This window comes from Durio zibethinus, chromosome 11, assembly GCF_047325235.1.
Source record: "Durio zibethinus cultivar Kanyao isolate XHJ-2024 chromosome 11, ASM4732523v1, whole genome shotgun sequence".
NCBI lineage: Eukaryota > Viridiplantae > Streptophyta > Magnoliopsida > Malvales > Malvaceae > Durio > Durio zibethinus.
In genome coordinates this window covers 21,640,239-21,712,327 of record NC_143172.1, presented here as the reverse complement: position 1 = coordinate 21,712,327, position 72,089 = coordinate 21,640,239, and the positions used below count along the sequence as shown (strand labels likewise).

The window sequence follows — 72,089 nt, the reverse complement described above, 5'->3', positions numbered from 1 at the left end:
TGAGGGAATTTACTTTTTTCTTTCAAGATTTACTACTATAATTAAATAAAAACTTAGATAAATATTTTTAAAATCATAAAAATGAATTTAAATTCAGAAATTGAATATTATAAATATTTAATTATCTAAATACATAATTTGTTCCAGTATACTTGTAACATAAAGTTTAATAAATTAACATTCAAATTGTTTCAATACATTAACTAAAAATTTAAAATGTATGAAATTGATGACCACTTAGATTTAGAGTATTGCCATTTGATGAAGCTTTTTTCCACCACAATCACTAGCTCGCTCAAGAACCTACTGAAAAAAGTAAAACAAGTTCTTACATTTAATAATAAGCTATTTCTAATATTAAAAAATATAAATAGTTATTAAATATAATACCTGAGTTGGTGGACCACCTAGATTGCTCCCTGAAAATTGTTGTTACACAAAATTCATAAGAGTGTTGAATTGATCATGCAATTGCTTACGCTCCTTATCCATTTTAACACGTTCCTTAGCTCTTTCTGCTTTCATTTGCTGCACACATTGTTGTATGTTTGCAACCCTTATCTCAATATTGAATTTCTAGCAAAGATTAACTTGTTGAGAATGTAAATTATCGGGAGCTATTTTCATGGTAGCTAGATGGTGTTGGACCCAATCCAACACCTTGGACTTGTCCATGTCTTTCTTTTCCAATAAGTTTTGTGAAAATTCGATCTTCCAAATTTTGCATGTTGACAAAATAATCGGATGTTACTTTAATATCAATGGTCATTTTCTCTTTTATTTTTCTCTGTAAATTAATCAAATAAAGCTATAAAGTTTAATAATTAATTCGTAATATATTTGAAATAATAAAAATTTACACCCGATATAAAATAAGTCCAAAAAATTATCACAATTTCTTGTGTTTCGACATTCAAGTAAGATCTGTCTTTTTTGTGTGGGTTAATTGAAAAAGTTTCACACGTCTAATTTTTTCATTCAACTCAATCTCCTATATAAAAAAAAAAAAAAACACTACTTTTGTTAAAAACACATCAACCATAACTTATTTATGTGTATCAGCTATGGCAATAATGATTGGACACATTTAATAAAATATAATATGAGCTATCTAAACTATTAAAACAAAATAATAATTGTAATTTTGCATTTTTACCTTTTAACATTACAAAAAGTCTTAAACAGACATAAATCGTAACTTATTCATACATATCAAATCATGAAAACCAAATTCAATTATTCGGACAAGTTTAATATTATGTATTGAAACTATCTAAACTATTAAAATGTAAATATAACTACAAAATTATAGTTTTACCCTCTAACAACATAACAAAGTCCTAAAAAGACATAAACGGTAACATTTTCACACATATCAGTCATGAAAACCAAGCTCAATCATTCGGACAGGTTTAATATTATGTATTGAAGCTATTTAAACTATCAAAATAGAATAATAAACACAAATTTGTATTTTGGCCTTTTAACAACACAAAAAAGTGCTAAACAGATATAAACGGTAACTTTTTCACCAATATCATTCATGGAAACCAAGTTTAATCATTCAAAAAAGTTTAATATAATATATTTAAGCTATCTAAACTGTTAAAACATAAAAATAAATGTGAAATAACATTTTTACCCTTTAATGACATAACAAAGTCCTAAAAAGACATAAACAGTGACTTTTTCACACATAACAATCGTGGAAATCATATTCAATTATCCGGATAAGTTTAATATTATGTATTAAAACTATATAAACTGTTAAAATAGATAATAAACACAAATTTGCATTTTGACCTTTTAACAACACAAAAAATCCTAAATAAACATAAACGATAACATTTTCACATATATCAACCGTACAAACTAAGTTTAATCATTTAAACAAGTTTAATATCATTTATTGAAGTTATATAAACTGTTAAAATGGAATAATAAAAGTAAATTTGCGTTTTGGCCTTTTAACAGCACAAAAAAGTGCCAAATAGACATAAATAATAATTTTTTCACACATCAATCATGGAAACCAAATTCAATCATTCAGACAAGTTTAATATCATGTATTTAAGCTATCTAAATTATTAAAACATAAATATAACTACATATTTACATTTTTTCCTTTTAACGGCATAACAAAGTTCTAAAAAGATATAAACGATTACTTTTCACACATATCAACCATGGAAACTAAATTCAATCATTCAGGCAAGTTTAATATAATGTATTGAAGCTATCCAAATTGTTAAAACAAAAAAATAACTATATATTTACATTTTTGCCCTTTAATGACACAAAAGTGCTAAACGAATATAAATGACAACTTTTTTATTTGATGCGTTACTGACCTTTTCTTTTTGCTTTCTTACAAAGCTTTTTGATCCACTCATGTAGTTATATTTCTGTTATTTTCTACTAGCAATTCTAATTTTTTCTCTTTCCTATCACAAAAAATAATCTCATATATAGCAGAAATACAAATATTACCAACTAAAAACATAAAACATTTTTTTTATTAAAAATAATATTAAAAGTTATAAATTAGTACCTCTCCTTTCCTAAAAAATAAAAATCTAACCAACTGCTCATATTGCCACCTAATCACACCGTAAGATAAAGTATCTATGATGGCCTCTATAGTACTATTTCGATCAAAATATTTTTTCTTCAAATTATGCTCATAGTCTTTCCATTTCTTTTCCAATGACTTAAGCACAAAAGAAATAAATAGTTTAAGTAAAAATCTTGACTGTAACAATACAAAAAAAAAGTTACAATTTATAGACTAACTTTAAAAGAATTAATATATCTAATATATAATTAATTATACTAAAACCTTAACAAAGTTTAAAGGTTCGGCCTTAACTTCTGCTAGAACTTTATGCCATGTTTCATAATGAATAGGCAATTTCATGCCATTACAGGCAATTATTCATAAAAGTCCAGCTAGCAATTGACACTCTTCACCAATTGGTTGCTTATCAAAGTTTGTAGATACTAAAACACACTTGTTCAGAGGTACTGTCCATTATTCTTTTAAAGTTGTCATGCCTCTGGTCCTCTATTAAACATTGTTATCAACTACAAAAAATAAAATGTCAATTGGTAAATTACCAATACTTTAATGATTACAATCAAATTCTAAATATGAGGTATACGATACTTGCATTCAAATTAAAAACAGAATCAATTAGTGAGATACTATCTAAACCTGAACCTCCCGTATTGTCAAATCCAATATCAGTTGAACGATTGAAGCAACTAAGTTAGAACCGACAGTAGACACATTTCCCTCTAAAGGATTTAGTTCATGGGCAAGATTAATAAGTGTCATAGATGGTTTTGAACTAATATCTCTGATATGTACTCCCCTCAATCTATTCCTCAGCATTGTAACTTAGTTTCATTATAAAAAAAGATCGGTTAAAAATTGAAAAGTTCAGACATTGTATATATAACCAACTATATATAAAAAAACATATCTAAAGAACATATATAGACATTGAGAAGTTAAGAATCATAACCAACGATATATAAAGAACATATCGATTTAATTAAATTAAAAGATAATGTATAATTTACAAAACAATAGATATACAAAAGCAAATGCCACATAAATTACATAAAAGCATTTATTACATTATGTTTTGAACATTTTAATTACAAAATATAGATGATCCATCATGGTTCATAAATGTCTTCATCAACATCTTTACGGACCCACTGAATAAAGGTATTAGAGATATTTCCATCCAAGTTTTGGTCAGTAAAAGAAAAACATTCAATTTCATATTTAACATCATCTTCAGTATCTAACCCCATATTAAATAAGTCCGTAGGTGTGTTATGAAGAACAACAAACCAACCTAATTCTTTGGGATCTTAAAAATAAAAAACTTGATTGACTTGAGAGGAAAAAATTTAAGGTTCATTAATAAGTTATTGTCCGATGTGAATTAATCAAGAAAAAGTCACGATTGTAAATCCAAACTAATCTTTCTTAATATCCCATGCATTATTTACATCAGTCCAATCACACCGAAATAAGATAATCTTCATCTTGCCATAATAATCCAACTCAATGATTCCATTAATTATGCTATAATAGTCAACATTTTCCTCTAAAGGGTTTGTGTCCCTAGCACTAGCATAGCTAGTAGTTGATAAAGTAACAACAACTTTTAAATTTTGTGTTCTTTTAAATCTCTCACGGTTTTGGTGTGAAATCTAGATCCATTGATGATGAACCTTTTGTATCATTTCACAATCCTATTCAAACCTTATGAAAGATACTTTACCTTTTTACTAACAAGCCTTCCACTCCAAACCTATAAAGGTGGAATAAAATATATGTTATTAATTTTATTTATACCCTAAGCATTCTATGTATAATTCGTAGAAGTATGGTATTAGCTATAGTTTTTCCTAACCATTCATAAAAATTTTCGATGAATAACTTATCAAGCTCTTGAATGTTTGATCGTCAATAATGTGCATGAGCTCTCAAAATGTTTCTATACTCACTACATGCATTAAAATAAAGTATTAATAGTAAGAAGCAAAGTTTATAAATTATGCTTAATAAAATGAATGATTTTTTCTCACGAATAACTCACGTGCGAAATAATTCAATTGAGTCATTAAGAAAAAGACATCTCTTGTGCATGTGCCCAAGATTTATCATCTAACTCTACCACTTTGGTTTTATCTATTGGTTGTCGAAAACTTTCCAAAAAAATAAGTGTGGGCAAAGTCAATATGCTACATACCAAAATTTCTTGATGGTCTATTAAATCTCATTTTAACATCTTCCAAATATTGAGAACAAAATGTTATACACTATTTACTAAATATCATTCAACAATAAAACCTTTTCAGATAGCATTTGTTGTGATAATAAGACTTTAACCTCTCTAAAAACCTAAGGCATAAAATATTTGTCATATACCTTTTTAATTAGAATGGTATCATAAACACCAACAACTTATTAATAAATAAAACCTTTTGATAGGATACATCCATTGATAACAAACTAGTTCATCGATTTTTGCTTCATATTGAAGGTGAATAACCAAATGCATCATAATAGCGAAGAAGTTTGACGGGAAAATTTTTTTTAAATGGAATAAAGTAATCGCAGCTCGATCTTGAAATTTGTCAAGCTCTTCTATATTTAGAACTTTCTCACAAAGAGCTTTAAATATGTTACTTAATTCAATTACAACTAAATTGACTTGCTTTGATATTGATAAACATAAAGTAAAAGGAAGTAAGTCTTGCATCAAAATGTGTTAGTCATGTGACTTCAATAAAAAAAGTTTTTGTTCCTTCAAATTCACACATCTCAATATATTTGATGGATAGCCATCCGGGACTTTCACATTTTTCAACACCTTGCAAAACACATCTTTCTCACCTTTAGACATCCTAAAACAAGCATGAGGTAAATAGGATTTGCCATTAGGAAGCAACTTCAGATGAAGGTCAGGGCGAATCCTCATGTCAACTAGGTCAAGCATACTCTTTAAATCATCCTTTGATCTTTTATTCACATTGAATATTGTCCCGATAAAATTTTCGTAAACATTCTTCTCTATGTGCATCACATCAAGGTTATGACATAATAAATTATATTTCCAATAAGGCAAGTCAAAAAAGATACTTCTTTTTTTCTATAACTCAAACTCGTTGGGGGTCATCTTCTTCATCTTTCTCCTCATCACTTTGAATATCAACAATACCGATTTGAGTATCAGTATCACCAACTTGAGAATATAAGGCTGGATACCTTCAAAAATCTCTCCCACTCTTTTTTTTATTGAGTCATTTTTTTATAAATGAAATTAATATCTTTAAACTTTGACAAGATATCAGACCCAATAATTGGTAATGGTGCTCTCCTTAACTCTTTAGTTCCATCAAAAAGATATTTTTAAAATCTAAATCAATTATTATTATCTAACCATCTATGATGTGCCATATAATTGAACTTTCAACCATTATGTAACTACTTCAAACATGTTTGTGCAGCACAACATGGACAAGCATAACGACCTTTGGTGCTCCAACCAAATAAATTTACATAAGTAGAAAAATCATTGATAGTTCATAATAAAACAGCACACATATTGAAGTTTTTTTTTTTGAAGTATCATAAGTCTTAACTTCTTCTCATAATTGCTTTAACTCTTCAATCAAAGGTTGTAAGTAGATGTTTATATTATTTCCTGGACCTTTCTCTTCAAGAATTATCATAGACAAAATAAATGATTATTGCTTCAGAGCAATCCATGATGGCAAATTGTAAGAAATCAATACAATTGGCTAAGTACTATAAAAAGTACTCATCATTTGAATGGATTGAATCTGTCAGATGCTAGTCTAAGTATAACATTTCAATAATCAAAAGCAAAGTCTAGAAACCTAGAGTAAAATGATTTTCATGTCAAAAAATCAGTAAGATGCCTCGATAATCCATCATCTGTTTGCTCATTATGATGCCACCTTATAAAATCTATAATTTTGAAAGATATGAAGAGTCATTAAAGTCTCAATATTGATGAAAAATATCATAAAATCTTTATAGGCTTCTTTTTGACATGGATTTTATCACTATCATCATTCAACATTTCTTCAGGATTTGTGTCTAACCAATGAGAATTACTACACACATGACAAGATTGTTGATTTTTTCTATTACCCCAATATAACATATAATTATTGGGATAACTATGAATTTTCTCATATCCAAGATCTAACTTCTTGATCATCTTCTTTGAATCCTTACAAGATTCAAGGATTTTTTGCAAAAAAAAAAAAATTTCTTTCATAAACTCTAATAATAAAGTCAAAAGGTTTTCTGTTTATCTACATAAGTATTTCAAGTGAAAAAGACACACACAAAAAGACAACCTTGAATGCTTAATCCCTCATAAAGTTTTTCATTCATATCCTCAAGCAACATATAAAACTTTGATACTTCTCCACTAGGTTGTTGGTCACCTACACCTATCCAATGTTCACCAAAATCATTCATTTCAACATTTGATTCATTAAATCCATCATTTTGAGGAGACAGATTGTTGAAAATGTTGGTTATGAATGTTGAAAGCATTCTGTAACATGCCTATGTTATATTGTCTAATAGGATCATGTTGGTATTAGAGAGCCTTTTGAAGTTGAAGGAACTCTAGCTGTTGACCTTGACGGTATAAACTCTCCATGAAAATACCCGAGATAAATCCAATACAAACTAAATGTGCCAAAACAACTTCACGGATTTGCCAATCAATATTAACACACCTCAAACATGGGCATAATGTCATATTATCTTCACTTGCATTATCAAATGCAAAATTAAGAAAATTTTTCACTCCATCTTGGTACTCTTGACTTAATTTTGACTTTTACATTCAATTCTTATCCATTTAGTACTTGCTACATTATCAAACCAAAATTATATAATCAATTATATGAAAACAAACTAAATATTACACTTAAATTAGTAACAAATTTAGATCTTCTAACAAGTTACTTGAATTAATCAAAGGTGATTATTTGTTGAAAAGAGAAATACCTTCACAAATTCAAAACACTAATGGGCAAAGACACGATTGATAGAAATGGAGCAATTGATTATAAGCAAACCTTAATCTCAAACTAAAAAAAAAAAAAAAAAAGAAAAACATATTAGTATTTTTACATATTAATATACAAGATGAGAAAAAAATTCAAAATAAACAGTCAAACAAAAGCAAGAAAACATTCAACCAAAAAGCATTCGACAAATAGCTTATGTACAACACCACTATCTTTACTGTCTTTAACAATAAAGTGAAATGAACCACCTTGAATTTTGTTTGACTTTTTGGATTGACTGAAAGAGCTAATATTTAAATTATTAAGGAAGTTATGACATTAATTTTTTAAATATTTGATTATGTATATTTTGTGTTTTCAAAGAACCAGAAGTTGGATTGGTGCAACATATTTGCTCTTCATGTTAAGCCTTTTTTTATAAAGAACCCAAAACTCCGACCATCAAAGCCAATTGACTTTAGGTAAAAACCATAGTACCATACCAAATTTGAACCATAAAGTATAGATACTTTCAATTTATTAAATGTAACTTATTGCTTTCAATTTGTTCCTTATAACAATTTTAGCCCAGAGAAATCTTAAAAGAGAAACAAACTGTAGCTAAGATTCGAGTGTACCTAAATAAATTTACTTGCTGCAAATAATAAACATGATTTCTTTTGAGAAAAACAATGATAACTTTACTCCATTGATCTCTGTTGACTGCAAACTGCAAACAATTTTAGCAACAAACCAAGCCTCGCCTCAAGCTCTGCTAGTTCCTCAAGCTCTATAAACTACAAACAATTTCAACATCTTAAAACTTTGCTTGCTAAGAGAAAATTTGCATGAAGGGGAAATCCATGAAAAATAAGAAGACCAAGGCCGTCAATACAGAGGAAATCCATAAACAATGGGAAATTAGGCTGAAAATGAAAAAAATCAACTGAAAAAATATAGAATGACTAGAAATGGTAGAAATGGTAGAAGGGGTTTGGGAATTTAAAAGAACTTTTAATGGCATTAAAAAAAAAAAAACCACTAAATACTTTATTTAGTGGCATTTCCTTTAAAAAAATGCCACTAAAATATCTTTTATTGAGAATTATTTAAGGCGTTTTTAGCTAGAAATAACTTGAATAATCCCTTACAAAAAATTAAATAAGGTTATTCAAGGCATTTTTAGCCAAAAACTTCTTGAATAATCCTCTTCAACTTTTTATTTACTACAAGAAAATGATATATTAGCGGCATTTTTGTAGCGGCCTTTCACTTACAAACATCGTTAGCTTTCATATTTTTATAAAACTTCAGGCATTTACTATCAAAACGTCACTAAATTTTCAAATAGCATCATTGGTACTTATAAATGCCACCTAAGACTTAATATCAATGACGTTTCTGGATAAAAATACCTTGAATAATTTTTATTAAAAATTTTAATAAATAGTAAATGTGTATTTTTGACAATCAACGTCTTCAATAATGATGTCATAAAAAATTGTATGAGGTTATTAAAGGCGTTTTCCACAAGAAACACCTTTAATAATTGGACCAAAAAATTTCACAGGCTTATAAAAATGTTTAGATCGTATTTTTATAAAACTTCAGGCATTTACTATCAAAACGTCACTAAATTTTCAAATAGCATCATTGGTACTTATAAACGCCACCTAAGACTTAATATCAACGACGTTTCTGGATAAAAATACCTTGAATAATTTTTATTAAAAATTTTAATAAATAGTAAATGTGTATTTTTGACAATCAACGCCTTCAATAATGATGTCATAAAAAATTGTATGAGGTTATTAAAGGCGTTTTCCACAAGAAACACCTTTAATAATTGGACCAAAAAATTTCACAGGCTTATAAAAATGTTTAGATCGTACGAATGTTTACCATAAGGTTATAAGTTTGATCCCTCTCTTTATCTTTTTTTTGGTTTTTTGCACAGATTATTTGTAATTGATTATTAGGCATTTTCTTGGCAAAAACGCCTTCACCAATTGCTTTAAAACATTTTTCAGAGAATATTGAAGGCGTTTTTTGCAAATGGGCGCCCTTAATAATCAATAGGCATTTTTGGCCTATGGATTCTTAAAGGCATTTTTGGCCGAACTCGCATTCTATAATCCAATAAGTAAGTGTTTGTTGTGATTATTAAAGGCGATTTTTGTCAAAAATACCTTTAATAAATCACAGACAAAAGTTGGAAGGGATGTTTGAAGGTGTTTTTTGCTTAAAATGCCTTTAATATTTCCAACGATAAATTTTAATGATTAGATTATTGAAGGCAGTTATATCCAAAAAATGCCTTCAAAAAAATTTTTGTTAGTATTATTGAAGGCGGTTTTTGCCCAAAATATCTTTAATATTCCACACAATAATTTTTTAGAGGATTATTGAAGGCGATTTTGGTAAAAAATACCTTTAATATTTTTTGTTAGGGATGATTAAAAGCATTTTCTTGCTAAAAATGCCTTCATTAATCCCATCAAAATAACATATTTGATATTATATATGTGTAGTCAGTTATAGGTTTATACCCATAAAAACGTTTACTGTCAGTTGTATATTTATGCTCAGAAAACATTTGGTTTATATATCTGATGCTATGAATTACATTTTAGAATTTACATAATGAACATTGTTGTATTTCAGTATATTGACCACACATCCGAAATTAAAACTGATAATGTTGCCATATTAATATACTTTTTGAAATAATCATAGTCAGTAATTTATTAAGTACACATAGTGTATTCATATTAAGTATAACAATAATATTAAACCAATACCCAAATGTACAAACTTAAAGTTTCCATTCAACATGGCATGTTAAAAACATTATAACAATTTGTTCCATATATATTTAAATTCAACCAACAATGTCTAACCTGAAGGTTTATCAACATTGATAAATGATAATACATAATCACACCATTCTTTATGGACTTCAACTAGTTCCTCTTCCGTGAAGCTTTCTTTACCCTCCCACTATAAAAAAATCAGAAGTAAATGTTAAGAAATGAGAACATAATGTACCTTTTTTATTTTTTTTCAAGATATAAAGAGTTTGTGAAATTTAAACTAACTTTGAATGATATGATCATAAAATTATGTAACACTATCTCCCGCATAAAATGAAGGACATAATATCCACATTCAATATTACTGGGTGGACAAGGAACTTGAAAATTAAATTGAGTGGGTTTAAAACATATTTATCTATATAAACTTAGTATAAAAATAATATATTTCACATTTACTAGTAATGACACCCATTTTGATTTTCTTATCTTCTTATTAAATGCAGATATTACCCTAAATTGAAAAGAAAAAAATTACTTAATATATAAATAAAATTACTTATAAAGAAACAAAAGATATATAATATAATAAAGTGTAATACAGCTTTATAAAAGTTTGAATATCGGGGTTAGGCATGCCATTAGATTAACTGCATTAAGTAAGTATGGCATTAAGGATTTGGTGTCAATCACAATAAGCACCCAATGATGACTGTAAAATAATAATAATGATATACTCAGATTACACATCTGATCAGATTTAGGTAAGGTTGGAATAATTAAAGTTGGAATATAGCTTACTGTGCATTATACGGGAGCAAATAATAATCAGTCGATCTTTTCATGCATAGGATCACATGATTAGCATGATAAGTGACGGTGTCATTCTGCTCACTAATGAAGTTGAGGTCAATAAATCTAAATTTGTTAGTCAACAATCTCTCCTTAAGCTCTCCATATAGGAAGCTGCATGATAACAATCAATACTGCTAGTTAGTATTACCCCATAATATAGATTACTGCATATTGAATGTGCATATTTGTATTTATAAGCTAACCTCATATAAGCAACGATATCAACGGCTGATAATTCATTCAGTTCACAAAATTCTTTAAGCTAACCTCCTCCACACCAATGAAAAAAAATGATGGTTTATCAAATAACCTTTCCTCAGACTCAATGATTATGAAGTTTCTTCCGGATAAATGCTCCAGCGAATATTTGAATAACTCATCCATGGAAGCCCAAGCAAGGGTCATACTGTGAGTCTGAACATCCTGCTACAATATTTAATGAAATATAAGTATTAAAACCAAATCAATCAATATAATAAACAAATTAATATTCAAATTATAAACAATATCATACTTCTTGGGTAGTAACGGAGGATGGGATCGTTTTCTTACTTCCAACAGAAGCTTCTAGTATGGGGACGATGCTATCAGGCCGGCCTATTGGCATAACTTGCTGTATTACTGCTAATATGGACTTCAAAGTAGTGAGTCTTTGCTGTTGGTCATAGAGGCGTTGCTCCTGGTCATTAATTTGTTGTTGTTGTTGCTCAATTATTACTTCATATTGTGCATTTCTCATTCATGAGATTTTTTATTGTTCACCGAAAAACTTTGATGGCAAGACAAATTTATCAACCCTACGAATCCGACCAGACCTTTCTTTAGCGCCTAATGCTAAAGACAAAAGATCTTCGCTATACTGGGTTACTAGTTCACCTGATTTGACTTTGACAGCATAATCATCTTGAAAATCAATAATCAGTTGGGCTGTAACAACAAATCTATGCAAAATAGTATACACTCATGGATACAACTACATTGCCAATCATACATTATATCAAAAAAACAATTATACATACAATCTTTTTTGTCATTTCTTCGGTTGCTTCATCTATTAAGGATCCATCTTTCTATAGATGTCCTTGTTTCCAAATGTCCTATCTGAAAACTTTTATGCCAGAGCTCGTCGATTCTTATTAAATTATCACAATAAAAGAATCAGAATGTATGAAATGAATGTTCATAAATATTCATTAATGAGTATAAAATAAGTGTGCGAATACAAGCTGATACTTCACATTTGCATATCTCTTTCTTGCTGTTCGATGGTGATATTGTTGTTTGACCTGAATGTCTAGTTGTTGTTCTTTGATTTTTTACAAAATCAAGACATTATGTCAATCACATATGAAGATCAAAGGCTATATTGCATAAAGACTGATAAACAATTTTTAATGAAAATGAGTTTACGTACTGAAAAATCTTCTGAAAGTCGATATTGAACAAAATTTATCCAATCTTCAACACTTATGACATTTACATATGCCACAGGTGGAATAGCCAATACATCACTTTCACCAGCCAGCGGTAAAATATATTGGGTTATCCATCTACTTTTAAAGTTTCTGAATGCTTTTTCAGCAGATTGTAACATAATCTTTTTACAGTCAATTAAGACGTCGAACCGCTCCTAAATAAGTTAACACTATGAACACATTGAATTTTAATTAATTGATCATTTAACAAATTGTACAAAATAGTTGAATAAACATACCACAACCGACAATCATATATCATCCTTGAGATCATCAGGAACTCATCTCTAATCAGTGTACATAATTGAAATCGTATGACGGATGATGGCTCCAATATGAGTAGCCATCTTGGCAGCTTCTTCAGACACAGGCTACCCACTTTGATTGAAGTCAACATGAATTTTTATGTTAGTCATTTTGATTTGTTTATTTTGGCCCATTTTCTTTCTTTTTTGGCCTACACGTCTGTCTTGTGCATATTCATTAGAAGGAGAATGATGTTGTTTGAAGTCTATAATACCTGCAATCTTGATCATAATTATATGAATTACACAATATGATCGTCTAACTTGAACATTATGCGTAATTTCATACAATCACTATCATACTACGTACAAAAACACCATTCAACAATGTACTAAGACACACCCTTCAACAAACCACTCAGAAACACATTCAGCATACGATTCAGCCCCCCAATTTTATACAAACCCATTCAACAAAATAATATCAGACAACAAGGTTGAGCAAACCACTTAGCATATATATGATTTAGATCCCTAATATCATACAATATCATTCGGCATTACAATATCAGACTGCAAGGTTTAACAAACCATAATATTTAATGCGTACTACATAGAAATGGCATACTTGCAATATGAATAGAATCTTAGACGACTATGCTTACGATGATGTTAATGAAAATATATAAACGCATATGTCAATATTAAAGAATTGAAAAAACAAAAAATCTCTATCCAATATTGTAAATAATACAGTAAACAAAAAAAACTTATTGATAAAAACAAAGGTGCACAGCGTTGATTTATTGAAGGTCGGTGGTGACGATATAGATAAAGATACAAATGGTGCGATAGAAATGTGTTTAAGGGTTTCGTTGAATAACGTAACTTTTAATCATTTTATGTACCAGCAGTCTGTGAATTTCGATGTTCAAGATAGGGAAATGAATATAAAATTAATTATTAAAGGTATTTCCATGGAACAACGCCTTCAATAATCCTCTAAAAATTTTATTGAAGATTATTGAAGGTATTTTTTACAAAAAAGACACATTTAATTTAGAAAAAAAAATTTTCAACTAACTTATTAAACGCGTTTATCATAAAAAAATGCCTTTTATAATTCATAAAAATTGTAAAAGGCATTTTGAGTAAAAAAATTACCTTCAATAATGATGGATTTCAATGGTTTATAACAAATTATTGAAGGCATTTTATAATAAAAAAAACATCTTTAATAATCCCAAAATTTTTTTTGATGAAATTATTTGAAGGTGTTGTTATCTGTAAACGCCTTCACTAATTATCTACAAAATCTAATAGCAAATATTAAAGGCATTTTTCTTGAATATACGCCTTTAATAACCGTGTTAAAATTTGTGTGACGATATATTGAAGGCATTTTACAATAGAAGATGCCTTTAATAATGTCTAAAATTTTTTGAGGGAAAATATTGAAGGCTTCTATTATTAACAAACGTCTTCAGTGATAGATTACTAAGTTTAAAGGTATATTGAAATCATTTTTTTTAATAAATACCTTCTATAACCATTGTGGTATATTGAAAATGTTTTATAATAAAAGACACATTTAATAATCTTAAAATCTTTTTAATGAAATTATTGAAAGCGTTGCTATCTGCAAACACCTTTACTAATTATCTATAAAATCTAATAACAAATATTAAAGGCATTTTTCTTGAATTACGCCTCCAATAACCATGTTAAAATTTGTGTAGCAGTGTATTAAAGGCATTTTACAATAGAAGATGCTTTTAATAATGCCCAAAATTTTAAAGAGAAAAAATTGAAGGCATTTGTTATTAACAAATGCCTTTCGTAATGGATTACTAAGTTTAAGGGTATATTAAATGTGCATTTTTGAATAAACACCTTTTATAACCATCATGATATGTTGAAGGCATTTTACTGTAGAAGATGCCATTAATAATTAAAAACAGAGATGCTTAAAAGCGTTTTTCTTTATTATATGCCTTCAATTACCGTTTTCCAGTAGAAAACTTAAAATAAAAGCACTTGAAAATTATTTAATGCATTGGTACCTAAAATAAAATATAGCATTTAGTAATGTCATTTTTTTACAATTCCACTATGACGCTGGTGAATGCGCTTATAATATATTCAAAAAATATTTAGGATGAAATTATTGTAGGTGTTTTTCTTGGTAAACGCCTTGCATAATCTTGTCTAATAAAAATCTTCCCAAACTTAGTGCATCCAATCACCAACTTCAAGCTTTATATTCATTATTATACTATTTCTCTTTTCAGACAAAGTACAATTTACTTTCCCTTTCCTTCAACTTTTAATATTCAAGCATTGTTTTTTAGAACCCTAATTCGACTATTCATTACTTATTTACTTTAGCTTTTACTTCATTCTACTATTCCTTTAGCTTTTCCAATTCGTGATTTTTTTTTTTTTTGGTGTAAATAATTTTCTCCAAAGCCCATCTTATTTCACCTTATGTTAACCCCAACTACAAATACTCTTGGGTACTGTCAACATTAACAGTAGAGTTTTAACATTCAAGGGCTCTGGTAGCTGATAAATTACTTCACAACAAGGAGTTCTCGTTTTGTGTAAGTACTAGTCTTGTTATTATCTTTTGTTTAAAATATAATAAACTTAAATATTGTACATGTTCATTTTCATCTAAATAATTTATATACCTTTGGTCTGATAATGTAGCAAGTACTAAATGGATAAGAGTTGGATGCAAAAGTCAAGATTAAGTCAAGAGTACAGAGATTGAGTGAAAAATTTTTTTCATTTTACATTTGAGAATACAAGTGAAGATAATATGATATTATGTCCATGTGTGAAGTGTGCTAATATCGAGTGGCAAATGCATCAAGTTATTTTTGAACATTTAATTTGTATTAGATTTCTATCGAGATATGTTAATTGATATTTTTATGAAGAGTCTGTACCGTCAAGGTCTTTCACTAGAGTTTCTTCTACTTAAAAGGCTCTCCAACAGCAACATGATCCTTTTATACCATATGACATTGAAGGCATGTTGCAATATGCTTTTAACATTCATAACCAATATTTTCGTAATCTTTCTCCCCAAAATGAAATATTTAATCAGTCAAATGTTGAAATGCATGAATTTGGTGAACCTAGGATAGGTATACGTGACCAACAACCTAGAGGAGAAGCATCAAAGTTTTATAGGTTGCTTGAAGAGATGAATGAAGAACTTTTTAAAGGATCAAAGCATTCAAGGTTATCTTTTTATGTTCATATTTTTCACTTGAAATGCTTATGTGGATGGACGAAAAACTCACTGACTTGATTACAATGTATGAAAAAAATGTTTTTTTTACAAAAATCTTTGAATCTTGTAAGAAATCAAAGAAGATGATCAAAGATTTAAGGCTCGGATATGAGAAAATTCATAGTTGTCCCAATGATTGCATGTTGTATTTGAGAGATAGAAAAAATCAAGAATCTTGTCATTTGTGTGGTATTTCTCGTTAAATGGACAAAAACTTCGATTAAAGGTTGAATAATGATGGTGATGAGTTATGTGTCAAAAAGAAGCCTGTTAAGATTTTATGCTATTTTTCATTAATACAAAGACTTCAACGACTCTTCATGTCTTCCAAAACTACAGATTCAATGAAGAGGCATCATGAGAAGCGAACGGATGATGGATCATTATGGCATCCTGCAAATTTTTTGACATGAAAATCATTTCATTCTAGGTTTTTATACTTTGCATTTGATCCTCAAAATATTATGCTTGGACTAGCATCTAATGGATTCAACCCATTCAAAATGATGAATACTTCTTATAGTACTTGGCTAGTTGTATTGATTCATTATAATTTACCACCATAGATTGCTATGAAGCAACAGTCATTTATATTGTCTATGATAATTCTTGAGAAAAAAAGTTCGGGTAATGATATAGACATCTACTTACAACTTCTTATTAAATAGTTAAAGTAATTATGAGAAAGAGTTGAAACCTATGATACATCAAAAGAAGAGAACTTTAAAATACATGCTACTTTATTATGGGCTATCAATAATTTTTTACTTAGGTGAATTTATCTGGTTGGAGTACAAAAGGTCATTATGCTTGACCATGTTATGCTGTATAGATATGTTCGACATGGTTACCTAATGGTAGGAAGTTCTATTATATGGGACACCTCGATGGTTAGATGATAATCATCGATTTAAATTTCAAAAACATCTCTTTGATGAAACTGAAGAGTTGAGGAGATCGTCTTTACCCATTGCGGGTCTAATATCTTATCAAAGTTAAAAGATATCAATTTCACTATGGAAAAATAACTACATCAAGGAAAAGAGTGAGGGATATCTTTGAAGTTAGTGATAGTCATACAAAAGCTAATGATCTTAATGTTCAAAGTGATGAAAAGGATGATGAAGCAGATGACCCCAATGAGTCTAAGTTACGAAAAAAAAGAAGTATATTTTTTGAGTTACCTTATTGGGAATATAATTTATTATGCCATAACCTTGATTTGATGCACATAGAGAATAATGTTTGCGAAAATTTTATCAAGATAATTTTCAATGTGAATAAAAGATCCAAAGATGACTTAAAGAGTTAGCTTGACCTAATTGATATGAGGATTTGCTCAAACTTTCATCCGAAGTTACTTTTCTAATGGCAAATATCGATTGTTTGCTGCTTGTTTTGAGATTTCTAAAGCTGAAAAAGATGTGTTTTGTAAAGTTTTGAAAAATGTCAAAGTTTCGGATGGCTATGCATCAAATATATCAAGATGTGTGAATCTGAAGGACTAAAAACTTTTTTCATTAAAGTCACATGATTATCACATTTTGATGCAAGACTTACTTTCAATTGCTTTACGTTCATCAATGTCAAAGCAAGTCACTTTTGTGGTAATTGAATTGAGTAACATATTTAAATCTCTATGTCAAAAATGTATGAATGTGAAAAAGCTTAACAAACTTCAAGATCAAGCCATGATTACTTTATGCCATTTAGAGAAGATATTCTCTCCAAACTTCTTCATTATTATGATGCATTTGGTTATCCACCTTCTATATGAAGCAAAAGTCAATGGTCCAGTTTATTATCGATGAATGTATCATATTCAAAGGTATTATTTGTTAATAGATTGATTACATTTTTATTGATGATCAAGCCATTCAACTTAAAATAACATATGACTAATGTTTTATGCTATAGGTTTTTAGGGAGGTTAAAGTCTTCTTGTCGTAACAAACGCTATCCGAAAGGTTCTATTGCTGAAGGATATTTAGCATAAGAGTGTATAACATTTTGTTCTTGTTACTTGAAAGATGTTAAAATAAGATTCAATAGACCATTGAGAAATACTGGTATGCAGCATACAGACTCTACCTACAATTATCTTTTTCAAAATTTTGGACAACCCATAGGCAAAGCTAAATTGGTGGAGTTAGATGATAAATCTTGGGCACAAGCACATTGATATATTTTTTTTCATCATGACTCAATTGAATCGCTTCATACGTAAGTTTTGTAGCAAAGAAATAATTCATTACATTAAGCATAATTTATTATCTTTTTTTTATTGTTAATACTTTATCATGATATTTTATAGTGAATATAGAAATAATTTGAGAGATCCTGCATATTATTGACGATTAAACCCTCAAGAGCTTGATAAATTGTTCGTTGAAAACTTTCATAAATGGTTAGGAGCAACTATAAGTAATGTTATACTTCTCATTATGAAAAATCTACATAGAATCTTACAGTATAAATAACATTAATAACATATATATATTTATTTCACTTTTATAGGTTTGGAGTGGAAGGCTTGTTAGTGAAAAGGTAAAGTATCTTTCACACGGTCCGAACCAGATTGTGAAACGATATAAAAGTTTCATCATCAATGGATTTAGATTTCACACTAAATCCCACGAAAGATTTAGAAGTACACAAAATTCAAAAGTTGTTGTGATTTCATCAACTACTAGCTATGCTAGTGCTAAGGACATAAACCCTTTAGAAGGAAATATTGACTATTATGGCATGATTAATGACATCATTGAGTTGAATTATTATGGCAAGTGAAAAGTTGTCTTATTTTGGTGTGATTGGGTTGATGTGAATAGTGCAAAAGGTATTAAGAAAGATTAGTATAGATTAACACTTGTGAATTTTTCTCGATTAATTCACACTGAACAACTTATTGATGAACCTTATGTATTTTCATCTCAAGTCAAATAAGTATTTTACTCTGAAGATTCCAAAGAATTGGGTTACTTTGTTGTTATTCGAAACACACCTAGAGACTTATTTGATATGGGGTTAGATACCAAAGATGATGTTGAACATGAAACTGAATGTTATCCTTTTGCTGAACAAAACTTGGATGAAAATATCTTCAATACCTACACTCAGTAGGTCCGCCAAAATATTACTAAAGATATTTACGAACCATGAAATGGTGCATTTATAATTTGTAATTCAAGTGTTTAAGACATAATGTAGTAAATGATAGTATGTAAATAATGTGACATTCTCTATTGTATAATTATTGTATTCTAAATCATACATTGTCTTTTGATTTACTTAAATCGATATGTTTTTTATCTATCGTAAGCTTTGATTTCTTAAATTGTCAATGTCTTTATATATGTTGTAAACTAATATTTTTTCTATATTCATTTTTATGATATAGGTAAGCTACAATGCGAAAGAGTAGGTTGAAAGGAAAACATATCAGAGATATTAGTTTAGAATCATCTGCGACATCTGTAGATATTGGCTATGGACTGAATCTTTTAGAGGGAAATGAACGTACTATTGGATCTAACTCCATCACTTTTCACCCTTCAACTGATATTGGATCTAGTAATACGAGAGGTATAGGTTTAGATAGTACCCTCATCAATTGATTATGCTTTAAATTTGAATGCAGGTATGATATACTCCAATTTTAGAATTCGAATATAATGATAAAAGTATTACGAATTTATAAATATATTTCTTATTTGTTGCAGTTGACAACAATTGTCATCAGAGGACTAGAGGCTGGACAACTTTGAAGAAATTATTTGTACTAACTCTTAGCGAACGTATTGTAGTGTCTACAAACTCTAATAGGCAACCAATTGGTGAAGAGGCTCAACTATTGGCTGGATTTCTAGGCATGCTAGCCTGTAATGGAATGAAATTGTCTATTCATTATGAAACATGGCATAAACTTCCAGAAGAAGTTAAGGTCGATGCGTTAAACTTTATTGAGGTATTAGTATAATTAATTAGATATAAAAAAAATTTTATTTTACATATTGTTTACTTATTCTAACTTTTCTTATTGTATTATTACAGTCAAGATTTATACTTAAAATACCAACTTCATTTGTGCTTAAGTCATTGGAAAAGAAATGAAAAGATTATAAGCATAGTTTGAAGAATAAATATTTCGATCGAAATACTACTGTAGAGGTGATGATGAAAAATCTATCCCGTAATGTGATTAGGTGGTAATATGAACAACTGGTTAGATTTTGATTCTCAAGAAAAAGAGAGGTAGTAGTTTATAACTTTGTATAGTAGAATGAAATGATGAAAGTGTTTTATGGTTTAAGTTGATAATATTTATATTTCTATCATATACGTAATTATTTTTTATGACAGGAAAGAGAATAGATTAGGATTAGTAGCAGAAAGCAACAAAAATATAGCCACACAAGTGGATCAAAAAGTTTTGCCAGAAAGCAAAAAGAAATCATAAGTTTATGATAATAAACGTATTCCAATGAATGAATTTTTTCAGCCATTAAAAGGTAAATATGCAAATTAACAGTTATTGTTTTGTTTTAATAGTTTTGATAGTTTCAATACATGATATTAAACTTATCGAAAGTTTTGAACTTAGTTGACATAGATGATATATATGAAAAGTTATTGTTTACATATATTTATGCCTTTAATACAGATTTGTTGTAATTGTTGTATTTTAACATTTTTGATAGCTTCAATACTTGATATTAAACTTATCCGATTGATTAAACTTGATTTCTACGGTTGATATAGGAGAAAAAGTTGTCGTTTATATATGTTTGAGATTATTTTTGCATATAAAAGGCAAAAATACAAATTAAACTTTTTGATGGCTTTTAACATATTGAATGGCTTCAATCCTTGATATTAAATCGAAAAAAATAATTGAATTTGATTTTCATGATCGATATGTGTGAAAGCCCAAAATGATTTTATTGTTTGCATATGTTTAAGACTATTTTATTATTACAGGGCCAAAATATAAATACATGAGATTAAAATCATTCAAAATTTTAATACTTGATTGACAGGCTTGATATGCATGAATAAGTTATGGTTGATATGTATCATATCAAATAACATATGTTTTTGTATAAGAGAATGAGATGGATGGTATAATTAGACCTGTGAAACTTTTTCGCATAACACAAAAAAAAAATGAATCTTACATGAATGTCAAAACACAAGAAATTTTGGTAATTTGTATCATCTATTTTAACAGAAAGTAAATATTTACTCTTTTTAACATATAATCAATTAATCATTAAACTTGATAGTTGTATATGACAAATTCATAAGAGAAAGCTAAAGAGAAAATGGCTGTTGAGATTGAAGTAGCATCTGATGGTTCTCTCAACATGCAAGAAATGAAAAATCAGATATTCATAGAAGTTGCTAGAAAAAAAAGGCATGGACGGGTTCGGGCCTTGGATTGGGTCCAACACCATCCGCCTACTATGGACAAAGCTTTCTACAATTTACAATCTCAGCAAATCAATCTTCGCGAGACATTTCAATATTGAAAGAGGAGTTGCAAACTATGCAATAACGTTTTCAACAAATTGAAGTAGAAAAAGAACAGGAACGTGCCAAAATTGAGGAAGAACGTGCTAAAATGGAGCAATAGCGTGCTAATTTCAACAGTTGCATAATCGATTCGATCATCTTATGAATTTTGTGCAACAATAATCTCCAGAAAATGATCTTGGTGCTTCACCAACTCAGGTATTGTATTTAGTAAATATTTAAATTTTTAAAAATATAAAAAGCTTACAATGAAGTATTAAAATTGTATAGTATTATTCAGTAGGTTCTTAAGCACGCAAGTGACCAAAGTGAAAAAACTTTTTCATCAATTGGCAGTCAGCAAAATGTATGCAGTCATCCATTTCATACATTTTAATTTTTTATTTTGTTAATGTATATAAAATATTTGAATGTTATTATACTAATTATTAAACTTTGTATTAATTAAATGTATATTTAAACGTGAATGAAGTTAATATAAATTTCAGTTTCTAAATTTAAGCTCTTTAATGAAAATAAAATTTATTAAAATAATTTAGAAAAAAAAATATTTTTACATAATGACGGTGTTTGCATTCATCATGAGTCGCTAAATGAATAATTTAGTGATGTTTGTAGCATAAAATGCCACTATAAGTAGCAGCTCTCTTACCAGCAAGCGTCGCTTGTTAAGTGGTATTTTTTATACAAATGCCACTAAAGCAACGGTGTTTTTCTCATAAAAATGTCACTGAATTAGCGACGACTAAAAGATACAAACGCTGTTAGTATAGAGGCATTTTCATATTCAAACGCCTCTAAAGTAGAGGCGTTTTCAATTACAAACGCCACCAAAGTAATAGCATTTTTTCTCATAAAAACACCATTGATTTAACAGTGTCTCAAAGATAGAAACGCCACTAAAATGGTAATGTTTTAAATATAAACACCACTAATATTAAGGAATTTTTTTGAAAATGCCACTATTTACCGCGATGCGTGTATAGCTAGCATTCTATGTAGCATTTTTCGCAAACGTCGCAAATCTTTTTGTAACATTTATAAACACCACTAAACATTAAAAAAAATGCCACTAAAAACTAAAATCCCTGTAATGATTGATGATTATTCATGGTGTTTTTTACTAGAAACACCTAGAATAATTTCTTATAAAAAAATTAAATAGGGTTATTCAAGGCATTTCTAGTCAAAAACACTTTGAATAATTCCCTTTAATTTTTAGGAAGGGATTATTCAAGGTGTTTTTGGCTAAAAACGCCTTCAATAATCCCCTTCAATTTTTTGAGATTATTTCAGGTATTTTTAGCAAAAACACCTTAAATAACACTAAAACAGCTCAGTTGGTTAGAGCATACGGCTATTAATCATAAGGTTGTAGGTTCAATATCTTTTTTTAGTGTTTTGAGAGTTTTTTTTAGTTTGCATTTAACGATGTTTATAATATTTATAAAAGTCAAAATATATAGCAGCGTTTAGCTCAATACATGCCACAAAAATATATTTTTAATGGCATTTTTAAATCCAAACACCACTATATAAGAATTTAGTAGCATTTTATAAAAAAAGGTCGCTAACCTTATAAAAGCATGGAACTTTGTGGTGTTTATTTAAAAATGCCGCTAAAAAATAGTCATTAAATCTCTATTTTCGTATAGTGTTTTCTCAATTAACAATATTATCTTTAATTTTGTTTAATTAAGGATTAAACATTTTCAAATTGGTTCAAAATAGGATTATGTCACTATAGTGTGACACACATATGTTAAACTAAAGTGAAGTTTTTTTTTTTTCTACTATAAAAACTAAAAAAAATTTACTTCATTGTTTACATTTATATTTCTCTCTCTAACAGAAAAAGAGAAAGAAAGAGCATCTCTCTCTAAAAATGGAACCTGCTAGAAATCAAAATGCCCAAATTTAGGTTATAAACACTGTGTTGTCATCGTTGGCTACCACCAGTTGGTCACCTTTCGACCCTAAAATCTCACCAAATGCTTCTCTCGACCTTCTTGTCTCATATCCATGCTTGGTTTTGCTCGAAATAGCTTTGAATCACCTAGATCTTGACCCAAAGTTGTGGCTCAAAACTTCAAATTCCCTTTTCACTTTATCCTCCTCATATGTGTTTTTTTAAGTTAGGATCCCTTTTTCACAAAATATCTAAACCCAAAACAACCTAAAGCACCCAAAACTGCTATCCCCTTTGGTGCTATTTTTTATTTTTTATTTTGTTGTTGTTCTTTGGTGTTACTGTTCCCTTTTGGGGATTTTTTTAATGTTTTTTTTAGTTTTTTTGGTTGTTAGACAAAAGAAGTTTTGGTTTTTTTTTTTTGGGGTCTTTGTATCTTTTTCTGAACAAGAAAAAAATGACATTAGTGATTAATGAGCAGTTTGAAGCACTTTGAAAGTGTGAAAAGGAAGGAAAGTTGAAGAAGAAAAACCTAATGAAAAACTGGACCATTTGGAGCAAGGGAGGTAAGATTTTTTAGGGGTTGAAATAACAAATCTTCCTTGTAAATCTAAGCATTTTCAAGAGTTTGTTGAAAAATCCATGTAGATAACATGAATGAGAATGCCAAGATGGATAAGTGGATCAATTTTCATCTCATTCCGACATTTAAGGTCGGTAGTCAATGGTGGCTAGTCATCTGGGTTTATAAAGAGCTGTTTGTTTTAGGTTTTTGGGTTTAAAGAATTTTTCTAAGTTTAATTTTGGGTTTAAATAATTTTTAATTAATAAAAATAAAGAATTTAATGGTAAAATATACTTAACAACTCATGCAAGTCACTACCATTAAGCAATCCTGATTTGAATACATCTGAAAACATTTAGTTCTACATTGAACCAAATTAAAGTTGATATTCTCAATTGAGAAAACACCGAAACATTATATTTTTAATTGAGCATTTAGCCTTTTGGTTTCTGAGCATTTTATGAGTACCTACTCTTAGCTAGATATATAATTGTTTACACCAAAAAATAAAAAAAAAGTCAAATTATGCCAGAAGTTCTTGTGCTTGGACAAAATTTGAAATTTAGTCAATATATTGTAATTCATATAAATTTAATCTTCATACTATTTTAATTTGATAATTTTAGTCCAATCACTAACTCCATTAAATTTTTAACATTACAAATATTGATATGGTTGTTAACTTGATGACATAGGCATTGATTTTGTTGATATGACGTTGACTTTGCTAACATTGCAATTTGGGTGGATAAAATCAATTGTCAAATTATGCCAACAGTCCTATATATTCACATGAAATTTAAACTTTAATCCTTCTAGTATAATTTATAAAAATTTCATCTCATACAAGTTGAATTTTGTAATGTTAATCCAATTACTAACAAAAACCATAGGTTTTTTTTAAAATAGATTTTAACTTTTAGAATTTATCCATAATTTTAAAATATAAGATTTAATATTTTAAATATTTTAATTTCTTAAAAATCAAAATTTTGAATTTTTTAAAATCAAAATTTATTTTTAAAAGAAAATCCATATTTCAAATTTTTTTATAAATTTTCTTTATTTTAAAAATACTAAATTTATTTTTCAATATTTTAAATCTTTCTAAATAAAATTAATTTTTTAAGTTTTTTATTTTTCAAATTTTAACATTTTTATTTAAGCAAAACATTTAATTTTTTGTTTTTAATTTTTGAAATTTTTATAAAATATTCTATTCTTTTTAACTTTTTATACTTTTTAGAAAGTTTCTATATTTTTTATATTTAAAAAAATAAATAAATTGCATAGAAGATACAAGTCTTTATAATTTGTTCTGTTTTGGTATGTTTGAAATGAAAGAATCTAGGGTAAAACAGAAATTTGGCAGAACATGAAAATTTTTTGAATTCGATTTATTCTTTACTTGAAAAAAAAAAAAACTGGTAGAAAATTTGTAAAATTTATAAACTCTTTTTAAAAACATAAAAATTCTAAAACTTCTAAAAATTAAAAATTATAGAAAATTTTATGAAATCCCAAAAAACTAGAAACAATAAAATTAAATATTTGATTAAAATATTGAAATTTTTAAAAAAATTAAAATATTAAAAAATAAATTTAATATTTTTAAAATCTAAAAATTTTCTAAAAAAATCAAAATTTTAAATTTAAAAAAAATCTTATTTAAAAATTCAAAAAATATATAATTTTTTAAAAAATTAAAATAATTTAAAATATTTGATTTAATATTTTAAAATGATGAAAATTTTCTAAAAAATTCAAAATATTGATTTTTAAAAAAGTGATATATGATTCTTTAAAAAAATAAAAGAAAATGTTTTTTATTACTAATTGGACCAACATTTTCAAATTCAATTTTTACAAGAACAAGATTTTTATTAATTATAATAAAAGGATTAAAGTTTAAATTTTGTGTGAGTACATAACCATTTGCATAATTTGAAAATTAATTTTATTTATTCAAATTGTTATATCAATAAAGTAAACCCACTTAATCAAATAAAAGGTTATGTTAATATTTTTAATGATAAAAATTTAATCGAGTTAATTAAGATATAATTATCAAATTAAAATAGTACGAGAATTAAATTTTATAATTTTGTTTGAAGAGAGAGATAGAGAAAGAGAGAGAGATAGGATCAAATGTAGTATCTCTCAATCATTGTGTGAAGGACAATTGCATTCATGTAAGATTATTTTAACCCTTCAAAGTATTGCTTAAAAAATCTGAAGATGTGAATCTGTTGAAGGTCTAAAAACCTTAGATTTATCGCGGATCTGCTATTAAGTTAACTTACAAAGCAGCAATGCAAGAGTGGGTTTGTCACACAAAATCCTGATATTTTAAAAAAAAAAATTTTCGATTGACTAATTATATCAATCAAATGCTCATGCAATTCTCAGTTAAGGTGGTTGTAGCCTACACTATAACTAGGCTAAGTAATATCTTTTTCATTCATAATTTGACTTTTTTTTTTTAAGAAAAATTCAAAATAAATAAATTGTTCAGTTCTTTAAATTATGATAAAATAAATCATATCGATAATCTAAAATAAGTGATTATAGATTGTATATTTGAGATGACTTTAAAAAGTGATCATTAATAAAAATCGAACTTAAAATTTTTTTATCGAAAAAATAAATTTTAACTAATTAAACTAATCACTTATTGATATAATTTGACTTTGTTTTTATAATTATTATCTTTACTATGAACAGCTATGCTGTAGATTATATGGTGGTTGTGCAGGCGGGTGGAATTGAAAAGATTTTGGATAGAACTTTCTGTTACATTTATTTGTTTTATTGATTCTATTTCTTATAACATTATTTTGTTCGTAAATCCCATCAAAGCAATATTCCTAATAGGAGATTAGAAGAACAACAGCCACTGGTGAAAAGTTTTGCCATCTAACCCAAGGTCTTTATATACTATAACATGTAAGGATGGATTCAAGATTTATGATTAGTGGATGTAAATATTTTAAATTAATTTAAAATTTTTTTATTTAAATACATATTATTATTAAAAAATTCTAAATAAAATTAAGATGTATAATATATTTTTTTGTACACGAAAAAAATTTTGCGGTAAAAAAATTTCTGTATAGCTAAAATTAATTATATGATTCTTAGCAAACAAGTATAGCCTAAACACTATTTAAATAAAATCATCTTTCAATATAAACAAATATATATTAATTTAATAAATTTTCCTTATAAAATTCAGAAAGATTGATATAAATGAGAAAGAATAATATAAAAATAACATATCTAGTTTTATTACTCACTTTTAATATGTCTATTTTTATTATTTAATTTTAATAAATAAACATATTTTATTTTTTTATTTATTATAATTTAGAGAATAAAAAATTGCCTCTTTTCTTACACCCAATGAAAAGAAGAATGAAAATATAAATTTAGATTTTTTAAAAAAAAAAAATTATTACTTCTCATTTTAATAGGGGCAAAGTTTTAAATTTTCAAAACTTTTGTGATTTTTTATAATAAAACTAAAAAAAATTTTGGCATGTAAAATGAGCATAACTTATAAAGAAGGAGAAGGTTTAGTTCGAAACTAATACCTAACTGCTTAATCACTGGGTCGAGGAATTAAGGACAAACCTTAAAGAAAATTTAAGAGGTTGCTATGTACATCCGTCCTGATAATACAGCATAGATTCAAGTGAAAATCATCAGATGGTGATAAGAGTTTTAGAATGTTTTTATGATGTGATTATGTGTGTATAGTTCATACGTTTAGTTTCTCAATCAATTTTTATAATTGATGCTTTTAGCTTTATAGCTAATAGATTGAATTCCCTTTTTTTTTTTTTTTTTAAGTCCTCTTGTGAATTCAAACTTCAGCTTATGGAATTCATATTTTATTAGTGGTGATCTTAGTAATTTCTCTTAAACTATGGTTTGATAATAAAAAAAATTATTACATGTTAAAAATTAACATTCTAAACTTATTAAATAATAACTCTTAATAGTATTTACATGTATCGACTGAACAACTGAATTTTCTTATTAATTGAGAACCGTAGGTTTAGAAATTATCTAAGTTAGGTTTGAACAGAAAAAATTCTTAGTTTGCTGGATTCACTTTCTTATTGCTTAGATAAATTTTCTTATTACTCATTTTTTTTAAGTCATCTTTTAATAAAATCAGTGATAATTACAATAATTTTGAAAAAAAAAATGTTACATGCATATGATTTATCAATTTTTTTAATTAAATGAATTTGTTTGGATCTCTTAGTGAAATAAAACAAAATGATAAATGATAAATGATAAAAATAATTTTTTAAAAAGTAACAGAAAATGAAAATAAAATGTGCATCTGTCTTATTATTTTTACTTTTTTATTTCTCATTATTTTAATGAAATTTTTTATAAAAGCTGTAATTTAAAATAATTTGATGAAAGTTGAATATCAAAATTTATCCATATATTAATCAAATAAATTACCAAAAGCATGCATAAAAAAAATTACCAAAAGCGGGGTATTTCGCCGTTGTTATAAACTGAATAATAAATACTGCTTCAATTAGTTACTACAGCCATATCAGAAAATTTTTATTGTTATGTATTTAATATTATAAATTTAATTTTTTTTTATAATATTGATGTATCATATTTTTTATTATTAAAAAATAAAAAATCAAATTTAAATATAGAAAAATAAGTCCCAAGTGGTAAAAAAAATCACTTTGAAACAAAAAGAAAAAGCAATGGTACAGAGAAACTAACAAAAACACAAGGTATGATAAAATTGTCATGGATGATGAATGGTCACCTCAAATCGTAGTCATGAAATTTTCATTGAGCCTGAGCTTGGACCGGTAGATCTCGATACACATGCCACTTTTTGTATCTTTGAAACCCAGGCAAAACAGGTCTGCAACGAGGGGCAGTCGTGCAATTATAACAGCAACATCCTCTCAAATCCATCACACAATTTGCACAACATCTGGACAGTAGAGATAAATCCAATCAACCTCCGTTTGTTTAAAGCTAAAATGAACTTGTGGAAAATAAATATTTTATGTTAAAAAACATTTTCCCCAAAATTTGATGCTTCCGTGAGCAAAATATGATATTTTCCTGAAAATATGATATTCTGTTATTTGCTTGATACCATGAGCAAAATTTTTTGCTGCTCGGTTGATAATAAAACACTTTCAAAGTTTTTGTTAAATTATAAAACAAATCTGCCAACTGTCATGAGTTATATATTAATAAAATATTAAACTCTTAATTCTAGCAATTAAAGTTCAAATTTAGACAATTTCAAATTCCAAAAAGAAAAAAACTATAAAACAAATCCTTATATTCATGCCATAAACTTGAAAGTTAATAAATCTAATAATAAAATAATATAACCAAAACCTTAGTTAAACATTTAAATATTCATAACCAAATCAACAATTTATCATTATCGTCAACAGTTTTTCATTGTCATCAATAATTTTGCATAGTTCCTCAAGCAAAATCCAAATTTTCTTGAGTTAACCGGATGTATTTTTCCTTATCAACTAATAATTTTTCTTGACCAACTCAAGCGAAACTCCAAATAAATTATTCATCAACAATTTTCAAACAAGCAAAACTCCAATAATTATTCATCAACAATTTCCAAACGAGCAAAACGTTGACTTCGACAATTTTTTTGGGTCTTTAGGGTTTTTTATTTTTTTTTTCAGATTTTCGAGTCAAACGCCACCTATTCTTTACATAGGAAGAGGATAGAAGAGGAAATTTTGAACGAGGAAGGCTTCAAAATATAACCAAGCTAACCACTTATCGTCTACTCATTACCAAATCAAAAGAAAATTAAAAGCAAATAAAACTCCAAGGCCTCAAAATATATAAGTCTAGGTTATAAACAAATTTAGACATCAACCAAAAAATGTAAAGAATAAACAAAACATCAACAACAACAACAAAAACAAAAGATTGAAAAAAAGCAACCATTATAGATTAATACCAAAAGCACAAGGTCAATGGAGCGGATAATTAGGATGTGATGGGGGAAGCACAAAGCTATGAAATAGTTAGGTATTGGAGTGTTTTGGTCCTAAGCAGATTAAAAAATTTTAAAACCTAATATTGCATTTGCATGTATCGGTGCAAATATAGCAAACCTCCCAAAGGTAATTTGAATTCGAAAAATTTATCCAACTCAAACCAAATTGATCTAAAACCAAATTAAACTCAAAAGACATGAAAAGCTAATCCAAAATGACTCAAACTTAAATTAAATATAATTTTATTTTTCTTTCAAATATTAATTTGATTAAAAAGATAAATGACACACTATTAATTTGGTTTAGTATATGTTCGTCGTAGTGATTTAAAAAAAAGAATAATATTTTTTTCACTTGAATCCCATGTTCGTCTAGAAATTTAATATCTTTCATTCAATCATATGTTTCCCTTTAAAAGTTGACTAAATACTCAAATTAGAATCATACCTTTATCAAATGTTTCATTTCAGGATTAAGCATTTTTATTTTGCTCAAAATCAGATTTAATCTTTTTCTAATATAGGATAAATTTCACTGATGTTGAGCTCATTTATCTTACACCCCTACAAGTCACATGGAAAGGTTAAATGCCAAGATGTTCTGTCATATTTTGGGCAGGTGGCATGACAATGTGGTAAAAATTAATGCCATGTGCAGATTATCACAAATGTACTAGCACTGTTCTCTCTTTTTATTTCTTTTTCTTTACTTTATCTCTTTCCTTCTATTTATTCCTTTTCTTCCTAGTTCTCCACAAGAAATAATTGCAGGTCATACTACCACCAACCCTTTTGACTTCGAGTCTTGGTCTAGATGTGGCCATTGCAAGCAACGGTCATTGCTACGGGGCGAATTCTGGCCTTCTAGTGCTGTGTCATACTACAATTTACCACTATACACTGCCTCGACGTTGCAAGGCTCGATCCAACCCCTAGTATGTCAATACGAGGTTGCAATGCCAAATATGGCCCTTGCTATTCCCTACTCAACCATGAAGTTTTTATTTCACTTACTTTTGCCACATATAAAATTCCCTCTTTGTTTAGGTCACTTATTCACACACCTCACTAAATATTGGTTTGGCTACCGTTAACTATTTTTCCCTTTTATTTATTTATTTTTTTTGTTGTATGTTCGAGGTTAGAATTAGGGTCTCTAAGAAATGGAAGCAAATGAGATTCGGTTTTAGTTAGAGATAAGATTATAATCGGTTGTGGGATTTTAGATGGATGGTTTCAGGTAAGACATTGGAATGGGTTTGAAGCTATAATTTTTATTAACAAAAGAAAAAAAAAAAAAAAAGGTGTAATTTTAGGTTTATGGCTAGTGATTTTAGATTCGGGTTTGATGAAGATTGATCCAAATGGAAATTCTCTCAATATTTTTAGCGTTTGTGATCTTTGGTTTCTTAGCTTCAAATTTTCTGTATTTATTTTGAATGAAAACCTAGGGTTTCCGATCTTAGGTTTCTTAGCTTCCCATTTCAATTCAATTTGAAAAAACCTCTTGCAACTAGGTTCTTTTTTAGAAAGAAAAGAGAATGAAATAAAATAAATGAAAGAAAGGAAAAGAAAGTGTTGTAAATATAATAAGTAAATAAATTTACTTCATTATAGGACTTTCTATAGCTTGATTTTAGAATACAAATTGATTCAATTCTCTAGCTTGTGTATTTGTTGACCTACTGTAATTCATTTGCCAAGTGAATGAAAAAACTTGTTCTTCCTTACCACAAGAAAAGAAAAGAAGCAACAAAAGAAGGACAAAATTCCAGTTCAATTGCCATTGGGAAAAAAACTTTTCCATCTTGGCAATGGCAGGAGTAAAAAAATGTCATGTGTAAAATAATAATAGAGTTAAGAGTGTGCAAAATAAACATGCTCAACAAGGTTGGAATTTGTGTTGAAATTAACAATTGTGGAAAGATAACATCTTAAATTGAACACAACAGAAGGTTTGATCCTAAAAAGAAATATTTGGTAAAAGTTGAATCTTAATTTGAGCATTTAGTCTAGTAAGTTTCCTTTTAGTGCCGACTTCATCTATGTCATTTTTTTATTATTATTAACTATTCTTGTTGAAATCTATGTGATTAATATGACAATACCCGAGTAAAATTGAATAAAAGATTAGAATAGGCAATTGAAATGAATAACTAAGACTTAATTAGATTTATTTCATATTCCAAATCATATAGAAAATTAATGCTTAAAAATTAGATTCAAACAATTAAGTCTATTATGATTTTTTTTATTGACATGATATAATATTTTAAATTACAGTTAAATAATTATGAGGACATATCACATATGAACTCACTTACATTTGATTAGGCCAATTGGGCTTTGAATTTTGGACTATATAAAAATCATTTTAATAATATCCCATGACCACCTATAGGTAATGTTGAATTGACCTAGGAGAACAATATCCAATTGAAGCCTATTAGGTATGGAAGTTGAGAATTAAGTAGAGCCATCCATAGGCTGAGACGCTAAGTTACTCATCAAGCTAGCAAGCGAAACCTTGTACATGGATTTTTACGTCCAAGTCTAGTCAAATTATTTTTTATTAATAAAAATATTTATTTAAATTTAGTTTTAAAATATATTAAAAATTAAAATATTAATATAAAAAAAAAATTTTTAATGTATTTTGAATAATATCAAGCTCATTCGAGTTTAAATGGGCAAGCCAAGGACTATGGACAAAGCTTTTAAAGTGGCAACTAGGCTTGGCCCGACCTAGACTGATCCATGAACACAGAATTTCAGTAATATTGCTATATTTGACTTAAAAGTGAAAAACTAAAAGCAAGTAAAAACATTTTAATTTAATAGAAAAGTTTATTGTTTGTTCTATTATTCAAAAAAACCTACTCTTTTTCCAATGATCAAAGTACCTAAGAGGATTTGTGTACTATATGAAAAAAATAATAATAAAGTAGTTTAGACTCCATTTGTTTTGTAGAAATGACTTTCGAAAAATAATTTCTAAAAAATATTTATATTTGTTGAATTGAAAAAGATTTTCTATTGCTTGGATGAGTTAATAAAAAATATTTTTTGTTATTTGATTATTTTATGAAAAATCTTTTTTTCATATAATATTAATATAACTATTAAAATATTAAAAATTATTTATTATTAAAATATATTAAAATTATTAATATTAAAAAATAATTATATTTTAATAATAATATTTAATATTAAATTATTATGTTAATATAAAAAAATGCTTAAAATAAAACTATTTATTATTCTTTATATTATTTATTAATGTATTATAATATTATTTATTAATAACATTTATTAATATATTATCTTAATAGTATATTATTTATTAATAATATTATTTATTAATATATTATTATAATATTTATTAATAATATTATTTATTACTATATTATATTAATAGTATATTATTTATTTATATAATATTATTTATAAATATAATTATGCTTAAAAGTATTGATAAATAATTCTACTCAGACAATTTTTTTTTTGAAAAATATCTTCCCCTGTAAGATAATTTCTAGAAAAATGATCTCCTTTTCTATTTGTCAAAAAGTCATTTTTTGTTGATCAACCAATTTTTCATCAAACAAACATCTGAAAGTGCGAAAATCATTTTTTGTGAAACAAATGGAACCTTAGTCTCTGTATTTCAATTTTAGGTCAATTATTTTAAATGATTGATTGAATTAAAATTTAACAAATATATATTACTTTACTCAATGTTTTGAACCAAAAAAAAAAATTTTAATTTTAATTAATAATGATTTATAAATAAAAATGATCAAATGTGAAAAAATTTAGTCGAAAAGGTAAAACTCAAACATTAATTTAGAAATATATTTTTTTCTTAAACATAGAACCTTAAACATGACAACCACGAAGAAAAGTAAGAAAGCTTAAAGTTCAAACATCAAGAGAAAAAAAAGAAATACAATAAGAAAAATTGACTTACCTCGTGAACTATAATTTCACATTAATCTAAACATTATATTTTCTATTATGGAGATCAAAAGTTTCACTTCCAAAACTCATGCATAGATTGGCCCAAAAAAACTTATGAATAGGCTGCCATCAGCCCTCTATGCAGAATCTTTCAAGAATTCCCAGATGTCCATAGATTTAACTTCAAGAGTTAAAATCACAAGCTAGAACTACTAGAACCAAAACAGTGATATAATAGATTATAGTATGTAGGTGAATTATTTTTAATGGCTTTTTTTCTAACAATCTTATGCATTTTCATTAAACAGAAACAACAGCCAGAATAAACGTGTTTTGGTTATAATTAGGTAGCATATATGTATCTAGCGAGAACTAAACCTTAATAAGTTAATGCATGCCAAGTATGCAATAAAAGGGGAGAAAATACTTACAGGAAAAGAAAGTTGCAGTCAGGATTTGCACAGTTCCGATGCCTTAACTCAGAAACTTGTGAACCACAAACGTAGCATTTACCAAATCTATCACTGTCAAAAGCGTGCTGAGTTGTGCTGGCTTTGATGATCCCTTCATGGTTATAGGCAGATGGTGGGAGAGAAAGACGAGAGTCAAACGTAAATAAGTTCCCAACCCATTTTACCGGACCTTCAGTTTTGAGGTAATGAGAAACCCCTCCCTCCAAGGTGTACAAATTTTGGAAACCCTGTTGTCTAACAAAAAAAAAATGGACCACCTTGTTAGAATGGACAATTTTTTCTATTGCAAAGTAATTCAATCACAGGTAAGATGTATTTTATAATCATTATCCCACTCTACTATAAGTAGAAGTTACATCATTACTTGATTGAGCATTCCCTCTTTAGCCTCATTCCCTACATATAAGTGTCATGTCCATGTTCAACAGACACATCACCAATATGTGGGATACATTATTTACCCTTTTTGTTTCCCTTTTGGCCTTCCATTTCTTATGTAGTTAGACAAGAAAAAGAAGTTAAATTTCACTAACACCGTTTATGATATCAAGTTTTCTCTCATAGCACCCTTCGATATTTTTCCTCAATTAGCTTTATATAATTAAGTTTAATTCCAATAGAGTGTTATGCTGTTAACGTTATCCATTAATACCCTTAAAGGTGAATAAATAAGATTGTTTTTAATTAAGGGAATTTTGATATTTTTATTAGGTGAAATCAACAGTGTAATCCGTCTGATACAGAACTTAATCATAGGTTGCTAACTGAGAAAAAAAAATCATGAGATGCCATGTGGAAAAAGTCTTATGTATCCTCGGGTATATAATTTTGTAGGGTCTAACAGATTTTGAAGCTTTTTCTGCATAGCATTTGGTCTAAACATATTTCAACATTTAAAGCCCAAAACGTAAGGTGCAACATATTTAGAAAAATATTTGCAAGATAATTAAATTAACTTAACAATCGATTAATGTAATATAAATTGTTTTATATTGATTTTATTTATTGTAAAAGACTTTTTACTATCTACCTAGTTAAAAATAAATTAAAATATATTATTATATTTTTTTTAAAAGGAGGGATCCACTTACATTAATGTATTTCTTTTTTTTTTTTGAACCCTTGGAAAAAAAATTAAATCTATGACTCATTTATATCAAAATAATATTTTTAAATTTAGCAATTTTAATCAAAAGATCCAAAAATATATAAAAGTTACATTAGTATAAGTGAATTCCTACTCTTTTTCTAATATGTTTTTATTGTGATAACCCACCATGTTCCATACCATTGTCTCTATCATGTCGGACTATATCCCGTTTCTAGGCTTCCTACCCATCCTTTCTCTTTAACTAGAGAATGCCTTTAAGAATTTTAAACAGTGATGTTGGACAGTGGTATCTTGGACACACTATGCTAAAAGTACACGCATTAAGTTAGAATTAAGATACCATGCTTGAGCCTATGCCATTCCTTTTACTTCTCTAATTTTTGCTTTAAAGGTACTGTTTTATTGTTGAAATATTAGATATGTAACTTGATGTGCTTGTTTGAGTTTTTAGATGTTTTTATATGGTCCTTTCTAGAATCGTGTATTTTTTAATTCAGTTATAAAACCTTCTAAATTTCAAACATAAAATGTAACAGAAAAGAAAGAAAAGGAACAGAACAGCAGGCTACCTTAGGATTGTAGAATATACATCACAACGTATACCCCCAGTACAATACATCAAAATATCAGTTTTTTCTTTATCAACCTGCGATAGTTGATCTGATGCAACACCCTGCAAATGTCAAGTACAACACATCAAAATATCAATTTTTTCTTGATCAACTTGTGATAGCTGATATGAAGCAACACCCTACAAATATCAGAGTAGAGATAATAGCCTGCATTCATAACCAAAGATGCAAAACCCTAAAAACAAAAGAAAAAAAAAAGGAACAGAAAATATCGATACATATCACATTGCCACTATGGCAAAAAGTATATCCATATCATTTTTAAGTGTACAATTTGTGAGTTTTTAGAGTGTTAATAATTTTCTTTTAACAACTTACTTGAATTAGTAGTTTTTGTTCTTTCAGATTAGGCTTGGTCATAGCCTATAAAAATATCAATGTATTCTATTTTCCGGAGATTATGAGATTATGATAGAAGACTCTTCAGCATTATTACTATTGTGCTTGTGTGACGCAATCAAATATTAGGTGTGACTCCCAAGGTACCTTAGATGTGATGCTTAGTCTCACACCTCAAAATCGACACATAATACGGCCATATTACCTTAAACAATGTGCCAAAATAATACTAAGCGATTCTTTCTATCATTCATGTAAAAGGATTCTAATATATCCTCATTGCAAGTTCTCGAGTAAAATTCGTAACTGAAATCCAATACAACCAAATTTAAAGTCTCCCAAAGAAACAAAACAAACCAAATACATATTCAAGTATTGCTACATATCAAAAGATCTTCAAATAGCTAGTAATGTCTCATTACACAAGATAATTTACCAAATTCAATCTCCTGGCTTCCCACTAATTTAGAGCTCTTACCACTTAATCATATTAAAATGTAAAAGAGGCTATGAGCAAAACACAACTCAAAAAAGATAACTTCATACATCTTACTAGGTAGAGCATCATTTGTATGAACGAGATGGTATGATTTTCAACTAAATCCTATCTTAATCTATGCTATTTTACTATTCAAATTTTATATGGTTAGAAAGCTTGTTGAATCTAGTTTCTAACAAGCCAAACGGAATTGGAATATGAGTTTTCTAATGATTTGATCCATGGAAAGTGGATAATCAACACCAAAAGTAGTTCTACTACCCCCACTAATGGGTAATGGTAGCTTACATACAGGCTAATGGGTTATATAATTACCATAGAGCCTTGCTATTGGGTTTTAGTAATTTCCATATGACCTTTCTAACAGGTTATAATTGTTAGTAATGATCATGAGAATTATATTTTCGATATGCTTGTTGTCACAGATTATAGTAGTGATCGTAGCTAATGATATAGATAATGAAACCTTAAGATTTCTAAAGACTAGATCTATAATTTGTTGATGCCATTTTTTGATATGATTCATATCTGTAAATGATTTGTGGATTTGTGAAATCACACATTTTGAAATGATAATGATTCTTTAATAATTTCTTAAATGTTTTGATAGCATGATTTAACTAATGTTCTTGAATGCCTTATATGATAAATTGAAATCAATGCTTGATCTGGTAAAATGTGAGACTATAGTTGTTGAGTTGTGATTTGGTCATACCCTTCTTAAAATTTATTTCCAATGATTTAGTGGTAAAAATTCTAAACTGGTGGGATGCTAGGAGACCTAATTTGGGAGATTGTTTTGGTATTGAGATATTACTAGCTATTTAAAAATCTTTTGAGATGTAACGATACTTGGATTTGTATTTGTAGAGAACTTAAAGAACATTTGTCCTTATTTCTTCTTATTCTATATACAATGAAGGAGTACATCTAAATAAATAGGAACAGTGAAGTTCCTTATTAGGAAACAACTTACACGAAATAGAAAACAAAAAATGATAAAAGGAAAGAAAATTATTCTATTCTAAAATAGAAACAAATCCCTAAAAACTTGACAATTAGAATAGTTGACTAAATCAGAAAAGTAAATGAGAAATATTCCCAAAATAAATTAGGAAATCAAGCTGCACTAATGTAGGAGAATCAAATCTTCACTAATGTAAGAGAATCATATTTCTATACTCTTCCTCAAGCTAGGTTATGAATGTTAATCATACTCAACTTGGATTTCAATGCGTCAAAAATGCTTCTAGGAAGAGCTTTAGTCAAAATATCTACAATTTGTGAACTTGTAAGGATATAGGCCAATTTGACCAACCCATTTTCTATCTTTTCCTTTATGAAATGTCGGTCCAGTTCTATATGCTTGGTCCTATCATGATAAATAGGATTTTTAGCAATTCCTATAATAGCCTTATTGTCACAAAACAATGTCAGAGACGTCACAATTTGAACTTTTAATTCTTCAAGTAACCTCATCAGCCAAATTCCTTCACAAATACCATGGGTCATTGCTTTAAACTTAGCCTCAGCATTGCTCCTAACTACAACAACTTGCTTTTTACTTCTCTAAGTGACCAAATTGCCCAAACATAAGTGCAATATCCAATAGTGGACCTTTTATCTATTACTGATCTAGACTAATCAGCATCTGTCTACACCTCGACTGCTTATCCATTGACTTCTAAAAATACAGACCAAGACTCTTCTTTAAGTATTGTAGGATGCGATGAACAACCTTGAGATGCTCCTTGGTTAAAGTATTCATGTTTCTACTCACCATCCTTACTGCAAACCCAATATCAAGTTGTGTGGGAGAGGCAAATAAGCTTCCCAACCAGTCTTTGGTATTGCCTTTTGTCCGTAAAAGAGCTTCCATTTTCACTTCCAATTTTATTAGTTGAGTCCATGGGTGTATTGGCAAGTTTGCATCCAATTATGCCCCTTTTTTTTAGTAGATCAAGTACATACTAACGCTAAGACACTGATATTCCATTCTTAGACCGAGCCACTTCCATCCCAAGAAAATATTTAGGGAACCCTAAGTCCTTTATTTCAAACTCCTTTGCAAAGAGTTTCTTTGAATTATCTATTCCTTCCTTGTTGTCTCCAGTGATTATGATATCATCCACATAAACAATACGAATAACTCTTTTTCCTTCATTAGTGAACTTAACAAACATAGTATGATCAAACTAACATTAAAGGAATCCACACCTCTTCATTGCCTTGGTCAACCATTCAAACCAAACTCGAGGAGACTGTTTAAATCCATACAAAGATTTCCGAAGTTTGCACACTTTGCCCATGTTGTCTTGCCTTTTGAAACCAGGGGGGAATTTTCATGTAGACATCCTCCTCCAAGTCACCATTTAAGAATGCATTCTTGATATCAAGTTGGTGGAGAGGCCAATCCAAGTTGGCTACTAGTGACAATAGAACTCTAATTGAATTGAGTTTGGCTACAGGAGCAAATGTCTCCTCATAGTCTATCCCATAGGATTGAGTAAACCGCTTTGCAACAAGTCTAGCTTTGAACCTGTTTATACTTCCATCTACATTGTACTTTATTGTGAAGATCCAATTAAATCCAACCGGGTATTTTTCTTTAGGCAAATTTAAAATTTCTCATGTCCCATTTTTCTCTAGTGCCTTGATTTCTTCAAGAACTGCCACCTTCCAATCTGGTTCATTGAGGGCTTCTCGAATATTTTTTGGAATTTGCACATTGTCAAGGTTAGTAGTAAAAGGTCAAAAGTTTGGATTTAACCTATCATATGAGATGTACTTACAAATAGGGTACCGAGTGCACGATCTCACACCTTTTCTTAATGCATTAGGAATATCAAGGTCACCAGTTGGCTCACAAGTTTCAATTTTAGATTCAATAGGGACATTACCTATGTTAGTTTCAGGTTTTTGGAGACTCAGATTAGGTTGATTTTTAGTACTAGGCTATGTACAGTTGTCCACTTCTTCCTGTGATTTTTGCTTCCTTGAGTAGACTATCAATTTTTTTTATTTTTTCTTGAATAACCTTAGGGTTTGAAAAGTCAAAAGTTGTCTAAACAAGTTGGGTTTTCAAATCTGCATGGCTAATAGATTGGATACGTTGAGAATTTGGTTTTAAATGGGCTAGTTGGGAATCTGGTTTTGAAGGGGTTGGTTGGGAAATTGGCGAGCCAACAACTAAGAATTGATATTCCCGAGTAGTATTCTCCCCGTAAATATCATTCTTGCTATAGTATGGAAGATTCTCAAGGAAGGTGACATCCATAGAGCTATAGAATTTTTTTGTGATGGGTGAGTAACACCTATAGCCCTTTTGGTTTGGGGAACAACCAAGGAAGATGCATTTTAAGGCTTTGGGATCAAGCTTGCTGCGGTTTTGTTGGCTAATATGAACAAAGGTAATGTAGCCAAAAAGTTTGATGGGAATGAAAACGATCAACCAAGTTTATGGGTAAAAAGCAAGGAGGGTTTGACAAGGTGTTTTAAAACCAAAAACTCGAGAAGGCATTCGGTTAACCAAAAAAGATGTAGTGAGGACAGCTTTTCCCCAAAAATATTTAGACACATTGGAAGTCAAAAAGAGGGATCTAGTCACTTCTATCAAATGTCTATTTTTGCGTTCGACAAACCCATTTTTTTGTGGAGTGTCAATGCAAGAACTTTGATGGATAATGCCATGATTGGTGAGGTGAGGGCTGATAATAAAGTTGAAGTATTCCCTTCCATTGTCAGTTTTTAGGACTTGGATTTTGGCTTGGAATTAGGTTTGTACCATGCTATTGAAGTTTTGAAAGATTTGGCTAACCTCGGATTTTTCTTTCGTAAGGAATACCCGAGTCGAGTATGCTCATCAATGAATGTAACAAACCACCTAGAACCTTTGATATTGTTAACTCGTGACAACCTCCAAACGTCACTATGAATAATTGAGAAAGGCTAAGATGATTTATAGGAAAGGCTAGGGTAGGTATTTCAAATGTGCTTAGAAAGTTGACAAATTTCACACTGAAAATCTCTAAAGATGTTATTAAATAATGAGGGAAATAGCCTTCTTAGGTAAAAAATATTTGGATGTCCTAATCTATAATGCCATAACATGATAAGGTCATCTTTATTAGTACTAGTGGCTAAGGCTATACAAAAGTCTTGTGGTCTCTCAAGTGCATCATCTTGAAGAAGGTAAAGCCCTGCACACATCCTAGCACGGCTAATAATCCTCCCCAAGCCCAATTCCTAAATTCACACAAGTTGAAAAAAAATTTAGTGGCACAACATCTATCTTTCGTAAGCTTACTAATAAAAAGTAGGTTACAGCATAAATTAGACACATGGAGGACAAAGTCAAGTGTTATGTCTTTCGAAACTACAATAGTACTTATTCCTGCCACCTATGAGAGAGAGCCATCAGCAATTTTTACAGCAGAGCTATCATAGCAAGGTCTATATGTGTTGAATAAGGATGCATCTCCAGTCATGTGATCTGATGCTCCTGAATCAACAATCCAAGATTGTGTATTTCCTCATTGAACACTCGAGGATTTTAGGAAATTACCTTTTTGTACTAGTAAACTAGTTCCAAATGTTGCAGACTTGTTTTGAAGGGTTTATTGGAGCATCAGCTCTTTGTAACTTTCCTCATGCCATACCTCTGCAGAAGAAGAGTTCTCAGTCCTGCTAGCCATATGGAAACTTGTGTAGCTACAGTCTAATGGTTCAGGCCGACTTGCTTTGATACCATGAAGAAAACTTAAAGAACAATTGTCCTTGTTTCTTCTTATTCTATCTACAATGAAGGGATACATCTAAATAAATAGGAACGGTGAAGTTTCTTATTAGAAAATAACTTACATGAAATAGAAAACAAAAAATAATATAACGAAAGAAAATTATTCTATTCTAAAATAGAAACAAATCCCTAAAAACTTCACAATCAGAGTAATTGACTAAATCAGAAGAGTAAATAACAAATATTCCCAAAACAAATTAGGAAATCAAGCTGCATTAATGTAAGAGAATCAGATCTGCACTAATGTAGGAGAATCAGATTTCTTCAGTATTTGGTTTGATTGTTTCTCTTGGAGACTTTAAATTAGAATGTATTAGCTTACCAATGTGAATGTGATGTATAAAGAAGTTTTAGTAAGACTTTATAAAGGACTTTTATATCAATGATAGAACGTACAATCTCTTATAACTCTGGAGTGTTGCTTAAGGAAAATTGTCTTCACTTCAAGGTGATATGGTTGTGTTATGTCCCAATCTTGGGGCATGATACTAATTGATGCAATCAAGGAATCCTAAGTATACGCTTATGGATTTTTTTTTTTTCTATTTCCCTTTTGTTTATTAAATTTCCGCTATTTCCTTAAGAATTTCAGGTTATTGCTATAAAAAGCCTTGGCCCTCCAAGATGTCCTCCTTCACTTATCTTATTAGCATTTCTTGACAATTGCATGTACGTTCTAGTGGCAAAGCAAAAGACTGTTAAGAGCATCATTGACTCGAAGAAACCCAATGGAACCCCACAGAAAAAGTAAAAAGGAAGTATCAAGTATCCACTTCCTTTAGCTACTTGAGTCTGTGTCTCACTCATGCATTTGAAACTTTCTGCTTCTTGCAATGCATCAATGCAATAAAAGGAAGGCATTACAGAAACTATGGCAAAGCCTACTTACTCCACATCAAGAGAACTCTCTACAACCAACTTACCACTTTATTCTTAGGAGAATACTACCATAAATTCATCACCTAAATCCTGGTATGGCCTCTTCGTCAAATTTTGAACCTTCCTAGGTTGCCCAATTTAAAGTTTCCTCAATCTTTCTATTTATTTATAATATGACTTCTAATTTGTTTTAATTGTTAAATTCATGAATTTTGGACACCAATAGAAAACTGTTTAAGAAAAACCCCCCTAAACAAACTTGCTGGCTAGCAGGGTTTTAAGCATGCCCCCATGTGTAAATATTAAAACCAAAATTTGAAGTCAACAAAGTAACATCATACAAGCTTACCTCAGTTGGAGATAGTCCAAATGAAGTGCTTCTAAAGCAGTCCACATCCGGTCGTTGAGCACCATGAAAGTGACCAATATCCCATTCATAACCTAAAATCAAGGAATCCCAACATCTTCAAACTTTCATAGGAGAATAACGAGAAACATTCTATAAGAGTTCTATAGTAAACCATTACTTCTCTAATAGTTAGCCAAAACCTCAACTTGTACTCTTTTTTTATTGCACTTTGGTCATGGTAACAATTCAACTTGAGACATATTTAACTTCTTTTTTCAATTGTTAATTTGAAGAAGGGGAATTTGAACTCGGGCATCTGTTTGCTGATAAATGAATGCCAATTAGGTTATTACTATGATACATTTGTAACATCATCACAGGCACCAACACTCCACAAATTCAAATCTAACATCATGACATGCACCAACACCCAACAAATGTAACAAGGTGATCGAAGTTGGTTACTTGGTTTCAAGAGTGACTCTAATGTAGCCACATACAGAAACTTCATCCTATAAATAGAGTAAATCATTCAAATCGCCTTACTCTAGTTTCCATTTTAGCAATAAGGAACAATCCTGGAAAAAGCTGACTATAGAGCTTCATGCACCAAATATCCTCAAAACATATACTACTAACAATGGTATCAAGAACTTGAAATCATAAAATTTGTCCCAGCCCCTGATGCTCCTTAAACCAAACTGAGTGGGACATCTAATAATCCAAAAACACCATGAATTCAATTATAGCCTAATTATTTGCCTCCATTTGCTACTCTTTCCACGAGGAATGACTATAGCCTCTGTGTAAGAGCCTAGTTGAGAGTTGACAGTTCTCTACTGCTTAAAACTCGTGACTTGATTGCAAAACAGGAAATGTTCCTCAACCAAATGTTATCTACATTAATCAATACAGTCCCACAATGATGGCTTTGTAGTTAATTACTCCCATGAATTATGGTAGGCACACTTGTGGAGAAACTAAAAAATAAAACCGTGTGGAAAACCAAGGGTAAAACTGAATGTATATTGAAAAACTGCTCCTAAGAATTATACAAGCACCTTAGGTTTACATATAACTAACTAGTAGGTAAACTAGGAAACTAATCCTCCTAAAATTGATTCTATAATTGAGGGGTTGTCTATCCTAATTTTCTGTCCTTAATTCTAGGGATATAAATACTTAATTCTATAAATACAAATATAAATATACAAATTACAAGATTACAACTAGCTGTAAATAAGTGTTTTCCTACAACACTAGTCAGTATTCATTCAAGAGTACCTATACACCATTTAAAAAGATTCTATTTATTAAGTAATCCTTGTATTCTATTTAGCACCAGAATTTCTACATTTTCCATTTCAGATTCTTAACCAAAAAAAAAAAAAAAAGAGAGAGAGAAATCAACAAAAAAGGATTTGAGGGAAGATTCAAAATTATTTTTAGCAATAATTATAACTAGAGAATTCATTTTAGGGAATCGGCCAAGCACTTGGACCTTCAAAACAAAATGATTCAAAGGAATCAATTTATAAATGGCAAAAATTGCTAATCCACTTATCCAAAGGGAAGAAAGTATTGAATACCTGTGGTGTACCCTTTTCCGGAAGCACATTATATTGGCTAAAGGATGCATCTTATTAAAGAGGAGGTTTTTCAGACAAAGAAAAAGGAAGAAAAAAAATAAAAGATTTTGCATAAAACTAATTAAAAATGATATCATTTCAGAACTGTATAAACAGAGCAAGGTCTTTCATTTTGCAAACAGATTAAACAACCGATGCAGCTGAACTCATTTGATTGGGTTTTAAGATGATCTGAATCAGTTTCTTGAAACTTAAGAACACCTGCACTTTCTTTTAACCATTTGTGTGCAGTCTATTGATGTAATTTATTGCCTAAGTGACCACCATAAAATAGTTGAAAAAGCCATAGGTGTTGCACAAAAGTTCATGAGTTCGACAAGTGCACCTCATGCCAACATGGTTAAAATACCACCCCAAACTGCCCTTTTTCATCAGCACACAGTGCAGGCTTTAGCTGAAACATGGATCTAAAATTTAAGTAAAGCATCATATATATTTGCTTTTACAAAGACAACCACCTTATATTTTGAGAACAAAAAGTAATAATAACTTGCAAAAAAAGAAAATGCCAACAAGTTCATTCACCATATAAGAATTTGAAACAGACAACAATCTAATAACTGCCCCTCGAGCCAACCCACAACCACCTGTCCCCTAGCACACAGAGCAAGGAACAGATAAAGGACAAATTTAAAATACAAGTAAAGCCTTTCCATCTATTTGGTTAGGAAAGAAAACCTTTGAGAACAAAAGACAAAAAATTATAATTTGCAAAGAAAATGATGCAAAAATGAAGTTAACCATTTAAGAAGGGAAAGGGAAAACAATCTAAAAATTTGCAGCATAGCTATCTTTAGAACAAAAATTTGCTTAGATTACACAAACACAGAATGGTAGGCAAGTTATTTACGTCACTCAACATCAAAAGATAACATATTATGGTATATGAAAATAATTGAAGATAAATAAGAAGGATGAGAGACCCTCACATTAAAAAAGAAAAAAAGTGGAAAAATACACAACTAAGATTAAGCAAGCCAAAGTTTTGTGGGCATATTAAAAGCATGCTTTTGCATAACACCAGAAAGGGAAGAAAATATGAGGTTTAAAAACCCTGACAGCTATCACTCCATGGGGAAGAGATAATCAGTTTTCTAGCAAGGAAAAAGTGATTTTAATGTGGCATATATTAGGAAAAAAAGAATTCTTCCATTCATTCCTTTTACTAAGATAATAACAAGCTCACAGGTTCAGATGAATCCTTTAAGTCAAAACCTTTTCAAACTCATGTAAACTAGTAAAACTATACAAAATAGAGAGGGTAAAAAAGTTCATCTAGTCAAAACAACACAACTGTAGTTAATAAAAGCAGACACATATCCCCCATTCAACACTGAATCAAAATGAAGGAGGGTTCTACCAATGAGATGCCAATAAAAATCAACTTTTCCTACCTATCCATAACCAATAAGCTCAAGCGTGTGCAGTAATTGAACACAACCCCAAACCAGCTTGCCAAAGAAAGCCCCTAGTGAAGCCTTTTAATTAACCAATCCAAGCCAATTTAGACATTGTCCCAAGATCCCTTATCAAGGTCTGGTATTTCATTACCAAAATTGAACCTAGATTCCATCTACCTGTAAATGTTTGAACTCCATGCGCACTGTCCCTTTTATCACCTTTAAATTATGTAGCAATGCTTTTTCCAAGAGGTGCTAGCAACTACACTAGCAAGCCAAATTATGCAAGAGCATGAATTAAACAAATGTGATCATGGTTTACACTACAGTAGCAAGACAATTTTTCACTCTGATGTTTGTGTTACCATAGCAGGTTTGCATTTCGGGGGCTTTTCTCTCTTTTCAGGCAAATATCTTTATATAATTTTGAATGTTGAGACAAGACTTATTTAAAGGTGTAGGAGGACTTTTATTTTTTAAATTTTCTGTTATCTAAGAACTCTAAGTTAGTTTTTTTCAGCTTTCCAGGAACAATAATTCAGAACTTGTCGTCTCTATTTCCTGCCACTAGAAACCAGAAGACCAGCCTTTCAGCTGTGATTGATCAATGTTACTCTCTCCTAAATTCGCTCATTAAGCCAACCATAATTATGGTTTGACTTCCTTTTCTATATCTCTAATCTCGCTCCAGGTGAAGCACCTCTCGAAAGCACAATAAAAGAAACACTTCATTTACTCATGGAAATCATTGTCTCACAAAAATGCTTCATACATAACCCCTTTCACCACAATTGTAAAAACCATAAAGAAGTCAGAATGATGCCTTTACTTGTTTATGTATCATCATCTAATTCTTTGCAAGACCTAGTCTCTACCTAATCACAAACTCTTTCCAACCACGCCATCATTATGTCTTATTATGGTATATATTTGTGCATCGTAAAAAGTACAGTATTTTTTAAAACTATTTCTATCCTTACAATATTAAGTACATTATCATGTTTCGCAGAGTTTAGGATACCCATTATACTAGGCAAAAAGTTTATCCTACATCAGACAGAGCTTAGGTTAAAGGTAGCACATAAAAATGGAAAAGCCGAATATTGCCAACAACCTATCCAATTTTTTTCTAGATTCCTTTTTTCAGGTGTTACTTGAAAGACAAACTTCCTTCACCTTTTCTATTCAATATGCAATAATGTAAAATTTATGGTGTAACAACACAATATGTGGGAGAGATATCTAAATTCCAACTAACACAATCCAGATCAAGAGATTTCCAAATACCATTTCTCACGTCCAACAGAATATAGCTCTTGTCATTTACTGCTTCCAGTCTTTTTCTCCATTCTGATGGTGCAATAGCTTTAGCTTGCATTGATGGGTCAAGCAAAGGGAGGTGAGAAATTCCCCCTTCCAACTGAAGAACAAGTAATTGTAGTTAGGATGACCTCATAGATGCAACATTTACAGAAAATTCAAGGGAGAGAAATACACAAAAACCTTACTAAAGGATAAAGAATTATTCACTATGCTAATTGAAGGAATAATATTACTTTATAACTATCATTTAATACTTTCATGTTGTATTGAATATATAAACCAACCAAAACTTGGGGGTTCAAATTACCTACAATTATTTTCACAGCAATTCCTATAATTATTCAATCCTAACCATCCATAGTGCAAGGGCACATCTAGGAAGCATAGATATAGCTCACAGGCTAGGAAGCACAAACACGGACATGTAATACAGTTACAACACAACAAGGACATCATGACACAACAACTTCTAGAAACTAAGAACAAGGGTACAGCAGAACACAAAAACAAAAAATATTTTTATATATTTTTATATCCATAATTTTTATATATGAATATAAATTGAACAAATTAGAATGTAACTAATGCTGTGTGTAAAAATAAAATAAAATAAACTTATAAATGCAATTAGAATTGCGTAGGAAAAAGTTAATAAACAAAATTACAAATTTATTAATTTATTAATTTTATTTTTAATGTTAATAAATTATAAAATATTAAATTTATTAAACAATTTATTTTTCCCTTTTCTTTTCTCTTTTTTCTTCTTTTTCTTTTCTTTCTTTTTTCCTTCCTGTCTCTTCTTCTTTTTTCTTTTTTTCCCTTTTTTTTTCCTTCCAAAACACACTGTTTAGGTGCTATTATATATAACCCAATTTTATTGTTTCATTTTTTCCTTCCCTTTCTCATTCTCTCACTTCACTCTAAACTCCTTTTCTTCTAGCTGACAGCCAACGCAACAGCCTGAATTTCGGAAACCTGCCATCACACAAGCCACCATCTGGCGACAGCTATTTTCAACCAAAAAATAGCCAAAACTCCTCTCCACTTCCTCTATCTTCCTAACCAGCTAGATTTCTAAAAAAAATAAGAAAAGCCCACATCTACCAAAAAACCGTGGCCTCCATCCCCTTTTTTTCACTGTTTTCCGTCACCTAATCCGTGTACAAGCATGTCTTGACTGTGTCAAGACTGTGTCTAAGTTTTTTATTCAGTGTCCCAACATGTCCCATACGTATTCCAATGTGTCAGCGATGTGTCCGTGTTGGACACCAGTACAACACCAGTATGGGAAGGTGGATGTCGTGTTTGTGCTTCCTTGCTCACAAGATACATAGATATGCCAATTAAAAAAATATGTTTTAATGTTTCTTTATTATATATAATTTCATCGATAATGAATAAAGTATACAAAAATATGCTAAAAAGTCTCTCAAATCTTACAAAGTTTATTTAGAGAATATTTTGTTATCGCAAATCCTTATTACAGGATTACTATTATACACATGTTATACGTGTATTCGATATATTTCAAACTAATCTGGCCCAATAGCTTTAGAGGCTTTGAAAGTGTAATCTCCTAAGTTCTAAACCTTTCAACCAAAAGCCTACTTGACCCAACCCAATATAATCCATATTCTAAAACCGGTTTTCTCCATCTTCACCAACGAAGCAGCAGCCAAGTTGCAATGCAACATCAAAACTCCTTCCACTCCTTGATCACATCACCTTCCAATCAAACTTTCGTCTCTACTCTGAGCCTTTTCAATCAAACTTCCATCATTAATGTAACCCCAGAGCAAGGGAATCAAACTGTTCTTGAAGTTTCTCTCTTCACCTCTGTCTCTCTTTTCAGAAAATGGCTTCGCACCAATCTTTTGTCCTTTCAACAATGTATGTAACTCATGTCTGGCATGTTTTGGTCATGTTTTGCCAATGTCCTGATAGTTTATTATATTTTTGGCCTGTCCTTTGGTTTCATATACATATTCGAGTGTATTGGAGGCGTATCTGTGTCAAGCATGATAAGACACTACAATGCTATGTTTTTTAAGCATCCATACTTCATAGGCCCAACTAGTACTTAAATAGAGCACACATGGACCAAATATCCATAAATGGCTGAGATTTCATTGCTATATGCAATTAATTGTAATTGATATGAATCCAAAACCAATGGAGCATATGCTGCTGATTGTGACAACACCAAAGTTGGAGAAAAGGCAATCATGATGAATCTAGCATTGTAGGCAAGGGATCGAGAAAGGGAAGAGACAAGTGAAGAGTACTGAGCAAAAGAGAGCTGAAAAAAGAGTATTGCAATACCCAAACATCCAGATCAATGAGATAAACGATAAATGTCCATAATTATAGCCATCAAACCCAAGTTCAACAAATAGGAACTTCCATATACAACCTAAACATAAGTAAAACTCTAATAATGAAATCAGATGGTTCTGCATTATCATCCCCTAGCCGGAAGAACACAGATCCATAAAGTTAGACCACAAATACCAATTTGAAGGTTCAAGATACAACATGTAGGACAAATAGAGGTAACTAAACATTGTTAAGTTAACTGGTTGAAATATGTTGTGAGAGAAACAAGGTAACCAGGACTTAATTGTCTACTATTTTATCCTTTCAATACCTTTAGAAGCCCATCAGCTTGAATTAAAAAGAGAGATAGCTCCCTCCCATTCCATATGCCCAGCCTCCCCTCCACAAGACTTGAATCCAAGTCGTCCAACTCCAAGTTCAAAGTTCCAAGTTCTAAAATCAGAGTGTCCCCTTATTTACTTAAAATAACTTTGTTCATCTACATATCGGCAACACCAGTTGAGAGTGTTAATAGCTTTGAATCTTGTACATATTCATCTTGTTCTTTCCACCTAAATTCATGTTTTTAAGTTAGTTGAATCCTTACCAAATATATTTACGATTTGCATACCAAGGTTAAATGAAAGGTTGCTATTTTATAAATTATAAAGTTACAATTAATGTGCTTCTTATGTTAGGATTTCAGTACTGGTGAGAGTGTATTAGTTATTCAATTTAAGTCAGTTAAACATGCCATTAAGAAATTGTATTTTTGTGGGAAGAGATCATTTTCTACCAACTGAAAACATGAATGTGATACATGGTTTACTTGTTTGACTTAAATCACTTGAGTTTTTGTTTGCTTTTCAAATTTGGAGATTTATAGCCTTATAGGGATTTATTTTCTCTTTTTGCCTCTTTTGTTTCTTCTAAGTACCCCTTTGTTTCTTCTAAGTACCCCTGCAAGCCCTTCTTCTCATATGATGCCGAAATTTCTAAGTAACAAGAGAATGAAATTGTCCTGGCCAATGGGATTTTTTCTAAGAAAACTACAAACAAAATTGTAATCTAGAGAAAGAATATTCTAGAAGCAAAAATCTACGAAGAAATAAAGGTTGGCATTACAAGAATAATTAACTAAAGGCATATGGTGTACGCTACAGTGGGGAAGAAAGAATATAACACAATTAAATGTCAAGGAAATGGAATGCACCAAATTCGAAAAGAATTAGCAGATATGCAAAGACAGAAACACACATAATCATATTGCTTACTTGTACAAGTGAGGGCTTATATCGCAGCTTTAGTTTCGGAAAGGCATGCCCATTCAATGCGGGAGATGTCTGAACTAGTACATCAGAAAATTTTTCATCTTCTTTTAACCATTCAACATATGCAAAAGCATCTCTGAAGGGCCCACTGTACTGCAAAAGAAGGGGCGCACAGACGACAAAATTATTGGTATATAGATATAAGATACAAGAGAAACATGAACAATTACTCTAAGGAATCTGGTAGGCATCATACACTGAACCAAGCTCTGCAACTTTCTATCATTACCATCAATAATTTAATTGCATTCAAGAACTACTCTGCCCTTCCTTTTTCAAAACAATATGCTATTTGACAACTTAAGTATTTTAAAAGAAAAGGAGGAATTGGAGAAAAAGAGGAAAAAGAAAGGAACAAAAACGATCAAACTGGCAAGAAGAACTAAGCACAAAGAGAGGATTGAATGAAGATAGGGAAAAAAAAATGTACAAGATACATAGAAAAGTATATGAGAAGGTTCATATGCATTACACATAACTTAAATCTCTGTAGTTTATATTTGAAAAATAACTGTAAAAAGTCAAAAATGAAGCAAGAATTACCATTTGCAAGCTACTCTTTCTTTATTCAATTATTAATTAATAAAAACGCAATGGAGCAACTGAAGAATACCTGTGCATTAATCCCTTGTTCATTTATATAGATTCGGCCATGTATGTCCAAACCCTGGAAAAGAAAAAGGATGAAATGCTTGGTAGAGCACAGGAAAGGAATTAACAGACAAGATAAACCTTTAAGAAGGTGAGGTGCTTTGCAATTTCGTGTTGAGGGTCTTTGATGAAGACAAAGCGATAAAAATTGACCACCACAAAATTATCAATCCCAGGCTCAGCTTGGCAGGTTTTATTCTTGTTGTTGAATTTGGATGCAGATGCCGACGCACAGCATCGAATCGAAATAGCACAAGGAACTTTTCTCCTATTATTGGATTTTATTGGAAAACCATAATGGAAACAACAGCAATAAGTAGCCGCTGCTGCCTTTGGCAATGGGTATGGGGTTAAACTGAGAGGACCCATGGAAGTATGCGCACGCCAAACTCTCATCCCTCCCCTTCGCGTCTTTTGACCTTTCTTTTACTGTTTATCCTTTTTTTTTTTTTCCAACGCGGCCCGGGGGGAATTGGTTGGTTTTACGAATTAAGCTAATGGTTTTTGAGAAAAAAAAAAATGAAGGATATAAAGAGGGCGGATACGGGCTGATGCTTTTGAAAGCAGACTAAGGCCCAGTCTAGTATTGCTGTAGCCAAAAACGCTTAAGAAAAAAAAACATTTTTTTTTAAATTAGGGTGAAAAAAAATGTCATGTTGTTAAAAATTTTAAATGCTTAATATTATTAAAAAAAAAAGTGTTATTCATTGTTAAATCCGATGACATGATCGCGGAGCAAATGACATGGTGTTGACTTCTATTACATAGCATTAAATCTTCTTCAAATAATTATTTGATGATTTATTGATTTAAATATTTAAATGTGCGTCATCAAATGTGGATTGGACGAGTAATTAAATGTCTAAATTAATAAAACTTAATTTCATTTTTTTTAATAAAATCAATCGAAACCTAAAACTTTTTAAAAAATCTAAAATTTTCCGAATGATGAAACCAAATTCTAAAATTTTCTATAGCAAAACGAAACCTAATTACATAAAAATAAAAACAAAATCCAAAGGGTTTTTAGTGTAATTCGTTTCATATTTTGATCAAGATTAAAGGAAAGGAATATATATTCAAAAAATGAGAAAAAATATAAAACTGTAACCCGAAATCAAAAAGGATTTGAGATGAGAAGAATTTTTTAGCAAAAATCTAAAAAATAGCTAAATATTGAAGACAAAGGAAAGTGAGAAGTGGGAGAAAGTGAAGAAAAAGACAATTTTTGTGAAGCGAGTACATTGAGAGAGGCAAATAGAACTTACGGATAGGTGAGTTAAAGCCTTTTTTTTTTTTTAAACAAGAGTAGAGATATAATTCCTACAAAATAAATCTCTTATTCTACAACTTTTTTAATGCAAAAGAGGACACTCCTCCATCCAATACTAGGTCTCACTTTGGCAAAGAGCCCTTTTAGCTAGCAAATGGATTGGCTTGTTTGCTTTTTGAAACACATGATTGCACTTCCAGGTTTCCATCCTTTCAAGCCTCAGTTGGATCTCCTCTATCAGAATGCTTCAAACTTTTGTATCTGCTATATCACCTTCTTTGCATCACTTTCCACCTCAATCCTATTAAATCCCATATCGGTTGCTAAGTTAACTGCTTTTATTGACACTATTGCCTCAATGATGACTAGATATCGGACACTGATCACCTGTTTGCATAATGCCCCCATTACTTCTCCATCGTGGTTCCTGACTAATAACCTTACTCCTCCGAGCCTATCAGCGTTGTTCAACGCCCTATCGAAATTCAGCTTGTTATATTTTTTGCTGGCGCTTTCCAAATCGCCTGCTCTCTTGGACCTTTCTTAATCTCCACTTCTTGTACATTTTTGTACTCCTGTATGTAATCCATGGCATATTTGGCAATTTTTTGGTGGTTCCAGACCTTGTGATTAATAACCTCCTCATTTCTGCTATGCCACAAAGACCAAGCTGTGGTGATAATTATATCCATCTTTGTAGATTCCATCCTCCTTATTACAGATGATATCTAATTCCCAACATTCTGCCATTGTTGTCCGTCTACCACATCACCCACTTTAATCTCTTCCCACACCTTTGATGCACAATGACATTTGACAAGTGTGCGGATGACCGTTTCTTCCTCTTGCTTACATCTTGGACAAGTTGCCATATCCATCAGCTTCCTCTCTTTCAACTTAGCATAAACTAGGAGTATTTCATGAGACACTCCCCATGCAAAAACTTGTATTTTACTTGGGACTTTAAGTTTCCATATTTTCCCCCAAAACTCCCCTTTGCTCATTGTTCGCGACAGTGATAGATGTCATGTCACGTCTATCAAGCCTTTTTGCCATTCTGCTTGTGGAACCACATAGCTGCTTCTGACCATGTATGTTCCTTCTTTTTTATGATGCCAAATTAGTTCATCTTTTAAGTCTGCATCAATTAAAGGAATGGACATAATTTCTTCTATCATATCCCTTGTAAAATAGCTTTCCACCTTTTGGATGCTCTACTGGTTGGTACCTTTAGCTAACAAATCTCGCACATTCATATCCATAAAGATGGTAGTATCATTAGGAGCTGGAATAAAATAATCAGCCTTCGAAACCCATGGATCCTTCCATACTCTAATCTTTGTCCCATTTCCAACCCTCCATCGAATTCTACGTATACGAAGCTTTCTTCCTTTACAAATACTCTTCCAAATGTAGAATGGTTTCCTTCCTATTTCTGCCTCAAGGAAAGAACAGTTATGAAAATATTTCTCTTTTCGCACTTTATTCACCAATGATAAGGTATTACGAATTAGGCACCACCTTTGTTTGGCTAGTAAAGCTATATTAAAATGTTCCATCTCCCGAAACCCCATGCCACCCATTTCCTTGCCCCTCACATAGTTTCCACTATGCAAGCCAATGAATCATTTTCCCTTTCTTTCCATTATTCCACCAATAGCTGCTTATTGTCATATTAAGTTCATTGCACAACCCCTTAAGAAAAATGAAACACGACATCGCATGTGAAAACATCGAATGTAATACAGCTTTGATGAATATTTCCTTCCGTCCTGCTGAAATGCACCTCTAGTTCTAACTTATCACTCTCTTCTTCATCTTGTTTATTATGCTTCTAAAGGCTCGCTTTTTCCCCCTCCCAATTAACATAGGAGTCTTAAGTATTTCTCTGCGTTGTTGGTGGCCTGTATGTCGAAAATGCCTTTCACCGTGTCCTATCTGTCTGCACTCATATTCTTACTAAAATATAGCTTTGATTTGTCGTAGTTTGTCTTTTGCCTAGAACTTTCTTCATACATCTTAGTATGTTCCTCACCCTTTCACATTCTTCCGGGTTTCCTTTCATGAAGAGCAAACTATCATCCGCGAAAAATAAATGAGTAATCTTTGGCCCATTACAACTTGCTCGGACTCCACTTAGTTTACCTTCTTATTATGCTTTGGACAGAACCGCTGATAGACCTCTGTGCACATTCAAAATAAATAAGGTGATAAAGGGTCCCCTTGTCTGAGGCCTCTTTCTACAATAATTGTACCAGTAATTAAACCATTGATGCAGACGTTGTGTTTGACAGATCGCACACACTCTATAACAAGCGAAACCCAACAACTGCTAAACCCTATTTTCCTCATGACCTTATTAATAAAAACCCATTCTACCCTGTCATAAGCTTTACTCATATCTAACTTTAGGGCTACTCAACTTTACTTTCCTTTTTTTTTTTTATGAGTAAGACCATGAAACAACTCATATGTAATAACTACATTACCAATGATTAATCTACTCGGGACAAAGGCACTCTAGTTTTCACTAATACAAGATAGTAAGACATCTTTCAACCTATTAGCTATAACTTTAGTAGTGATTTTATACAACATATTACATAAATTAATATGACAAATTTGGGGCATTTTAGTTGGATTAGGCACTTTTGAAATAGGCACAATATTAGTTTTATTAACCTTATCCAAACTACCCTCCCCATTTAAAATCAAGAGACAATGATCAGTAACCTCAGAACCTATGATATGCCAAAATTTATGGAAAAATAAGGCAGGCATACGGTCCAGACTAGGTGCCTTTGATGGGTGGATTTGATTTGAAGCTACATTTATCTCCTCAGATGTAAATTTGGTTTTTAACAGGCTGGTCATCTCGTTCGTTATACATGGAGTAATTGCCTATAAGATTACATCACAATCAGTACTCCTTTGAGTGTGGAATATATCTGTGAAATATTGTTTGGTTTCCTTGACCACTACTACTTCACCCTCGTGCCACTGCACCCACTCATCCTCTAGTCCTTAAATCTGGTTGACACGATTCCTCTGGGATGCACAATTATGAAAAAAAATGTGTTTTTCTATCTCCCTATTTAAGCCACGTAATTCGGGACTTTTGGAGCCAACAAACTTTTTTTTTTAAGAGATTATTCAACCGTTCCTTAACCACCACTTCCTTACTTATATTTACTTCATCAAAGCCATGTGTCTGGATATCATGAAGCTCCCCGTTCAATATTTCTTTTTCTTCGTGTAGCTCGTGGAAGTGTTCCCTCCCCCGATGTTGTCAACTTCTTCAGAATTTTGTCAAGCTTTTGTTCTACTTCAACCCCACAGTCCCATTTCCAGTTGTCTTTAATTATTTGTTTATAACCTGTATCTTTCACCCAAAACGCCTCAAAATGTTTCCTCCGAGATCATTTCCTTCCCTTTCTCATTTTTGTTTGCCCTTTCATGTCTACCATAATAGGATATTGGTATAAGATCGGATTAGACAGATGCATCATTGTGGCGTTTGGGAACAATTCCATCCAAAGAGGATTTACTACTGCTCGATCAAGCTATTCTCGATCTCTATTCGTTGGTGAATTCCCTTTAGTCCATGTGAAGCTTGGCCCTTTAAAACCCATATAAACTAATCCTGCGTCCTCTAAAGTACTCTTGAACTCCTTCATTTGCCTTACAGGTCTACCTTCTCCCCCTCTTTCTCCTCATCCCATAATATTTCATTGAAATCTCCTAAACATATCCATGCTAAGTGATTATCCTTAGCCAACTGCTTAAAAGTATTCCATGCTTTATGCATTTCCCTTGTATCTGGTTCACCATAGAATCTTTTTAAATGCTATTCTTTCGCCTCTTGATCCTTTATCTCTGAGTCTATATGGTATCTAGAATAGCTCGACAATCTAACATTTAAACCCTCCTTCTAAAGTAGTAGTAAACCTTTGCTTCTACCATTCGCATGTACCCCTAGTATTCCATGCATCCCGCACTTTTTTCTTTACTCTGTCTAACTTTTTTGTGCTTGAAATAGTCTTGCTAAGAAAAACTATTTCAGGATCTTCTCTCCTCGGTATCTTCTGAAGAGCACGAACTATTTGTGGGTTCCCAAGCCCACGACGGTTCTAGGCTATACACCTCATTACTTTCGATGGGCCTAGTTTCTAAGTCCCACCGTTTATTCTAATTTTCCTTTTAAATCCCACTCAGAATCCTTTTTAGTACGTTTATCTTCTCTGTCAATATCCATAGCAATGGCATTGTCCTGCTCGCTCTTCCTTTTACCCATTACCAGTTTCAAAATCTATTGCTCTTTTCTCCCTTCTTTAGCCATCTTTTTCTATCTAGGCCATTGATGAATTTTTTTACTTGATTCTACTATGCCTAGGCTGGTCACATTTCCTTTTCGTTATGGGTTTTCGCTCCATATGCCTTGCATGCATGTAGAAGCTTTTTTTAAGTTCATTTCATACAGATTCATGTGAGCTCCACTATGCTTTGATAATTTCTATGTAGCCGTACCATCTGTTGTACTCAAATTGTGGGTCATGTCACTAATTGGTGTCAAATTATCAAATTATGGGCCCTGTCACTATTTGGTGTCAAATTGTGGTCTCTCATCAGATAACGTTCTCATCTTGTTATGACTTATCACCTTTGACTTTTCCCCTGTTATCTTAATCTCAGTTAAATCCCCTATATCTCGCTTTCCTTCCCCCTCAGCTATTCAAATCCTGTGATCCCTACTATTGTAATCCCTATTATTATGCCCCGTAACAGACTCCTCATCTCTCACGTTTTCCCATCTCAGCCTACGACCTACTCTACCATCATCCTCCGTCGTCTCCTTGCCTCCTTGCCTTCATCCTTACTACCATCATCCCATTTACTTCGAACATCCGTGTCAACTCTGCTGCTCCCTTTTTCCCTTATGATCTCCTTATATTTTAAGGGTGAAGCCCTAAGCCAACTGCCATAATGCTTACTCTCTGCAACGCTTTCTTCCTCATATACAATCTTACAATTGTCCTCCACATGACCAAGTATACCATAGTTATAAGAAAAGCTCAGCAGCGTTTCATACCTTATCCAACCATATATTCCCTTTAGATTGCCCTCCATTGCCACCAATACCGCCCTTCTTAACGGCTTAGTATCATCAATCTCAATTTTGAGTTTTAAAAACCTCGCCCAACCACCTTTTTTCATTATTGCATCAACGTCTTTTAGCTCACCAATTTTCCTTCCAATCCTTATAACACTATATTAATTTCTTAAACCTAATGGAAGTCCATAAACCTTGATCCAAAAAGTCGCTCTGTTAAATACGTAGTCGTTCAGTCTTAAGATCCCATTGTACTATTTGAACAGTATTAACTGTATGTCGAAAGACCATGAGGCTCCCTCGAGCACCCTCTAAATCAACAATTTTAACCTATTTGGCCAGCTTCTATAGGATCTTCGACATTCCTTTCATTACTTCCTTAATAAAAGGCCTCCTTGTAAGGAGCCTTCCCACTAGCCACGTTTTCCTTTCATCCTCCCCAATTCCACTATCTCCTTTGTCAAATACTACCTGATCCTTCTCCTCTTCAGTAAGTTTTAGATTGTGCCACAGAGATTCCATTTCATCTTCCATTTTTTCCATCACTAGTCAACTTCTACTGGCGTGCAACCACACTTAAAAACTAAACTCCCTTGAAAGTTGAAACTAAACTACTAGAATCCTCAAAGTTAACCAATGAATGTAAACCTAAGGCAATAAACTCCCTAGTACTAAACAAGACTTACCTACTCCTATAGGGAAACCTAAGAAAACCTTAGGCAACCTAAGGAGACTCGAAAATGCAATTCCGAGAGTGTTGGAATTGAAATTTTATAAACAATTATAAAAAAGGGAATTTTGTTAAAATTTTTTGTAAATAAGTGTAATGAAAAAAGTTATTATTAAAAATCATAAATTTCAAAATTGATAAAAAATTACTTTTACTATTTTCATCTTAGAGAAAAAAATAATATCTTATGAAACTCTAATTAAATTAAAGATAAAATAACAAATATAATTTTTTTTATAAATTTAAAATTTATCATTTTTAATAAATATTTTTTGTATTGATTATTAAAATTTTATAATAGTTTCAATTAAATTGAATTCTTTAAAAAAGTCTCTATCTATATATCACGATAAATTTCTCTAATTAGCATATTAGATTTTGACAAAATTCTTAAGTATTTAGTAGCATTACTTATACTACATCTTTATTTATAAACATGCAATATTGGTCAAGAAAATTGTCAACTTTAAGTTAGTTCTAATTCTTCCAAACCTTTCCTACCAGTTTTCAAATTTGTATAAGGCAAAGGACATGGTAATGGTGATTTTGTAGCATTTTGACAAAATTATGTAATATTCAGTAATATTACTTATACAATTTTAAATAGTTCTAGCTAAGGTAAGGCTAAAAATGAATCGAACCAAGTCGAGTATCCTCATGTTCAAGTTCAGTTCGATTAGTAATAAACGATTTTATAAATGAATGAGCTCTTAACAAAATCCACAATATATATTCGGGCTTGATTTGCCTATTTTCAATGAGTTTAGTCGAACGCAAACGAGCTATAGCATTAAGTTCCAAATTTGAACTTTTAGCTCATTATTGTCAGAAAATCATAATATTCACAACTAACTATTGATTTTGTTGAACAAATTATCAACATATGGTGGAAATTTATAAGCTTTACTCATCTCTTGTTTTGATTCTTAAGCGATGTGAAATTCATTTGAATAGTAACAGAAGTCTAGCAGAGGAAGAATATGGGAATATGTAAGCTTTTCCCATCCCTTATTTTGGTTTGAAATCGATATGAGATTCATTTGTATATACATAGATATGCAACAGTAGAATAGCATGAGAATTCATAGGCTTTACTTATCCCTTCTTTTGGTTGTTAAGAGATATGGGATTCAAAATATGCAACAAAGAAATGAGATGGAAATTTATACAGTTTACCTATCCTTTATTTTGGTTGTTAAATAACATAGGATTCATTATATAAGCACACATGCACAATCAAAGCAAATGATGGGAATTTATAAACTTTACCCATCCCATATTTTGATTCTCTGTCGATGTTGGATTGTTTAAAATAGATTTCAATTCTTTCAAACTTCTTTCAAAGTTATTATCCAATTTTTAAAGATTAATAAAAGTTATTTAGTAATAATATTTTTAAAAAGTTAAAAATTATTTTGATCTATTTCATATATAATTTTTAATGATATAAATTTTATATGATAATTTGTAGATTGATAAAAGGTATTAAATCTCAAACTAATCAACTTTTAATGTTTAAAATAAATTATAATCAAATTTGTTCATGAATATTAAACAAGCTTGTTCACGAATATAAACGAACTGAACAGACATGTTCGCTTCATTTAACAAACGAATATAAAAATGTTGTTCAAAATCATTTGTTAAGTTTAATAAACGAACATAAACGAATAGAAATTGAATATGTTTACAAACAGTTCGTTCAAAGCTTTATTCATTTACATTCCTAAGCTAAGGATACAAATAATACAGTTATGTTCGTAAGCTATTCGGGTTCAACTCAAAAAAAAAAAAAAAAACTCAAATTCAATTCGATTATTGTTGAGCAGAGCTCAAGCTCAAGTGGCTTGACTTATCAAGCGAGTCGAGTTCGAGTATTTTAGTACTTGACTTGAGTGACTCACAAATTTATTCGAGCTTTTTTTATTTTAATATATATTTTATTATTTTAATTATAAATTACAATTTTGCCCATAAAATCTAATTAACTAAAACTAGAAGCCCTAAAACTCTTTCAATCTCATGACTCCCCCTTAACAGCACTACTTCATCTTTCACCTCTCTCTTTTATCATGCTCTACTCTAACTCCATAAAAGGTCTTCCTTATTACAAATTACACATAAAAAAATTGGTGTTGAGCAAAAAAAAAAGAGAAAATATCAAAAAATTAGCCTGTAAGAAGTGAAGGCACAAATCAATCGCATGTGCTAAGTCTAAATCACATCCCAACAAAAGCAACTACCTATTCCAGCATCTCTACTCTTTGTTATTTTTTTCCTAGATTTTTGAAAAAAAAATTTGGGTATTTGTAGTATTTGAATCTATTTTAAATCTAATTAATTTTTGTATATAAAAATTCACTTTTTTATGACAAAATGTGTGAAAAATATTATTAAATTATTGATATCATCATGCGATTAAATGATTATTTAAAAAGGGACGACAAGTTATTTGTTTTTTCTTCTTTTATTCTATTTTTTTCTTTAAATTATTTTTATTGTTTTAAACTTTTATGTTTTTTTCATACAAAACTTGGCAGTTTGAGTGAGCTCTTTGGAATGATCTTTTTGGGCTATATATTTCACTTCGACAGGTTTAACTTAAATGAAAAAGATTTTGTTTCTTCTATTTGTAAATGGTTTTGTTTCATGCTTTGTTATTATGTTTCTTATTTTGTTGAGAATGAATATGAAATTACAAATTTTCTATTATGATTTGAGCCGAGCGAGCTCAAGCTTGACTCAAGTTTTACCTTTGATTAAGCTTGAGCTTGAAAAATAAAATTTGATTGAGTTCAAATCGAGTTTCGAGCTTCGATTTTTTAGTTGTGCTCGAACTCGAGCCTCTTAATGTATTGGCTTCGCTCGGCTCGATTTAGTTCGATCACATCCCTAGTTTCAGCTCTTATATATTGATCATACTTGATAATTCATTCATCACTCTTCATAACATCAAATAAAATATTTAATTAAAATCTCATAAGATTTTAGTTTTTTTTCTAAAATTAAAATAGTAAAAATAATTTTTTTTAATTTTAAAATTTATAATTTTTTTCTAATAGTATTTTTTTTCATTATATTAATTTATAAATAATTTTAACAAAATTTTCTTTTTGTAATTTTTCATATATTTTCAAAACTACATTTTCAATAAGTAATTATAACTTCTTCAAAATGCATTTTTTAAAAGTCTTATAACTTTTCAAAAATGGTGGATATCCAAAAATTTATAAGAAAGTTATTTAAATAATTTTACTTATAAAAAATTATTTGAAAATTGAGTGTATTTAAAAAAAAGGTGGGCTGTATTTAAAACTACCCAATTCGACATGAAGTTCTAGCATGCCATCATTGGTTATCTCCACCTTGTGTAGTCACTGATCATCCTAATAAAAATCAATTCAACAAAAAATAAAAAAAATAAATTAATAGAAAAAAACAATAAATATTTTTTAAAAAATAGTGTTTGAAAAATAAATGTCATAAAATGGGCAAATAAAAATAGGTAAACAGGTTTAAAGCACCTAAAATTTTTATCTCTAAAAACACTTGTAAACAAAACAAATTAAAAATATTAAATGTACATCCAAAGAAAATGTATTAGGAAAAGTAAAGACAAATTATGAAAATCTTCGATCACAAACAAAAAAAATCAGATATGCAAAATCAAAATTCAAGTTACATGAAATTTGTTATTTGTAGAATCAAATATTTTATCATATTCAAATATTTTCGTGTGAAATTGTTTTCTATGACTTGAGAATCTCTAATTTAACATGGAACATTAGAGATTATAATTTGTTGGTGTTTTAAAAATCACGTGAAGATATTTTTACTTTTTGCTTAATTAATAAATTCTTTCGTCATATTAAAATAATTTCGAGTGAAATTGTTTTCTCTAACGTGAAGTATTTCTAACTTAACATGGAATGTTACAAATTCTGATTGATTATTGTTTCAAAAATCATGTGAAGATGTTTTGCGCTTTGTGTAATGAATAATTTTTTTTTTGTTGTATTCAAACATTTTTATGTGAAATTATTTTTTTTTTAACATGAGAATTTGTAACTTAATATGAGACTTTACAAATTATGACTAGTTATTGTTTTAACAATGACGTGAAAATATTTTACTTTAAAGAAGATTAATAATTTTTTTGTTGTATTCAGAACTAAGGGTGAGCAGATATCAGTTCAAACCGATTTAACCGACCAAAATTAATGAAATATGGTCATTTTGGTTCAGTCTAGTCGATTTTCGATTATAGTTGATTTTGGGATCGATTAAATCGATCGATTATCGATTTTTAAAATTAATAACCGAATTAATCAAATTAACTGAATTAACCGATCTTATAATAACTAAGGGTAAATATGTATATTCTCCTAAAAAAACTCTAAATTTAACTCACTTTTTCTAACCCACCCCACCCACGCCATGCCATTTTCTACTCTTTGCCTCCCTTTCAGTCTCTTGCTCGACTGCTTCCCTCTTAGTCTTGCTCCCTTTAATTTGCTGCACTAATCTGCACAAAATCAGACAGTTGTAGAGATCTTCCTTTGTTGCATAAAACTTACAGCCATCGTAAGTTCCTGAATCCTGATAACCTTTATTTTTTTCTTTACCATGATACTATAACAGTTGCTAAGATGGGATAAATTTCTTTTTGCTTTTTGAAGCTAGTGAAGAGTAAGTAAAAGTCTTTTCATACATGTCCTTGTTTAGGGTTGTATTCTTACTATCTAGTATAAGCTAGATCAGCATCTGAAGCATGCGAATCCATATAAACCATTGAGAAAAAGCATAAAAGCAAAAGGTGCCAACCCAACCCCCAGGGTGTGCCCACAAAAAGTCAAATTGAATGAAATAAAAGCCCAATTTTCTTTGCTGGGCTTTTTAACACCTTTGGCAGAATGAAATAGAAGCCCTATTTTTTTTAGTGGGCCTTTCAGCACCTTTAGCAGAACTTAAATAGTCTCGACTTCATTGGTTTGGGTGTTTTTTCTTCTTTTGAATGAGATCTTTTAGGAATCATAGTTTTCCAGCAATGTTTGTCATCAAAGCATAAAATAAACTCCTAGCCATCTTCTCATTTATTACCTAGAAAAATGTTGTACTCTCCCAATTCCCCAAAATATTTTTTCATTTTTTCATACCTTTTTAATTTTGACATAATTTTAAAAAATTTACTTTTCATTTATATTTAAAGTTATCATAATTTAAATTTAAATCATTGAAATTAATAATCTTTCATTTTTTTTATAAATAAATTGAAATTTTAAACTTTTTAGTGACATAAATGCAACTATCACAATTCACAATAATTAATGATTAATGTAAAGCTTATGAATCATTTAAATCAAAATTCAAATGTTTAAAAATTATAATCTCTACAAATTACTAGTAACATCCAAAGACATTGAATTCTGAGTTGTCAATAATGGACATAATAAAGAGTTCTTGACTTCCTATTCCTTGCCTATACTTTTTGGCCTCAGACATTAAATACTGAGTTATCATAAAAGCTAAAACAAGCAACTAATTAATCTAAATTGTGCTAGATACTTAAATTTAAAGCTAAAATAAATTAGCTTAAACTATGCTAGATACTTAAATTGTTCGTTGATAAAACAAGCAACTAATATATAGTTTGATCAACTATTTCATTATTTGAATATCCAATGTGTTCAATAATTATATGACCACTACTTTATTATTGTTTCATTATTTGAATATAATTTTATTTTTATTTATTATTTGAATATAATTTAATTATTTATTTTTTATTGTTTGGATATAATTGATCACTTTTTTTTAAAATGTCAAATGAAGTGAATGATATGACTTTGGATTTTACACCTAATCAAACACAATAGCCTCTCAACTTCCTACACACGATGAAGTAACAAAAAGTGAAACTGTAAATTCTAAAGTGATGAGATGAGCATCTAAGCCATGGTTAGAGGTATGGGACCACATTATTAAATTTGTTAATGAGGAAGATAATTATAAAGCTAGCTATAATTATTGTGATAGAGAATTTTTTTGTTGATCCTAAAAAGAATGGAACCACTGCTTTAAAGAATCACATAAATCCTTGTAAAATATTTTCTCATTTTAGTGAGGATTATGGTAATTAAACAGAATTGGTGCTGCCGTCAAAAGGAGCAGAATCTTGAGGCACATGAAAATTTAATCAAGATGCTGTTAGAAAAGGTGTAGCTAAAATGATCATTCTAAATGAGTTACCATTTAGATTTGTGGAATCAAAATATTTAGGTATTGTATGTTAGTTGCATGTCCTAAATTTTATGTACCATCATGATGGACAGTTGCTAGGGATTGCTATCAACTTTATGTTGATGAAAAAACTCATTTGAAGTAATTTATGAAATTATCTTTCACAAGAGTATCTTTTACCATTGACACATGGACCTCGTTACAAATGATCAATTATATGTGTCTTATGGCTCATTTCATAAACAAAAATTAAAAACTAAACAAAAAGATATTAAATTTTTGTCCCATTTCTAGTAACAAAAGTGAAGCTATTGGTAAGGCGATTGAGAAATGTTTACATGATTGGGGAATTGATAAGATTTTTACTATTATAGTTGATAATGCTAATTCTAATGATGTTGCAATTGTATATTTGAAGAAAAAATTTAACAATGCTGAAACTAGTATTTTTGGAGGCAAATATCTTCATTTAAAATGCATTGTACATATTGTTAATCTTATTGTTTATGATGGATTGAAGGAAATGAAAGAAACAATTGCTCATGTTATAGGGGCAATAAGATATGTGAGACAATCACCTTCTAGGTTAACTAAGTTTAAAGAATGTGTTGTGAATGAACATATTCAGAGTAAAAGTTTATTGTGTTTGGATGTTAGTACTAGATGAAATTTTACTTATTTGATGTTGAATGCAGCTTAAAAGTTTGAAAGGGCATTTGATGCATTTGATGATATTGATCCTTATTACAGAGGTGAGCTTTTGACAAGAGATAGGTGCCCGATCAAAATGATTGGACAATTGTTATGAAGTTTTACCTTTTCTTGCAACAATTTTATGATCTCACCGTGAAAGTTTCAGATACTTTTTACGTCATATCTAATACTTTTCTTGATGATATATGTGATGTTTATTCCACTTTGTGAGAATGGTAATTAAATCCTGATGTTGAGTTGAATGTAATGACAAAGAGAATGAATGATAAATATGATAAGTATTGAGAAAATATAAAGAATATGAATATGTTAGTTTATATCGTTTCTCTTTTTGATCCTTCAAAAAAGCTTTCTTTTATTGAATATTGCTTCATGAAAATATATTCCTCTAATGAAGTTTCATTGATGATTAAAAAAGTACAACAAGCAATAAAAGACTTGTTTGAATACAAAAAAAATGTTAAAACTTTAGTTTAAGCAGGTTGGTGAAAGTAGTCAAGTGAGCCAAATGTCACAGCCCATCGATGCTGAAAGTAAAAATGGAATGACAAAAAAAAAAGCAAAGCTTTAAGTCCAAGTACAAGAGGTATAGGATTGAACATGGCAAAGGCAAACATAAATCAGAATTGACTAAATATTTGAGTGAAGAGCCTGATGATGATGATAGTGATGACTTTAATGTTTTAACTTGGTGAAAACTCAATAGCCATAAGTTTTCTATCCTTTCCCATCTAACTCATGATATATTTACGATTCCTATATCCACAGTTGCTTTCGAATCTGCTTTTAACACTGGTGGTCATGTGCTTGATGCATATAAGAGTTTTTTAACTCTTAAAATTGTGCAAACCCTTATTTGTGCCCAAGATTAGTTACATAGATCTTTTAATCTTGATTCATTTCAACCTGAAGATGATTTGTATTTAGAATATTTATTTTATTCTATGAATATTTGCATTTAGAAAATATTTATTTTATTCTTTAACAACTAATTAAGGTTTTGATCTCTTTAACATATTAGGAAACAATGAAGGATGTGCACCAAAGCTATATGAAGAATGCTTTTAGAACTTGGAATGTCCTTTTAATTAGCTTGTTTTATGTTTTTTATGAATTTTTATATCCATTTGCCAACTCAAAGTGTCCTTAGCTTATTTTATGTTTTGTATGAGTTGTTAGCTTAATTTGCCAACTTACAATGTCTTTTATGTTTTGCACCAAAGTTACGAGAACTATATTTGCTTGATTTGCTTTTTTAAGTAAGCTTATTGACCTTAAAAACTTATTTGTGTTGAAATGACAATTATTATGTATTGATGGCTTTGTTTGTTATTTGATATATGTTAGATCAATACTTAATACTTATTATTTAATTTATTTTGATTAAACAAGTTTAGATGAGTATTTATTTGTCTTTTTTCTTGTAAAATATTGTAAAAATTATTAAATTCTTTAGTAATTTAGTTTGAATAGTATGTGAATTTGAGTTTTATTGAATTGAATTTGTAACTAAATAATTATTCAAAATAAAAGAAAAAATGATGAAAAATTCAGTTATTTAACCAAATTAATCGAACTGAATCGATTTTTGGTCAATTCGATTAAATCGATTATTTAAAATTTTATTGATTAGTTCAGTTATTGATAGAATAAAAATTGATTAATTTAATTATTAATTTTTTTAGATTAAACTAACCAAATCAACCGGCCGCTGATCCTTATTCAAAATACCTTTATATCAAACTGTTTTTTTAATTTGAGTATCTCTAATTTTCATGTGATATATATATATATATATATATATTTAACTTGAGCATCGCACGGACCTCACAAATTAGAGTAGGGTTACTGTTTTAAATATCATGTAAAGTTGTTTTGTCTTCTTGTTTAATACATTAATATTTTATTGAATTCTAAAGCCTTTTCATTTGAAACCTTATCGATTAAGATTTTGAAATATTTTTCACATAAAAAAATTATATACACATAACAATTACATAGATTTAATACACAAATGATAACATAAAGATTAAATTGAAAATGACAATATAAAGATTAAATTGAAGAAAAATAAAACTTGAAAAAGAAAAAAAAATTACATATGTGTATGTAGTACTTACCTTTTTTTATATATATATATTTGAGGTTTATCAAAATTTAAATTTTAATCAATTAAATAAAAAATTCAAACATTTACCAATAAATCATAGATTTCTTAACCTCTTTTAACATCAAGTGATATGATGAATCCGATTGATACTTTTGTTATTTATTATTATATTTTTATTAAAAATAAAAAATAAAAACAAAACTAAAAACAAAATAATAAAAAAAGTACCAACTAAAATAGAAGATTTAACTTTTAGAATTAGTATTTAATCCACCATGAACGTAAATTTTTAATTTTACAAATAAAATTAAGAGTGATACATGTATTGTTTTTTAATTAATTTTTTTATTTTTAAAATATAATTAATTTTGTTTGTAAAATCTAAACATTGCTTTTCTAACTTTTATGTAATTTTATTTTATGTACTATTAAAACTTGGAATTCCACGTGAAAATGTAGTAATTAGAATTTGATAACGTTTCAATTCCTTTGCTACGCTTACCTCGATAATATCACTTAATCGCCTTTAAATTCGACGAAAGCCTCCTAATTAAATCATACAAAGCTTAGAAATCTGTTTGTCAAAGATGGAAGATAGTGTAGATCCTGATTTAGAACTACATTACCTTTCATCACCTTCTCTCAAAGAAATTATTGCAAATGAAAAGATCGAATGTTCAGAAATTCTCTTAGCCCTTTCCAACCATCATCCATGGAGATCTTCTCCTTTCTTGGCATCCAAGGTCTATATTCATAAGCAAACACTCTTACTAAATGACTCTACCTAGTTATATTTGCTCCGGGAGTCCATCTTGTAGCATCTCTAGTTCTTCTTTTTTTGTATATAATTTACATTGGTCTAGGAGTGTCACCGTTATGAAAATTTGAACTTTGATCTATGAAATTAAGAGTTTTACACTTGCATGCGCAGCTGTTGGCATCTGCAGTTTTCCTTCTCATGTTCTTGGTGATTATAGCATCCCTAGTTCTTACTTTTTTTTTTAATCATTTTGTGCAGGCATTTGAGCCAATATCGAAAAAGAAGACTAAGCAACATGGCCACCAGAGCGTTCCTTGGAACGGTGGACAGCATTAGGTGAATGGTGATCCGTGGAAAAGCTAATGACAGTGCAAGAACCGTTTTCCTCCCAACCATTATTGGTTACACTGTGGTTGAAAGGCTTCATCATGGTTGTTGGCAGAAGCAAGTTGAGTGTAATTAAGTACCCTTTTTAGTCACTTCTTAGACCTCCCAGGTTTGAGTTACTTCTGACCAAAGAGGGTGCATTTATATTCATCTTGACGCTTCCTGGAACAACGTTCATGGATGGATTGATCAGGCACAATGTAGAAAAAGCAAGGAAATGGTGCACTTGCTCAGGATCTAGCCATCTGCAGACCCATACCATCTTTTCACTGTTCATCATCCGAGGAACTCTGGCCATTTTGGTGCGTACATCAGGTAATTAATTTCATTTATCTGTTCCTTTTATTTGTTAATGTTAAATGCATGAGAATAACCTGGTTTTTCCCCTTCTTTAATGAAGTAATTTATTTGGTCTGTCTATTACCTTTTTAATCATCAAGAGTGAAGGATCAAAATTGATATTAAAACATGGTCTTTTCTGAATTTAAGACTTATATGCTAAATCACCAAGAACATAAGGAAAACTGTACAATTACCAAAAAACCAAATATTACTAGTTAAAAATAATTTGCTTCTGGTAATTAAATACAATTACCGTTACATTTTTATGTTAGATTTACTTTAATCATAAAATAAGGAAGCAGGCTATGCTAACAGTTAAAGCCCCCGTCAATTTAATTTACTTGCAATAAGGAGATCTAATAAATAGATAACTATGTTGCCTTGCTCTGACTTCTGCATTCATCCGGAAGAATGGCTTCACACAACTAGATTTCACTGCTTGTATTTTGGTTCATTTCAACACATAAATTCAACAACTTTAATCACCCATTTCCTTCGAAGGAGTGGATTTTTTTTAAGTAAATGGGACTCAATATTTAAGCCTAAGTTCAGGTTCCTTGGGATCCCTAAACAGGTTTAAAAGGATTGCATGCATCTATTGGCCATTTAAACATGCAAGCATTCCTGGCACCATTAAGAAGATTAAGCCCCATTTAAGCCTCCATTTTCTGATTAACTCTTTAGAGCATACAAACAAGTAGAGAGCTTTTTCTAATAGATCAAATGGAGAAAAATAATCTATTGCTTCATTTGTTGGCCAATTTACAAAAGAATTCTAACTCCCCTTTCCCCCCGGTTTTGCTTACAGAGGTGTCTCGAATGTCATGCTCGGATCATAGACATCCTTTCTATAAAGGTATCATAGTTTTTGTCTCGATCCAACATGCTTATCCGAACATACTTAGGGCTAACCCCAAAGTGCTTGCCACCCCTCGTCAAGATCCTTTTGCTTCGAAGGAAGCTTTCGCAGTCTTCAATCTCTCCTTCACATTTTAGCCATGCGAAAGCTGCAAAGGAGGAAATTCAGGTAACTTTAGTCTCAAGGTGTATAGAAAAGAAAACTCTGATCTATGAAATTGATGCACTTAATCATCTTTAACCTTTCTCTTACCAGGTTGAGGCTCAAAGACCCTATTGAGAAACTTGCAAAGCTGGGGGGGAAAGTCAGGCACACTAAATAAGCCACTCTGGTGCACTGCCTGTCTCAATTGCTTCCACCTCTTGGCCATATGGTAGTAGCTGAACTCGAAGAAGGAATCAACTTCATTTGGTCTTTCACAGCTGTTGGATATAACTTTCAAAACTACGGCTGCTCTGAGCTGTGAATCCTTCGAGACACCAATGGTGTTGAGCTCTATGTATTTTGTCATCTTTCTTGCAACATCTTCATCTTTAACAAGAGCCCATCTATAAGATATAGAATTGGCAAAATTAGATAACATAACCATTGAATGTAGTACATTTCATTTTCCTCTTTTTTTTTTGGTACATTTGAGTTAGTCTAAGGAGGGAAGGGATTTCAACCATAGGGCTCCATCCTCTTAATAATGAGTAACCATTGTTGGGTCAAACTTGCTTCGTTGTAGTACATTTCATTCATTCTTTTTTCAGGTTTAAAAAATTTTGTAATTGGAGATGTTATTGGGATTTTTTAAGCGGAACGTATTCCACAACAAGATCAATATGAAATAAATCATAAACAAGAGGCAATATTTAGCATGGTTCAGCCATTTGCCTACATTCACAGATAAGAGAGAAAATTCACTATAAATGTAGAGATTACAAAGAGTTAAAACACCATAAACAATCATTAACCTCGAGCCCTTGAAACAATCATAGTTTCCATGCTCCCTAGTGTATAACTATGGAATATCTTTTATCCCATACAATTGGTGTTTTCTAGAAGAAACTCTTTTTCATATCCCTACAAACCTATCTCGCATATAGAGATCACACAATGATTATAACTCTCTCGCATAATAGTAAAAGTTAATACTCACTCCATATTTATAAATCTCCATTAGATCACCAATAATTCCTATTTACTAAAAATTCTTATCCATTAAATATTTATCTTTAAGTAAACTTAATTATCAAGTAATTCTCTAACTAATATAGTTTTACTAGAATTCAAACTGATTCCCAATTAGAATTTGACTTAATATCTAACAGATGTGTTCTAATTAATTCTTGTCATTTGTAATAATATTGAAATAGGTCCAATATAAACTAAAATGATAAAACATTTCAATTGCAATCCTACTTCTCATGTAAATTCCATCAAAGGATCAATTTGTTCAAGGACATGCTTACACCCTTTATGGTCACACAACAATGAAAAAGTTCCAGCCCCATTGACTAACATTACTTGCAAAGGAAATGACTTAA

General features: G+C 30.1%; 2 protein-coding genes across 4 annotated transcripts in view; both read right to left on the bottom strand.

The window, feature by feature from the left end:
- Positions 1–28,989: 28,989 nt before the first annotated feature.
- Positions 28,990–52,508, bottom strand: LOC111289775 (Rhodanese/Cell cycle control phosphatase superfamily protein). 2 transcript variants are annotated; one of them, XM_022881089.2, is made up of 8 exons: positions 52,117–52,505; positions 51,998–52,051; positions 51,328–51,477; positions 47,699–47,831; positions 43,363–43,454; positions 36,436–36,539; positions 34,714–34,989; positions 28,990–29,266 (listed from the first exon to the last, which is right to left on the bottom strand). In XM_022881089.2, exons 1-8 carry the CDS (start codon positions 52,429–52,431, stop codon positions 29,116–29,118), a joined length of 1,275 nt encoding a protein of 424 aa, XP_022736824.1. In that variant the 5' UTR covers positions 52,432–52,505; the 3' UTR covers positions 28,990–29,115. The 2 variants fall into 2 exon arrangements, with proteins under 2 accessions (XP_022736824.1, XP_089624432.1); XM_089768306.1 differs by lacking the exons at positions 43,363–43,454; positions 47,699–47,831 and having other exon boundaries at positions 52,117–52,508.
- A 17,881-nt stretch (positions 52,509–70,389) lies between these two features.
- The window catches only part of TAR2 (tryptophan aminotransferase related 2), a 5,620-nt gene continuing 3,920 nt past the window's right edge, over positions 70,390–72,089 (bottom strand). For both annotated transcript variants that reach the window (XM_022881578.2, XM_089768305.1), the window contains exons 4-5: positions 70,813–71,108; positions 70,390–70,708 (exon numbers count right to left, since the gene is read on the bottom strand). In XM_022881578.2, coding sequence (XP_022737313.2) covers positions 70,524–70,708; positions 70,813–71,108 — 481 coding nt within the window. In that variant the 3' untranslated portion in view covers positions 70,390–70,523. The remainder of the gene's footprint in view (positions 70,709–70,812; positions 71,109–72,089) is intronic.

Excerpts from the sequence above, each read along its gene's own strand:
- LOC111289775 (XM_022881089.2), bottom strand. The coding sequence starts at position 52,431 with ATGAGAGTTTGGCGTGCGCATACTTCCATGGGTCCTCTCAGTTTAACC. Across the intron at positions 43,455-47,698 it reads TCTGTTGGACGTGAGAAATG|GTTATGAATGGGATATTGGT; the intron begins GTATTTGGAAAT and ends CCTTGATTTTAG. Across the intron at positions 29,267-34,713 it reads GACTGCAACTTTCTTTTCCT|ATGTTGTGCAAATTGTGTGA; the intron begins GTAAGTATTTTC and ends TCTACTGTCCAG.